The sequence below is a fragment of the Notamacropus eugenii genome, chromosome 1, assembly GCF_028372415.1.
Source record: "Notamacropus eugenii isolate mMacEug1 chromosome 1, mMacEug1.pri_v2, whole genome shotgun sequence".
In the NCBI taxonomy this organism is placed as follows: domain Eukaryota; kingdom Metazoa; phylum Chordata; class Mammalia; order Diprotodontia; family Macropodidae; genus Notamacropus; species Notamacropus eugenii.
Window position 1 is genome coordinate 254,576,379 of NC_092872.1, and position 72,089 is coordinate 254,648,467.

Sequence of the window (72,089 nt, forward strand, 5' to 3'; positions counted from 1 at the left end):
TTTTCTGCTTCCCTTCAGTCTTAAGGGACTTCCCCAGACCAAACACCAAAGGCTGCCAGAAGGAGGAAATATTTTCACTCTGGAAGGAAGAAATAGAAATGGGTTCTTATGGCTACAGAATGCATTTTTCATACCCAACTTAGATATGGTTATTAGTGAAACACATTCATTTGTTTTACATAAACATACTTTTGTGTTGGCTTTAAAAAAAAATGGGTAACTTAAAGAAGCATCTCCACAAAGTTGTGCTCTCTGCTTGGGCATTCTTACCCCAGAGGCATGTAGGTGTAGAGTCAGGGTTATTCTGATGGCATGCTGTCTCTAACTTCTAAATTTTAACACACAGAAGATACAATGTGTATTGACTATGACAAAGAAATTGTTTCCTGTCTTTGTGGATATGTACCCCTGAGGAGAGAACAGCAACGACCAATGAATGAGCTCATGGTCCAACAGGCTTGTCTGAGTTGGGAACACCTTTAGGGACAGTGGAGCTTGAGGAAGAAACAAGAAGTGGGATTTGGTAACTCCCAGATGCAGGGTACTGTGGTAGTTATTTGTAGACGTGACTAACAATACAGAGGTCTGCTGCTTTTTTGCAGTACGTTTCCTGGATAAAAGGAGAGCCTCCCAAAGCTTGTCTAACCAGGTGACTATCATTCACTTTTGGTGATTTAACATGAGTAAAAATGATATCGTCAAAAGAAATCAAGAAAGCATTGCTAATCATTCCTAAGGATTATGAAGCTTTGGACAAAAAAAAATTGAATCTAGGGACATGGATGGTGTTTTCATTATTGCCACTGAGGGAAGGCAATTTCTACAGAATCAAGATGCAAATTTGGGAAGTGAACATTGATAAGGAAGAAAGAGATTGTGGAGAGTTTTGAATTTTTGGACCACAGCCTAAACCTGATTTTTAAAAATCTATTTGCCTAGAATCCTGTCAATCTAATTAAAATTCTGGGGGATATTTACAAGCTACCAAGCGATAAGCATACTAATGACTAAGAAGCACACTACATAAGAATCAGCTGAAGGAACTGGGGTCTTCCAGGCTTTGAAGGTCTGTCACACAAAAGAGGCAATACATTTATTAGCAGATTCTCCCCCTGAAAATCTTCAAAAAGAGGCTGGATCATAACTTGTGAGGAATATCATACAGGTGAGTCCTGTTCTGGCATGGGCTACATGAAAAAGCCTCTGGGGTCCGTTCCAACACCTTTCCAATCCCAGAATACAGATTTGAATTCTGGCACTGTGTTCATTGCTTGCTCCCAATGGCTTCTTACACTTGGCAGGACAAAATCCAAACTCCAATCCCACTTTATCCCTGTCCTCCACCTCAGATCACAGATCAGGCTGAAAAGGACTTTGAAGATAATCCAGTCAAACTGTCTCATTTTACAGATAAGGAAACTGACTGTGATCCACAGTGATAGGAAAATGAGGAGAGGAAGCCAATTCCAGGAGGGTATGATGATTTTAGTTAACTATAAATGAGAAGTAAACGTTATATTTTATTTCCCAGTCTTCTGCTACATAACCAAGGGAGATAGCTGTTTTCTCTTGGCCACCAAAGTAAGAGGAGTCCCTGATGGGCAGAGGCAAGATCTTTCCTTTAAGAACTCTCTTCACTACATACAGGTACAGTGAGCAAAGTCATCTCTGCATCCACCAGTGATTTCATCTGTGGAAGGTTCCCACACCTACAGAGGCAAATCACAGCCAATCTATAACTCAGTAGTTAAGTCTTAGAAGGTGGACCAAGGCAGAGGATCATTAAATCCCTTGCCAAGGGTCATATAGCTAGGGGTCAGAGGCACTGTATAAACTCAAGTCTGATCTGATTCTAAGTACAGCAATTTATCTATGAGGATGTTAGGGGCAAAAAATGATTGTCAAGTAAATGAATTCAAAAGAAGAAAGAGGTAGGATTAGAACTGATTGGAAAAACTGTGCTCCAAGGTAAGAATGACAGAATAAAAGAATGAAGGAATGAGTTTGAAGTGCTTACCATGTGAAAAATAATGTGCTAAGCACTGGAGGTTGAAATAAAAAAATCTCGATCTCAAGTTCACATTCTAATACAAAGGGAATGTCAGCTGCAGGTCACCTGGAAAGGTCACCCTAGGGTACTGTGGAGATGCATGGCAATAAACTGTCTTAAATGCCAGCCCCAATTGATAACACCTAGTTTCTACTGATGACCATGTAACAGGATCAAGGACTTGGATGGAGAATCTTGGTCCTTGGGGGCCAAGCAGAACCAACTGGTTCCTTTTCCATGATGGCGATTTCTCCCCATGCCTGGAATGCTTCCAATTTATTCAAATTTTTCTTAGTCTGCCCTCCATGTGGCTAGTGCCTTCCCTCTGAGAATGTCTCCCATTTATACTGTGTATTTTGTACATACAGCTATATGCACATTGCCTCCCCATTAGATTGTGAGGTCCTTCAAGGCAGGGACTGTTTTTGCCTTTCTCTGTAAGCCAAGTTCTTAGCCCAGTACATGGCACAGCCTAATCAATGCTTGTTGACTGACCTCCATCTTAAACATGTTTTCCCACTAGATCTTCAAGAGGTCCCTTCCAGCTCTACTTCAATTATCTTAGGCCTACCCAACCCCCCAACACATATGCACAAAGAACGTGGATCAGGAGTTCAAAACAAACCAGGATCATCTGATTCAACTTCATCTCCTGGATAAGGAAACTGAGGCCCGGAGAGGTGAAGCACCTACCCAAGGTCCTACAAGGCATTTGCCCTCTAGAGGACACTCTCCCAGTTTCTCAATATCCCTCCTAAAATGTAGCATCAAGAATCAAACCCAATGTTCCAGACATGACTTTACCAACCTAAGGGGACAGCAGGCTCACCACCTCCCTAGTTCTGGACACTTTGCTTTCTTAAATCAAAGAACCCCACCAGCTTTTTTGGCTATTGACTATATTTCATATATTTCATATTTCAAAATGACTACCAGAAGACTTAATGTCAACAAATTCGAGCTCTTCTCAAGGGTGAACAGTTTGCTGCTGACTTGGAGGGAAAGTTGAGCCAACACACAGTTGGCAACAGTGGAGCAGAAAAGGAGTGGGCAACTCTGAGATTTGGTGTACAGCACTGCATTTACTCATCTGGGTCAGAACACTCGCAAACACCAAGACTGGTTTGATGGAAATGATGGGGAAATTCAGAAACTGCTAAATGAAAAATGAGAACTCCACAGGATTTACCAGCAGGATAGCTCATCCACCTCTAAGAAGACAGCATTTAATTCCATCAAAAGCAAAGTACAAGCAAAGCTTAGAGAGATGCAGGATTCCTGGCTCAGTAAGAAGGCAGATGAAATTCAGTTTTATGCTGACAGTAACAATCCAAAGCACTTCCATGATTCCCTGAAAGCTATTTATGAACCAAAAACCTATGGTGCATCACAACTACTCAGGGCTAATGGAGCCACACTGATTAGTGATAAGGACATGATCCTACAGAGATGGGCTAAACACTTCCATAGTGTTCTCAACAGGCTATCATCAGTCAATGTTAAGGCCATTGATTGTTTACCTCTTAATCCCTCTTTAGCTGAACTTCCAACTGAAGAAGAGGTTTTGAGGGCCATTAGGCTCCTTTCATGTGGTAAAGCACCTGGTGCTGATTTTATTCCAGCTGAGATTTACAAGGTAGGGGGACCATTGCTCATACAAAAGCTGACTGAAAATTTCCAGTGGTTCAAGGATGCCTCCATTGTCCATCTCTATAAAGGTAAAGGGAATACACTATTCTGCAACAATCACAGGGGGATCTCCCTCTTAGTCACTGCTGGCAAAATTCTTGTTAGAGTCCTCTTTAATAGGCTGATCCTTCACCTGGAAGATGGGCATATACCTGAGAGCCAGTGTAGCTTCAGAAATGGCTGAGGAACAGTCAATATGATGTTTGCTGCCCGACAACTCCAGGAGAAATGCCAGGAGCAGAACAGAGGTCTGTACACAATGTTTGTAGATCTGACCAAGGCCTTTGACACTGTTAGTCATGAGGGCTTATGGAAAATCATGTAAAAATTTGGTTTCCTGGAGAAGTTCATCAATATTGTACACCAATTCATGATGGTATGTTTGCCCAGGTTCTGGATAATGGACAAAGCTCTTGTGCCTTCCCAGTCACCAACGGAGTGAAGCAGGGCTGTGTGCTTGCTCCCATGCTTTTTAGCATGATGTTTTTAGCCATGTTGACAAATGCTTTCAATAAGGATGAACATGGCATCAAGGTCAACTGCTGTACTGATGGTAAGTTCTTCAATTGAAAAGATTACAAACCAAGACCAAAGTGGAGGGAGTGTTGGTGCATGTTTGCAGATAATTGTGCCCTCAATGCAGCTTCTGAAGCTGAGATGTAACAAAGTACAGATCAATTCTCTGCTGCCTGTGCTAATTTTGGCCTAATAACACCAAAAAAACACAGGTGCTCCATCAGCCACCACCACACCATCCATATGTGGAACCATCAGATACAACAAATGGAGAAGTTTTGAATGCTGTGGATAAGTTCATTTAGCTTGGTAGAGTACTTTCCAGGGATGTACACATTGACAATGAGGTTGATGCACACATTGCCAGAGCTAGCTCAGTGTTTGTTTGGAAGGCTCCGAAGAAAGGTTTTGGAGAGAAGAGGTTGACTACCAGATTGAACGTCTACAGAGTTGTTGTGCTGACTTCATTGTTATATGCTTGTGAAACACAGACAGTCTACCAGGGCCATGCCAGGAAACTGAATCGCTTCCATTTGAACTGTCTTAGGAAGATTCTGAGGATCACCTGGCAGGATAAGGTACCAGACAGACACTGAAGTCCTTGCTGGAGCCAAACTGCCAAATACTCAAACTAAGCTTCAAAGCACAACTCTGATGGGCTGGCCACGTTGTTCGAATGCAAAATGTACACTTGCCAAAAAGACTATTTTATGGAGAACTTGCATGGGGCAGGCGATCACATGGTGGCCAGAAGAAGTGATACAAGGACACTCTCAAGGTCTCTCTCAAGAATTCGGATTTAACTGTGCAACACGGGAGATACTGGCACAGGACTGCTCAGCATGGCATGCCCATATAAGAAACGGTGCTGCGCTCTTTGAGCAAAGCATAACTGAGACAGCACAAAGTAAATGCAGGATGCACAAATTTAGGATATCCACCCCAAATATTCACACATACTATCTGTGCCCAATCTGTGGTACAGCATTCCAAGCTCGTATTGGTCTGATCAGCCAGTCAGACACACTGAAATTTCACTTTACAATGGTGACGTCATTTTGGTCCTCTTCAAAGACGAAGGACAATAACCAACCAACATTTCATTGAAGGATTTGCAATGAGCTTATAGCTAAAATCTCCAGATCTTTCCCTGAAAAAAATTGCTCCTACCTCCCCAATACTGTACTTTTGGGAACATGATGTTTTTGAACGCAAGAACATTTTACAGTCAGAATACATATAAGGCTGTTAAGGGTTGCAGAGTTCTTTACAAAGATGATCTCATTTTGATACTCAATGACCCTAGGAGGTAGATGCTGTTATTACCTCCACTTTATTATTATATTTTATTTATATTTATTACCCATTATTATTACCATTAAAGATGAAGGAACTGAGACAAATATGCTAACTGCCTTGCCCAAGGTTGCATAAATTCCAAGTCCATACTCTATCCACTTCACCACTTGGCTGCCATCTGTCACTATTATATTATATGTATCATATTATAGTATATGTATCATATTAGAGAGGTATGCTAAGGAAGTAACAGCTAACAGAGTCTTCCAGAAGAGAAGACAAATGGATGTTCTGAATGACAACCAATCTCATGCCCTCCAAAAAAAGATCACATGGTGCCACAAGAACAGTACAATGAGACTGTCCAATATCCCTAGAGGAAGATTTGACTGTAATGAAAATAGAGAACAAAGTGCTCCAGTGGTCTAAGAAGGGATTATTTCCAAATGGTGAGATCAGGAAAGGCTCCAGAGCATATATAGCATCCATTTGGACACTTGAAGAGTGGGAAGGTTTTCTAGGGGGCAAAAATAAGGACCAGTCTCTCCACTCAGTTTTGAGAACATAAAGGATAATTTTTATGCATCATTTAATTCAGGGGCAGGGAACCTGCAGCCCTAGGGCCATATGTCTTCTAGGTCATTGGGTGTGGCCTTTTCCGAGTCCCCAGTTTTAAAGAACAAATCACTATATGGAGCCTTGAAGAATGGGGAGGTTTTCTAGTGGGCAAAAATAAGGACCAACGTCTCCACTCACTTTTGAGAATATAAAGGACAATTTTTACGCATCATTTAATTCAGGGGTGGGGAACTTGCAGCCCTGAGCTCACATCACCCTCTAGGTCCTCAAGTGTGACCTTTTGACTGAATCCAAACTTTGCAGAAGTCCCCTTAATAAAAGGATTTGTTCTTTAAAACTGGGGACTCAGCTAAAAGGCCACATAACCTGGAAGACATGTGGCCTCGGGGCCACATGTTCCCCACCTCTGAATTCTAACTCATGTTTTGAGTTTTATGGTTTGCAAACATTTTATGGTTTGCAAAGTTTACAGATATTACTCCCTATGTACTACGGGAATTTGCACTTAGAGGGTACTTAACAAATGCTTTTAATGCTTTCTCATTCATGTCTACAACAAAACTTAAGTTTTTGTCTTTTAAACCAACCTCTACATACCAAACCCTGCATATCATCAAGCACTCAGTAAATAGCTGACTGATTTTTCTCCAAATTCCAATCACATTAGCTTCAAATTTAACTTCATAAAAATTTTTATTACTCATTTAAGGAGAGGTTATTTTGAGAGAGAGTAACCCAAAACCACTCCTCCATTTTCAACCTAATTCTTGAAGACTAAGATAATGCAAAGTTAGCTGGACTTTAACAAATATAACTGCTAGGGAAGCAATTCTGAGACCAGTCCAAAGCAAAGTGATCTCTCAGGTTTCCTGTAGTTGCAAATCCAATGACCCTATGAAAAGAACATCTGGAAATTAGCTAACCTCATTAGGACTAGTCCAGACAGTTGTTGTCATCTCACCAATAAACTTGGCGTCAAAGCTGGTTTCTAGAGCACTACAGTATCCATGGCAACCTGAAGAGACCCAATTTAACTGTCCTTACCCCTGCAACAAATATTTCAGTATCTACAGTGTTTGCTTCAAAAATGAACAATATGTGACTGTCAGAATATGTGCCACTGCACAGGTGAAAGTAAAATTAACTGAGATAAAAGAGCCTTTGGCAACAGGGACACTGTCATTAAGTGGATCCTACAGAGTGAAGGTAATTGCCATGATAGGGCAACTTCTGCAAAGAAAACCAGGAAGGCAAATGTGGATTTTTGCTGGCACTTGAAGCAAAGCTTTTACATGGACACTGAACCAGTAGCTACCTACATCAGATAGTATATACAATAAACTTTTTATATTTGAAACATATTACACAGGCACAAAACTATTTTTAAATAAAAAAGATTTATTTTCAAGACTTGTAAAACAGCTCCTGAAAGATCAACTTTCTCAGAAAACCACAGATACACAATAATGCTTATTTTCTACTGTTAGAATGTGCATTAGAATCAAAATACAAAAAGAGTAACACAAATCACCATTCTTCAACAATGTGGGCAAGGAAAAAAAGGCTTGAGGAACAACATGTTTACTTCAAGCACTAAGAAGAAAGATGAGCACAAATGAATGAGTCATGAGCTATATATGAATTAAACCTTTGGCACTAGGAATCAGGGTGTTTTGTCACTTAGCATTCACAGGGATCATCAAAGTGCTTAGTGTCAAAGGAATGAAACCACCAGAATTCAAGCAGCTTTGTTAAATATACACTGAAACATCCTATATACAGCATATCACTCTCTGTGTCTGCTCTTGCACACACTGGCAGCAAGCACCTCTGAAAGGGGGAGAAAGGGATGAAGCACCCCCCTTTGCACTTTCTATTTCAAACAAAACAGACTATTTAAACATCAGTCCTGCTTTACATAAACACAGTTATAGAGTACAATATTTGTGCAAGAGAGGGACTAATAGAACATATAGATAGGTTAACAGAGACCCAAAGACAAAAAAAAAAAAAGCAACTGCCTCCTTAGACAGCTTTGCGATGATATTCAGGAGGGGCAACCTCATAGTCACTGGCGCTAAATAGCGCTGAAGAATTCTTCGCCAAATATCTAGAGAAAGAGAAGAGCTCATGGTTAAAAAGACACTTAGAATCTTGATCTACTCTGAGAAACAAGTAGAACCTGCTACTCCCAGCCTCATCCCCTATTGCCTATAATAAATATTCATATGTATTATACGTTATTTATTCCCTCTAAAGATTTCCTTAAACAAAGCCTTCTTCAAAGAACCCTTAATATACAGATTTGGGTTCAATTATCAAAGATTATAATCCTGAAAAGATATTCTTTTTTCATTTTCTCCTACATGTCTCTTCCTGTTCTACTCAGTATTTTTCCAACTATTCTCACCCTCATTTACTTTTAAAAATGGAAACACAATTCAGGTAGTTTAGCTATTTAAAGACTATCCAAAATGGGTCTACAAAACTGAATGAAAAAAGCAGTGATCAGAAGGTATACAAGTGGAATTGGAGGCTTAAGACACAAAGTATCAAAAGTCTGACTATATAGAGACTTCTAGAATGACAATATCTAAGGTGAATTCTTTCAGTCCTTTAAAAACAATTTATCAAATTATGTGCAAACACTTAAAAAATTAAGACCTGAAATAAGGATAGGGACTGGAGCACTAAAACACTAACTCACTAATACAGAGGATTTTCTCTCGGATGGTGGCATGGCTGACTCCCTCTAGCAATGCAAATCAACACCTTCTCTGCAACATCTAGTCTTAAGAAATAAAAAAAAGACTTTCAAAGTTCCTAAAATCAAAGCTTAGAGGTAGAAGTGACCCTGGAGGAAAATCTGGTCCAACCCCAACATTTTGCAAATGAGGACACTTAGGTTAAGAAAGAAGGGCTCCACCCAAGAAGATCCAGAAAGTTAGTGGCACCGTCACATTAGCAGCCAGGCATGCCCCTCACCAGAGCAGTCTTTGCATTACAGACCCACCTTTACTTCCTTTAAGTACACTACTATACTCACTTTAAGAAATCATGCAAATAGTTCAACAATAAAGCCAAACTCTTCTCATCAAGAGGTGTATAGGCCAGCATTGCTCCAATTCTCACTATTTAAAACAAAAGAACAGAACTTTAACATCAATGTCCTCTCCTAAGTCTCCATTAGAGGCACAATCTAAAACTACATAATAACACCCTATTATGTTTGAAAACAAAGCTCAAGCTGTTCAGGCTTAACTGCATCAAATTCTGTGAACTCAGACTTTTACAAGTTCTGACTGTTAACACTTTAGAGATCTATATCAGAATGCTATCTCCCGTTTTAGACACATTAAGTTTCAATCAAATAAATAAGCATTACTCCAGTGCCTATTATGGGCCAGGCAGTGGGAACATAAATAAATACAAGAGGCCAGAAGTGTCTGAGAGGCCAAGGAACAATGAATGATCTCATACCAAACAACCGCAGCAGGTGCGGCGCTCCATAGACCTGTGACATTGGTGCATCAGGGTGATCAGCGAGGATCTCCGCATACTGTGGTCTCTCGAATTTGTAGAGCAGCTGAGTGCCCAACATGACATTGAAGTATTCCTTGATCCCTGCCACCACTTCATTCACGGCATACTCCCTGCAAACAGAAGCCACCCTGAGCATGAGACCAGCATCATAACTGAGATCAAATGTGAGAAATGCAATTTCTGGTATGGGTTAGGCCTGGAGGCAACATAACCAGTCAAATACTGCCTCACTCAAATGATTACCCAAGTTTATCTTTCATTTCTCTATGCCATGTCTTACTAACTAGACTACAAAAGGATTTACCAGTGCATCCACTGGCCCAAGGAGGGGCTGCCCTCTGTTGTTTTATCAGACAAAACTCAAGAGGAACTTCTCAAAATAACTTAGAACCCCCTCTCCAGGACCTAGATTGGTGGGAACTGTCTTTACCTATTTGGGACTTCGTTGGCATTTCCATTTTACAACATTAAAACCAACAGTGATGAATTCATTTTTTAGATCACTCATTAGGATGAGGTGATATCCGATATTACAGCAACAAAAGGTTCAACCTAAGATTGTTAGATTAGTTTCCATGAATGACTTCAATTTCTTCTGAACTTAAAGACATATTCAAAGCTAATGAAATAAAAACAAAATTCAATGAGGTCTTAGATCAACTAGCACAGATAGTTTTTCAGTGTTAACAGTGTAAAAGGATTGTCAGTCATATCCTAGGGCTAGTGATCAAAAGAGATAACAAGTCTGCACTTTGCAAATCGAGATACCTGGTAACTATTCAAGTTGCTCTTATCATAGTTACTACTACTACTAAGGTCAAGGCCATAGGTTGAATTAGCCATAGCCTTTGTTCCATGGCCAGTTAGACCACTAACCTTGTCCCAGGACAAGCTGAAGCCAGGCATAAAGTGTGTGGTTATAGAACAAGAATATGACTATGCCATATGACACATACTACTGCTAATTAAGCAAATTAAGTAGATACAGACAAAATTCAATAGCAAGCAAATTAATCTCTACAAATACTGAACAAAAGAGAGGATAGCTACTTGAAGATGTTTTTCTAGAGATTTCATGAAAGTCTGGGTATCTAGCTAGTCCCAACTGGACAGCCTAAAGACAAGTTCCAATGCCCAGTTTCATTTATTTCCAATTGCTGTACATCATTTAATCTGTCTCTAGTTTGGACAGTGATTACAGAACATATAAGCAAGCAATTTTATATGGCTGGGTGGACTAGATACTTAAATGAAATTTTTTTTAGTATTGCCGTAAGGGACTCCTTTTTGCAGGGAAGTTCATTATTGGAAGAGGTATTAGGAAAGAATGAAAGTAGAGGAACTCGCTAAAAAAGAGTTCAACTCTATCAGTTTCAAATGTAGAACATACTAATTGACTAGTCTCTGATGATGTATATTTTTAAACTAAGTACAAACTCTAGGTGACCCATCTAAATTAGAAAAAGAAGCCATAAGCTGTATTTATTCCATAAAAAGTGTATCTGTCCCACATGTACAAAAATATTTATAGCAGCACTCTATGTAGTTGCCAAAAACTGGAAGTCAAGGGGATGTCCATCAATTGGGGAATGGCTGAATAAATTGTGGTATATGAATGTAATGGAGTACTATTGTGCCATAAGAAATGATGAACAAGAAGACTTCAGAGAGGCCTGGAGGGACTTATATGACCTGATGCTGAGTGAAAGAAGCAGAACCAGGAGAACTTTATGCACAGCAACGACCACAGTGTGTGAGAGTTTTTTCTGGTAGACTTAGAATTTTGTAATAACACAAGAACTTCTTACAAAAAAAAAAAAAAAATCCCAATGGTGGTTCTCAAGGCAAAATGCCTGCCACACTCAGAGAGAGAAATATGGAAGTCACTCACATAATGTAGCAGATCATGTCTGTGTATGTGTATGTGCTTGTGTATCATGTTCTGATTTGTTATACGCTTTCTTTCATTCATCTTAGTCTGACTACATAGCATGACTATAGTGAAAATATACTCAATAGGAAAGTGTATGTAGAATCTATACAGAATTGTATGCAGTCGTGGGGAGGGAGGGGGGTACTAGGGAGTAGGTGGGGGTGATAAAATCGCAATTGTATGGGAGTGATTGTTAAACATTAAAAAATAAAAAAAATTAAAAAAATTAAAAAAAAAGTGTATCTGGCACTTCTAAAAGCAGTTTCTTTTTGGTTAAAATCATTTTAATCCCTTAAGAAAACAGAACATGCTTACTTGTTATCTGTGTTTCCACGTGATTTCTTGTAACTAGCATAATCTTCTAGAATTGAGTCTACATTCTTCTTGGCAGGAAGATAAAAAAGCTACAAAAAACAAAATACAGTTCAATACCAGCAGTCTTACTCATTAAAAAATAACAGTGGGGTGGCTTAAGGCATTAAAACTCAAATGAAGGTCATTCCAAGACTGGAATAATAAATCTTTTTTAAATGTTCATAATCTCTTGACCAAACGAAACCTGTGAAGACTATAGTGGCAAAGATGACAATACAACTGAGGTCTATTCTTGCCCCCAGTTTTAACAGGTTGGATAGGGTAACTACATCCTAGTCTAATATATGTAAGATTTCTATTTTGGACCAAGGAATAACTACATTACATAAATCTAATGAGATTTTTTCTCATGACCTCTATATCAAACTCTGCTCAACAATTATAAGACAGTAATATTGTTCTCATACTCCTGAAAGCAATGGATTGAGGTAAAAAAGTTTTCTTCAAAGCAAAGATGTGCTTTATTTTTACATGAAAAACAGTAACTCCTAAAAGATTTAAGAGAACATTCCTAAAATACAATTATAAAAAAAGTGTAATCAGAAGATATACTGTCCTGCCATTAAATAAAACAAAACTGTACCAGCTTACAATAATCAAAAATAAATCATTTACTCGTTATTCAGTATTCAAAACTTTGCTTAATCTGAATTCTCTACAAGCATTCCTTTCAGGTCTGCCATTTTAAAGTGCTCTTCAACAATACATTTTTATCACAAATATAGTAGAATTCCATTTCATTAACAAGTTGCAATAGCTGGACCCGAAGTGTGGCAACATGAATAGGGGGCCAGGACTGAAGTTAGGGTCCAGTCCTGCCTCTGACACAACCCTGCCATGAAATCCTGGGAAAATCACTTAGCCTCTGGGCCCTCCAAGAACTCTTCAACATACAGAAGAGTTGGTGAACTGCACTGATTCACTCAGTTGGATTGGGAGTGTTCCACAACAGAAACTCCACACACCAATGAAATCACAGGCTTCCACAACTATCCTGTGGGCTACATGAGTCATTTCCCCCTCAACCATTAACTGAAGAGAGCATGGGTTTGACAGGTTATAAGCCTACTAAGTAGATGTTACTCCCATCTCAACATCAGTATCAAAGGATTGATTCAGCACATAAAACTATTGACAATTCAACTCAACATCTCCAAAGAACTCCAACAGACAGATGTGATATCATCCATGTGCCCTGAGCTGTTTACCTGTTGTCCTCCTCTCATCTGATGCCCTGCCCATATTCTTTTTAATTTGGCTGGCATCTTTTACTCTAATTCTTCCAAGTACTTTACTTGTATCTCTTACAGCCCATTCAATTCAGACCAACTATGTGCCTCCATTTCCCTTTGTGGAGATACTCACTTTTAATTCCTTGGAGACTGCTGGGTTCTATGACTCACTATCAAACAATATCCAGAGAATTTCACTGCTAAAAAGACGGATCTTTGTTTAACAAAAACTGCTTGGAAAACTGGATAACAGTGTGGCAGAAACTGGGCATAGACCAATGCCTGAATAAAGTCCAAATGGGTACACAACCTAGGTATAAAGATCGATACTATAAACAAATTGGTGGAACAAAGAATAGTATATTTATCAGATGTATGGAGAATGGAGAAATTTTTGACTAAACAGGAGATAGAAAACATTAATAAGTGCAAAATGGATAATGTTGATTACATTAAATTGAAAAATTTTTGCACAAACAAACCCAATGCAATCAAGATTAGGAGGGAAGCAGAAAACTGGGAAAGAATTTTTGTAACTAGTGTCTGTGATAAAGGCCTCATTTCTAAAATATATAGAGAACTGAGTCAAATGTACAAGCATACAAGTCATTTCCCAACTGATAAATGGTCAAAGGATATGAACATGCAGTTTTCAGAGGAAGAAATTAAAGCTATCTATAGTCATATGAAAAAATGCTCTACATCACTAATGAGATGCAAATCAAAACAACTCTGAAAAAACACATCACACCTATCAGATTGACTAATATGACAAAACAGGAAGATGATAAATGTTGGAGAAGATTTGGGAGAGTTGGAACACTAAGTTCACTGTTGGTAGAGCTGTGACCTGATCCAACCATTCTGAAGAGCAATCTGGAACTATGCCCAAAGCGCTACAAAAATGTGCATACCCTTTGACTCAGCAATATCACTTCCAGCACTCTATCCCCAAGAGATCATAAAAAGGGGAAAGGGTCCCATATGTACAAAAATATTTATAGCAGCCCTCTTTGTGGTGTCCAAAAACTGGAAATCAAGGGGATGCCCATCAACTGGGGAATGGCTGAACAAGTTGTGGTATATGAATGTAATAGAATACTATTGTGCTATAAGAAATGATGAACAGGAAGACTTCAGAGAGGCCTGGAAACACTTATATGAACTGATGCTTAGCGAAAGGAGCAGAACCAGGAGAACTTTGTACACAGCAACAACCACAATGTGCGAGGAATTTCATTGCAATGCAAGGACTTAAAAAAATTCCCAATGGACTCCTGAGGAAAAATGCCTTCCTCATCTCAAGAAAGAACTATGGAATTTGATTGCAGAATGAAGCAGACTATTTTTTTTGCATTATGTTTTGTTTTGTTTTATGATTTCTCCCATTCGTTTTAATTCTTCTAGGCAACATGACTAAGGTGAAAATGTATTTTAATAGGAACATATGTGTAGAACCTATATAAAATTGTATGCCATCTTAGGGAAGGAGGGGAAAAAAAATCCAAGATATATCCAAATGATTGCAGAACAACGAAAACAAATAAAATAGTTTTTAAAAAAAAAGATGGATCTTTGTTTCTGGGGGAAGTCTGAGGTCACTAAAAAAAGTTCTGGAAATTCCTGAAAACAATCTGGCCTGCTGGCTTCCTCCTGATTAATGCATTGATCCACATGTGACTAATTTCTACTGCCTGTCCATGATATTTATACTGATGGATAAGCTTTCCAGCTTCTCACATGAACTGCATGTCCTAATTTGCACTACACACATGTTCCATCCACTCAGCCTTTCCTATATGACTGGTGAGGCCTGGGTTTTTTTTTTTAGGGGTTCCAGATCTCTTCCAGGAGGCTCTGTAATGTTCAGGGGCTTGACAGAACCATCACATCATTCACAAAGGAAAGCCCTCTTCAATTTGGTAGTCTCCTGGATCTCCTTTCTGAGAGTGACAAGCACTTCTGGTGAGCATATGAGACTTCCTGTACTATTTCTCACCTCATCATTATGATCAGAGAGTCACAAAACCAAGTTCACTGTGCTGCTTTTCAAGAAATTTTGAACAATTTTTATGTATAGATGTTGCAAGTAATCCTTTAAGGTAGAGTTTGCTCTACCAAATCAGAAGGTTATTCCCTTATGACCAACAAATAAGCAGAAAAGGACTGTGTATTCTCTACCTCTTTCATTTATTTACATAACTGTAAAGATGCAAGCAGACTACTGTGGAAGAGTACTTGTGAAGGCCTGCCTGTTCCCCACTACTGCCCTCACTGAGGAAGCCCTCACTGGAGGTATATAGATAATTCTCAGAAATTCTGGGGTGATGGCCAATAAGCACAGATCAGCAGGTGTGGGGGTTTTCTTAGGTTTTTACCAGGCCTTTGTTATCTTTCTCTCCATTCATACACCATGTGCCTCTATGCTTGGAAGGTTTTTCTAAGCCTCTTCTCGGTACACTTGGCCTCATCCAGTCCTTCTGCTCATTTGTGTTCTCAGTACCATTTCTACCAACCCTCAAAACCCATCTAAGACTGAGCCTCTACTGTCACAAGACCATAGATTTACAGCTGGGCCACTGAAGATCCTGAGGCCCAAAGAGACTAAAGGATCTTGCCCAGTGTCTAAAGCAGGGTTTGAAGCCAGGTCTCCCAGACACCAAGTCCAATGCCTATGTATTCACCCCACCAAAATGTCCTGGATGGCTTAAAAAAAAAAGTAATCAAAATGTTTGCAGATCTTTCCCATTTTCATCTATATGTTTCCTCTCTTCCATTTTCACCCTTAAGTGTCTTTGGGATGGTTTTGCTTAGTTGGATTACCTAATAAGCTTTCTTTAAACTGGTTTTGTATTCTCGTGCTTCTGTTTTAGGAGGCAATACTGCTCATCACCTGTCATCCTCTAAATCCTACAAATGAACTTAACATTCTAAATGGATGCTACTGCTTAATAAAAGCATGCCTGACTATTATTAAGTTAGTCCTGTTTTTACAAAGGCAGTGTCTTCTGATTTATCAAAGAGAAACTTTCATATGAAATTCAGTATATCCTTCAATCCAAGGTAACTGGAGTCAAATAGTTCTATAGCCTAGGGGAAGAAGGGAGGAGGAGGAAGAGTAACAAAAAATGGAGAGGAAAAGGGGCTAATTTACATAAACCAAACTTACATATGCAACTATTATAATCTGCTCCTGTCCTTTAATACAAAGTTAACTAGAGTCAAAAAGGTATGTATTACCTAGGGAAGGGGAGAAAGGAAAGAAAAAAAGAAAGGCAAATCAATCAATTAGATTTCTCTACATAATGTCAAAGAATCAGTAGTTTGACTTAGCAGTCTTCCATGGAACTAACCGAATTTTTAAAAACTAATCAACTAGCTTATGGTTTTGGTTTTTTTTCCATAGAAGATTGGTAAAGGAAGCAACCACTAATGCCTGGCTTCCTGTTGATGAAATATAAATGTTGAGTAAAGCACTCTGCAAACTTTCAAGGTCTATAAAGTAAGCTGTTACTACTCACTCTACCATACCATGGGGTCATACTACATTTATGATGGAGAAATTGACAAATCCAAGGAAAGTAAGAAAGTCACTTTGTTCACATATACTCAAATGCTTTTTAGGAGTTCCCTCTACTTGGAGAATTTACAGATAATTTGCTCTTGGAAAGTCAGCTGAGTCAGTTAAGACACAGATGAGTTTAACGCTTTATCCCTTTTCAGATGTCTAATATAGGGAGTTTAGCATACTTGTCCTCACAAAAATGAGGGTAAACAGACAAGGAAGGCCACATTGGTTAGATGGAATAGACTTATGTCTGCTCCCTACAACTCCCTGATCCCTACTGTCACCTCTTTCAGGCACAGTAAGATCTTGTCTTTTGGACAGAAGATCACTTGAAGGGAACTGAGCTTTAGCTCTCCATCTTCTCTGCCAGACCACTATATATGTTGAGCAGATCAAATGGTGAAATGTCAGATCAAGACTGGAGTACTCCCAGCAGCAAGCCTAATAAATAAAGCTATCAAAAGGGGTCAATAGAGCTTCACAGGAAGAAGTGTCATTTGCTGTTGTCATTTCAGTTGTGTTGGACCCTTCATGACCCCATCTGGGGTTTTCTTGGCAAAGATCCTGGAGTGGTTTGTTGCCATTTCCATCAGCAGCTCATTTTACAGAGAAGGAAACTGAGACTAACAAGGTGAAGTGACTTGCCCAGGGTCACCCACCTACTTGAACTCAGGTCTTCCTAACTCTAGGCTCAGTGCTCTGATCCACTGAGCCCCTGGTTGCCCCAGGGGAAGATGTACAGTCACTATTTTAGTGGCAAGAGAGAGATGACACTCTTTTCTGTCAGGAAAAAACATAGAGGGAACAGACAAAATGACTGATGATCAGTGCCCATAAAAACATCCAGTACTAGTCAAAGTCTTTTGCCACACTTAAGGACACATCTTAAAAATTCTAGTCAACTTGAGGGATTTTTTTGACAAGTTCTCGTAAAGACAAGATTCTCCAAGGATCAGACTGTTCTAAGTACAGGACCTCAAAGGAACTAAATCATATGACTGAGTCACTGTGATCCAGAGAGGGGGGCTCAGCATTCTATCGTATCACCTAAGGGGCTGCCAGATATGGGCAGGCAGATATCTTATCAGGGACCTCAACAGGCCATCATGGGTTTTTTGGTTTGCTTTTGTTTGGGAGAAAAGGGCCAGGGCACAAAACCACCAAAGAAAAGAGCTTTCTTGCTCAGGTGAAGGTAGGTAGAAGATCCTGTCTGGGTCTCAACTATGTTGGCTAACTGGGAGGTATAGATATTACAAAGGAGTCTAACTCCAAGGGAACTTGTGGTAGCATATATGCTGGCTGTTGAAGGCAGAGCTAAATGGTAGTCACTGGCGATGCATGAAAGATCAGTGTTCAACAACATGGTCCCAGGGGTTGAATGAATCCCAGACTTGGGATATGTGAACATTATTTCCTCCCTAATAATGGAGATAAAGGAGGCTAAAGTACCTCATTATAGGAGTTGAAGAAGGGAGATAGTACCTGGTGATTTCTAGTAGGTTATAAAAAGCTCAATCAAGTTGTTCAGCTAATTATTGTAGCCATTTCTGACCTTTTCAACACAGTAGACCAGACAGCCTAAGCTCAGGACTATTGGCATAAAGTTACTGACCTCACCAATACTATTTTCTCTAGCCTCACAGCTGAGACTAATCAAGGGCAGTTTGTTTTTACCTTGAAAGAAATTCAATACAGCATTACCAACCTTGGTCAGTTATCTGAACACCCTTAATATTGCCAAGGTTTGGTGGGCAGAAACCTGAAAAAGGCTCCATTTCCCAAGGGAACAATCCCCCCTAATTCAATAATCTAACGCTGACTGGCCCAGATGAGACCTTGTTAAATACATTATGCCATCATAAAAGTGATGAGATGAGGAGGCCATGGCTATAGAGCACTGCAAATACAATAAGCCTTCACTCACAGCTGGGTAAGTTTTGTGGACTTGCTTTCTTTTATTTTTTGTTATAAGGGATGGCTCTAATTTGGGAAAAGGGATATATTTAGAAATTAAGGTGATGTGAAAACAAAAAGATACTAAAAAAACAAATTGTGAGTATCATTAATGTAGCCATCATTAAAGGTAATGAGAAGATGGCGGACTAGAAAGACACACTTACCCAGGGTCCTCCCCACAGCCCATAAAATACCTGTAGAGAGGGACTCTCAACAAATTCTGGAGCAACACAAATGGAGAACAACAGAGTGGAGGAGATTTCTAGCCCACGGTGACCTGAAAGGCCCATGGAAACGTCGGCTGCACTGGACATGGAGCTGAGCACGGAGCCAAGCGCAGAGCCCAGCCCAGCCTTGGCCAAGAGGGGCGCAGGAGGACACCCTGGGGGGGGGGGGGGGGGAGGAGGGGGCAGAATCTCCAGTCGCAGTAGTGCCACAGAGCCTGCACAGCAGCCTGTACGGAAGCTCTATTGTTGGAGCTTAAAAAAACCCCTGGGGGCATTGAAGAGCTGAGTTTTGCCTCCACCGTGGGTGGAGGCCCTGGCCCAGCTGGTCTTTGTCTCACACTGAATGGCAGCCCTGCCCATTCAGCTTATCTGAAAATCAGCCCCCAGTGCTGACTTGGGAACTGGAGGCCAAGTGGCTGTGGACAGGTACCTGCTAAGATTCTGGGCACAAAAATCCCTCTCTGCTTCCAGACCAGTACACGCCTGATTGTGCCACCTTGGAGGAACTGAGATCTCACAGATTCCCAGAGTATACCCTACTCTTGACAAAGGACCCAAAAGTCAAGTAACTGGTTGGGAAAATGCCCAAAAAAGGGAAAAAAAAATAAGATTATAGAAGGTTACTTTCTTGGTGAACAGATATCTCCTCCCATCCTTTCTGATGAGGAAGAGGAATGCTTACCATCAGGGAAAGATATAAAAGTCAAGGCTACTGTATCCCACACATCCAAAATAAATATTCAATGGGCTCTGGCCATGGAAGAGCTCAAAAATGATTTTGAAAATCAAGTTAGAGAGGTGGAGGAAAAACTGGGAAGAAAAATGAGAGAGATGCAAGAAAAGCATGAAAAGCAGGTCAACACCTTGCTAAAGGAGACCCAAAAAAATGCTGAAGAAAATAACCCCTTGAAAAATAGGCTAACTCAATTGGCAAAAGAGGTTCAAAAAGCCAATGAGAAGAATGCTTTAAAACGTAGAATTAGCCAAATGGAAAAGGAGGTCCAAAAGCTCACTGAAGAAAATAGTTCTTTCAAAATTAGAATGGAACAGATGGAGGCTAATGACTTTATGAGAAACCAAGAAATCACAAAACAAAACCAAAAGAATGAAAAAATGGAAGATAATGTGAAATATCTCATTGGAAAAACAACTGACCTGGAAAACAGATCCAGGAGAGACAATTTAAAAATTATAGAATTACCTGAAAGCCATGATCAAAAAAAGAGCCTAGACATCATCTTTCATGAAATTATCAAGGAAAACTGCCCTGATATTCTAGAACCAGAGGGCAAAGTAAATATTGAAAGAATCCACTAATCACCGCCTGAAAGAGATCCAAAAAGAGAAACTCCTAGGAACATTGTGGCCAAATTTCAGAGTTCCCAGGTCAAGGAGAAAATACTGCAAGCAGCTAGAAAGAAACAACTCAAGTACTGCAGAAATACAATCAGGATAACACAAGATCTAGCAGCTAAGGGATTAAGGGACTGAAGGGCATAGAATATGATATTCCAGAAGTCAAAGGAACTAGGACTAAAACCAAGAATCACCTACCCAGCAAAACTGAGTATAATACTTCAGGGAAAAAAAATGATCTTTCAATGAAATAGAGGACTTTCAAGCATTCTTGAGGAAAAGACCAGAGCTGAAAAGAAAATTTGACTTTCAAACACAAGAATGAAGAGAAGCATGAAAAGGCAAACAGCAAAGAGAAGTCATAAGGGACTTACTAAAGTTGAACTGTTTACATTCCTACATGGAAAGATAATATTTGTAACTGTAACTCTTGAAACTTTTCAGTATCTGGGTAGTTGGTGGGATTACACACACACAGCACAGAGTGAATTGAATAAGATGGGATCATATCTTAAAAAAATGAAATTAAGGGGTGAGAGAGAAATATATTGGAAGGAGAAAGGGAGAAATGGAATGGGGCAAATTATCTCTCATAAAAGAGGCAAGCAAGACTTTTCAGTGGAGGGAAAAAGAGGGGAGGTAAGAGAAAAACATGAAGCTTACTCTCATTAATTCGACTAAAGGAAGGAATAAAATGCACACTCATTTTGGTATGAAAACCTATCTTACAATATAGGAAAGTGGGGGAGAAGAGGATAAGCAGGGTGGGGGGATGATGGAAGTGAGGGCAGTGGGAGGAGGGAGCAACTTGAAGTCAACACTCTTGGGGAGGGACAGGATCCAAAGAGAGAACAGAAGCAATGTGGGGCAGGATAGGATGGAGGGAAACATAGTTAGTCTTACACAACACAACTATTACGGAAGTCATTTGCAAAACTACACAGATATGGCCTATTTTGAATTGCTTGCTTGCCAAAGGGAATGGGTGGGGAGGGAGGGCTGAAGAGAAGTTGGAAGTCAAAGTTTTAGGAACAACTGTCGAGTACTGTTCTTACTACTAGAAAATAAGAAACACAGGTAATGGGGTACAGAAAGTTATCTGGCCCTACAGGTCAAAAGAGAAGATGGGGACAGGGAAGGGAGGGATGTAAGAAGAGAGGGCAGATCAGTGATAGGGGCAATTAGAATGCTCGGCGTTTTGGGGTGGGGGAGAGGGGAGAAATGGGGAGAAAATTTGGAACCCAAAATTTTGTGAAAATGAATGTTAAAAGTTAAATAAATAAAAAAATAAAATAAAATAAAATACAGGTAATGAAGGATCGTGAATTCCTCTGGCACATACTAGCCATATAATCCCAGGCAAATCACTTAAAACCTTAGTGCTCTAAGTCAATGTCACACAACACCAACAGAATTAAGCATATGTACAGAAGGATGCCAGTCAACCACATACCAACTTAGAAAACTACATATTAACATTCTCTGTTCTACTGTTCTTTTATTTATTCGGTTAAATATCTCCCAATTACACTGTAATCTAGTTTGGCCTGCAAACAAGTGTGGTCCCACATCTGTCTGACATCTCTACTTATGGCAATTATCTAAGATTATAAATTGCAAAGAAGATGCCAGATGGTGGTAGAGTAAGTTTGCTCACCCTAAAATTGCCCAGACCAATGAGAAAATCACAGATTCAGTTCCTGTTCCCTGTCCCTAATGACTTTTTCACTACATCTGATATACAGATGGCTTAAATATCAATGGAGTGTAAGAGTCAAGTTTTCTTAAGTCTACTGTACTAAAAGAACAAGTAAATAAAAGGAAAAACCAAGGTCCATCTGCTGGCACAAAATAAACCATTCATTCATTTATTTATGCCCTTCATAAATACTGTATGTTAATTTTATTGTTACTTACAAATAAATGGCACCAGCTCACCTACAAGAAGTTAACTCCAAACAGCCAAGTGCTAACAAAATGGCTAAATGTAAATTCTATAGTTAAGTGGTCTTCATAGGCTATTCTCACTACCACCCTTTTACATGATTTAGAACTCAAAACTGGACAGGGAAGCCAAAAAGTACTACATAAATGTTCTTCCACTGAATGACAGACTTACTGCTAATACCTAAACATACCTTCCTTGTTATATTCATAACAGCAATATTTGCCACTAACCTATTTTGAGATAATATTGCTAAGGATGAATTTTCTTAACAAAAAAAATACCTGTTTTTGTCTGGTAATCAAGTCCCAATCATCAACAAGCCAAGGTTTCAGCTCTTCAGGAATCTTTACCTTAACTTCAACTCTGTTCATAAATGTTTCTTCCTGAATAAGGAAAAAATGAAAAATAGCATTTTCTTCATGATGAAAAAAAAAAAGACCTAAAACACAGGCTTTTTCTAGGCCCTAAAAATGATCGACTTACACAATATATTTAAATACATGAATGGTACTATCACTTCAAAAATTTCAGATGAAATCAAAGAGCCCAACTACTTTAAGAAAAAAATTTTATTCTGAATCAAGACTGGGGGAAAAAAAAATCTTTTCATGTAAAATTAACTTGTAACTTATATCCTTAAATCTTAGATTTTAAATATAAATCTGAGGTTTCATATTTATTGGTGACATTTCAATCACTAAGAAATATACAGACATCCTTAAAAACTAATTACAATATGAATTCTAGTTAAGATTGGAGTAACTGCCTAAAGAAAGAAATTTCTACCCTATATCACTACTTATAATTTACAATTTTAATTCAAACATGGAAACTACATTAGAATCATTTAGTTCATAATATGTGGTAGCCAACCCAAAACAATAAAATATAGCAATTAAATATATGTATAAATCTATATTTGATAGACAACATTAAATACTTTAAAATAATTTCAAAATGTTAATTACAAAAGAATTATGTAAAACTAACATTTCTAAAAACACACAAGATGAAATATTTCAGTTTTTTATGATATGTAATTACTGGCCAGGTTAAATATGAATCTGCTCAGCTAGAACAAAAGGTCTGTCATGTTATCTATACATGCATTAATTCAACTATCCAGTGTCTTGAGAGCAAAGGAAAAGTATGCAGGTACAAGCCACTTCACAAAAAAAGTAAAAAAGCAGTTAGCCAAATACACAGAAGTGTCATATCTCAGCTATAGTATGAAGCTTGGCAAATGAATTCCCATTTTAAAACAGATGCAAAAGTGGTTTTAGGTTTTAAGAAATTCAACTTCATATAGGACAACTAGCTACAATGGCCATTTATGAATTAAAAGCACCATGGTGCTAAATGTGTCAAACATGATTGTGCAAAGAGTAGGAGACACTTGATTTTCAAATACTAACTATATAATGAATCTATAATACTTTGATGAAGTCAAGAAAAAACTTTTTTTATTTTAGAATTCTGCATCCTAGATGCATACCATGAAGAGATATAGATTCATATTTATATGTAATTTATAATCAAATTTTTAAAAAAAACATACACTTTCAACCGTCGGATCCACTCGGGCCCTTTTTTTCCGAGGTGGTTGAGGTGTCTCACTGGTACTACTACCCTCTCCAATTCCAGGAGCTAAAAGAAAAAAATAAAGGATATAAAAAGATTTTAACAAACATTCTGCTAATAAGATACTTACCCTGTTAACAGATTTTTTTCGACTTTCCAATCATTTAACGTTATGTTCATTATCTAAACGTTACTCAAAATCAAGCTAAAGATTTATAGTATATCTCTTCTACCACTGAACTAACACAAGCAAAATGTAATGACCTTAGCATCTTGTATCTCTGTTTACCTATCTAGGACTCATTAAATCTCTTTGACCATTTATCCAAAAGATCAAGACTAGTTATTTATAATTAAGTGCCATTTTCTCTAATGACCATTTTCGGCAGCCTCAACAAGAACTTGTTGGTCACTGGGCTAGGTGAAAAGGAAAACTTGTTTTAAGTACTTCCCTCTCCTCATATTTGAGAAGAAAAGAGAATAAAGTACAAAGATGGATTAAAGAGACTACTACAAAAATGGTGGCTAGATGTAATGAGGTAGCATCCTCAACTTGTGGCAGCAGGACTAGAAAGCAAGGCATGAGGTGCATCCGTTGGGACAGAGATAGTACCATGGTTTCAAACATGTTTAATGGCTAATTGGTTACAGACTTTGGGCAGAAAGAAGTTATTCTGTTTGGGATACACAGTATTTGTCATCTGGTTGGACATCCAGATATAAATAACCTACAGTGAGCCTGAGATGCAAATCTGAAGCCCCAGAGAAAAGTTATAGCTAGAGATACTGATCTGGGAGTCATCTGCACAGAAATCAAAGCTATGGGAGCTATACTATCAAGGGAGAGTTAGCATATACACAAGAAAAGCAGGTGAAGGACAGACATTTGGGAATATCAACATGATGGACTAGCCTATTTCCCAATTAAAATCAACCAGTGAAAGTGACAGAAAAGTTATAGCTACGTTTTAGTTTCCAAACTTCTTCCAAAGAAATATTTTTTATAATAAATTCATTAGCAAAATGCCTAGCAAGGTACTAATCATACTGATAATGTACTGGGGCAGCTAAGTGGTATAATTGATGGAATTCAAGGCCTGGAATCAGTAATAGCCAAGTTCAAATCTGCCCCAGACACTTTCTATCTGTGTGATCCTGGGCAAGTCACTTAAACTCTGTCTGTCTCAGTTTTCTCTAATGTAAAATAAGAGCACCTACCTCAGGATTACTGTGAAGACCAAATGAGATCAAGTGCTTAGCACAATACATGACACTTAATAGAAGCAATATAAATGCTAGCTATTACTATTGTTATAACCAGTGTTTCTACTCACTTAAATCAACTCAACTTGACTACTTCCTCAAGGAGTACTTCCTCAATTTGGTTTTGTAATATTGCTGGGGAGGGAGAAAGGTGGAGGGTAAGACATCACCAATTATTTATTTAGGAGTGTTTTCTCCAAAAAAAAAGTTGCTGAACAAATATTAATAAATATATGCAACAGAATACTTTTAAGGTGAGATAAGGTCATATTGTGACACAAACAGAGGGTGATAAAAGCGGAACAGAAAAAAATCAACACCCTACACACTTTCAGTGTGCATTACTACGATAATGCTACAGGGCCCTAAAATATTGATCAAGCACCATAACCTAAAAAAGCAACAAGTTCAACATCCTAAACTTGAAAATACCCTAAGTGTGTTATTTCCTAAAAGTTATGTATTAAGGAAAGCAGTTCTACTTTGTTTCAAATATCTTGTGCATATTGGATGTGTTTACAATTTTTTTAACTGAAACAGAATGTTTGCAACTATATACCATGCATTTCTTTTATAGAAACAATTGTATTACATTGTGGAAGAGATTAAGAATTTTTAAATAAAGAGTTTCTCTACTAATAAGGAGAAATTTAAGTTTTTTTTAATGTAGTAAAAAAGAGATTAGCATGCGGAGTGAAAGGAGCAGACCCAGGAGAACTTTGTACACAGCAGCAACCACAGCAGCAGCGAGGATCTTTTCTGGTAGACTTAGAACTTCACTGCAATGCAAGGACTTAAAAAATTCCCAATGGTCTTTTAAGGCAAAATATCTTTCACATCCAGAGAAAGAACTATGGAATTCAATCACAGAATGTAGCAGATCATTTTCTTTTGTATTACATTTTGGTTTGTCATATGATTTCTTCCATTCATTTTAATTCTTCTATGCAACATGACTATGGTGAAAATGTATTTAACAGGAATGTATGTGTAGAACCTATTTTGGGGAAGGAGGGGGTAGGTGGGGGGGAAGGAGGGGGAGGGAGGGAAAAAAATCTAAGCTATATGGTAGTGATTGTAGCACACTGAAAATAAATATAAAAAAAGCGATTAGAAGATTCTTTTCTGAAGCAACATCAAAAAGAAAAAGGTCAACTTCTGAAAATATTTATGCATTATGAAGTGTTTTAGTTTTGTTAACACATTATACACTCTGATATATACTAAAAACATGTACTACTTTTTTTTTTGAAGGCAGAGATAAAATAAAATTTTTACAAATATGTTCTCTGGCTCAAAACAGTTAAGTAGGAAATATGCAAGGGAGAAGGGGGAATGTAAAGCTGACCAAATTTCATGGAAGGCATAAAGAATGGTCGAGTCACTGGCTTGTACTCTTTATAGTTCATTTGTATTCATCATAGTTGACACTGTGCAAAAAGGTCAAGGAAAAGGAAATTAAGATAAGCTTTCTTGCTTAAACAACGAACCAGGCAAATTAAAAAGTAACACATAAAATTAGGAGTTTCCAAGTCTTATGCTAGTGGAGTTCTACAAACATCCTGTTCAAAACTTGGCACACTATACCAAAATGACCTTTATTAAAATGTTAAAAAGATAATATCTTTCAAACAAAATTATTTCCTATATATGTAAAATGTGCCGTATTTACAATGTTACTCCATTACAATAACTTAATGACAAATTTCACTGAAATAATGAATTTAAATTTTAGATCTCTAATAAAATGAAAATAAAGTCTTAAGGAAGAAAATTAATGTCCTTACTTTTCTGTTTGTTCTTTTTGGTTTTCCTAGAGGGTGGGGAGGAAAAGAGAGTGGAAAAGAAACAAGAAATTAATTTGTGTAAAATGTTATTTCCTAATTTAAAAAAAAAGTCACCCCCTTCACTTTACTCAATCTTGACGGTCAGCTTGTGCAGCAATGACAGCATCAGCAAAAAACACAGGAGTATAAAGGTGCTCTCCTGTTCAGACCTAAAGAGCTATACGAACAGAGCGATGCATTCACATCGTCTCCCAAAGGGTGAGCAAGAAGAAATCCAAAACTACTGTGCAGGCTGCCATAAAAATACTTCATATTTACTCAGGAGTCACTGTTTAACATGAATATTTCAAGATGCAATCATTAAAACCAGTTACATTACTTAAGTATATCATCTAGAACAACAGGAAAGCAACCATCACAACAACCTTTTCCATGGAAAGATAGGTTGGTTTCATGCTGATGTAAGTGACACTTTAAACGCTCCTACATAAAACTTTACTCCTAATGCCAAATTAAAAGCTTTTAACATATAGGTAGCAAAAACGAGATTTTGTATTATGCTGAAAGCAGCAGCAGCACTGAGGGTTTCGTCTTGTTCATTCCTCACTGCACTCCTCTGAGTCAAAGTTCCTTTGGGTTCAATGGCTCTGTAGGAGACACATCCCTGAAAATCAACATCATGGTGCATAATTCTGCGTAGCCCCAGTTTAGACAGAATACACCATGAATTCACTTTTTCCCCTTTGACTAACATATACTCTTCCATTTATACTACAAAAAAAACAGAATGGGCACTCAGTAAGTACTAGGCTTGACTTAGAGTCTGACACCTACCAGTTGGGTAACATTTAACCTGAGTCTCAGTTTCTTCATCTGTAAAATGTAGATAAATGTGTAATATACCTCCCTCACAGAGCTGTTGTGAGGATTGAATGAAATTACATACATACACCACTTTGCGATCATTAAAACATTACATAAATGTTATTTATCATTAAATCGGAAAGACTATCTGTCTATAGAACCCCCATATGAATTACCTCAGTTATTAACAAAAACCTCCTCCAATGCTTCATCACAGCCAAGAAAGGACCCTGGCTTCTCAAAGGCTACAGCTATATCAGGGACATACTTCTATCCACCCAGAAAGACTGAGAGCATGTGGCTCTGTCACCATAGAACAAGCATAATAACTACATGCAGAAACAGTCCATGCCAGAAAAAGTCCATGTCTTTTGAAGGCCAATACCTCCTGAAGGCCAGTAAAAGGGTGGAATATGCCTATACTGTTTTATAGATGACAGGGGCACCAAAAGAGGGAGTGTCAAGAAGAATAAATCCTGGGTCCCTGAAATACTGAAATATTAAGAAAAAGACTCATATGTCAGAATATCCAAAGAGGTTAAATGGACTTAATTAGTATCTATTGGTTTTCATCAAAATAAAAGGAAGGTGGAAGAGGAGCTCTTAACCATTTTTTGTGTGATGGACCTTTCTTAACAGTCCACTTTAAGCCTATGGATCTCTTCTCAGTATGTTTTCAAAAGCATAAAATAAAAATACACAGGATGGCAAAGGAAACCACTTATAATGAAATAATTATCAAAATATTTTTTAAAATCAAGTTCCCAGACTGCAAGTTAAGAAACCCTGACATAGACTCAATTAACAAATGTTAACCGTGGTTAGAGAAAATATAACAGTAATCTGATTAGCATTACAATTCTAATTTACTTGTCCCAAGTGCCTCTTTGTACAGTTTCAAAGACAACTGTTATTATTAGCTTTAAAAAATTAAAAATATTTTATCTTTTAGGAACTAAGCTCCTGCAGTTGAAAGGGACTTCAAAAGTCATCCATATCAAGCCCAGAGTAATTTCACCAAAGTGATTTGTGAAATGACCTACTTGTAATGAATGTTCAGGTCTTATGACCAGCCAGACAATGGACTTTTTTTTTCATTATTGCATGAAAGAGGTCTTTGAAAACCAAATTTCAAATATAAAATTCTCTCATTCGTAAGCATATACATATTTTTTTTTCACTCACATAATCAGCAGACGCACAGTGAAAAGAACACTAAATCTGGAATCCTAAGACTTGGGCTTGATTCCCAGCTTTGTCATGTGTTAGCAGGGCAAGTCATTTAACCTAAGACTCCATTCCCTCTTCTGTAATATTCTCTCTGCCCTCATGTGAGTGGGGCTGTTGAGAAGAAAACAACTTAACATACCTTGTGATTATCAAGTGTTCTAGATTGGCAGGCTATTACCATAACAAACTAAAAATGTGGTAAATTTGTTCTATCAAAGCTTAAGTTTTTTCATGTATGAAATAAGGGTGATGGAGCAGACTTTAAGGTCCCTTCCAACTCTTAACTGAGTCAGTTACCTGGCACAGATCAAAAATTAACTTCTTCAAGTCTTTTTTCCCCAAGATCTATGAAAAGAAGGTACAGTCTCACAGAGAATCACTATTCCAGTGGAGACCAATCATCTTATTCCCACTCATAAAAACCACAATGGTACAGCTGAAAGATCACCTAGATTCTAGAGATCAAGAGCCTCCAAATTATCCATAACCTTGCTTCAGTCAGTCATTTACAAGCTTAGTCATACCAATCACGTGTAGGCAGTAAGTGTCTGGCATCCCTGACAGCATCATATACCTTCTTTATTCTGACAGCAATGAGTACATGCTAATTTCTAAGGATAGGCAAGAGATTCCAGAGATCAACCACTTTCATAATTACTCGATGCCTCTTTTGGTCACTGTTTCTATTTTAAATTCTCTATTCCATTAAAGAAATTAAAGAGTGAGGACACAACAAATGTTAATCCAGGTGGTGTCATACAACATGTTTACTCAGACTCACTAAGAGGGAAATGATTACTAGACAGTAAGCATTTAGGACACAATGTGGATCTTTTAGACAGGGTACTAGATTCAGGAGTCTGAAGACGCATGGGCATCAATCCCACCTCTGATATTGACAGTATGATCTTTGAGCCTCAATTTCCTCATCTGTAAATGATGTCTGTGGTTGCTATCTCATAAGGCTTTTGCTGTTGTGAAGAACTAATGACACAGCAAATATGAAGCATTTTGTAAACCTTAAAACACTGTCAGCAATTCTTCTTACTAACAAGCAGCCAATACTATTTTATGAGACAATGTAAAGAAGTGTAAAGCAGTATGGCCCAGAGGAACCCTGGGTTCTGAACCTGAGAACTGTTCAAAATCACCAAACTGCTATGACCTGGGTGGCCCTGGGTGAGCCTCTTTGTCTCTCTAGCCCTCAACTTCTTCATCTGTAAAACACAGACAATTAGACCAGACTCCCAATGCCCAGGATATCCTTGGCTCTAAATCAACTGGGCTCTGATTCAGGATCAGCTGATAAGATACCATGTTTTACAGTCCACAAAGAGAGAATCTAAACTCCTAATCATTGGTTGCAAATGTGAGCCTAACAATCCCATCAAATCACACCTGCTACCAGGACATCCCATCCTAGTCAAACTTCATGAATTCAAAGGACCTGAAAAGAAAACAAATGTACTCTGAATTACTGATTATGGATCACTAACTATATTCATGAATACTCCAGTTAATCCATGGGGAAAAGGAGAGAAAAAGTTTTAAATTATTCATATTTGAATAAAAATGTGAGTCTTCTACATAATGTACATGATAAACATGTTATCCTATTTCCTAACAGGAAGGAAAAGTTTATTACTTAACTCCCCTTTGCTCTGTTTTTTCCCTTTCTAGTTACAACCCTCTAAAAATTTCAGGCATTAAAAGGCGACCAGTATGAGAATTAACGTGTTTCATTATGCTACCCAGAGAATCCATTCCACATCTTAGGCTTTTAGGAGATTTTTTTTGTTGTTCTGTTAAGCTACAAAAACGAAGGCCTCAAGTCTTTCCCTAAAAAAATCTACAGAAATGCTCTAATTTCAGCAGAACTGAAATGTATTGTTATAAAAGTATGAAAGATTTCCAAATACAGAAAGTTCATCCCAATCTTCAAACAAATCTCAAAGCCCTCCAAAGTTCTTGCAAATTAACCATACAGTTTTTACACAGCATTTTCAAGTTGAAAAAGTATCCATGGCTACTTTTTTCAAATTGCCAAATGCTTAAGTAGGGATCCCAAAATTTAATTAAAGGTATCCTAAACATGTACACACCCAAGCCTTCAGCCAGAATGCCTGATTCCTGGTATTTCCTCAGCACTCTTTCAGGTTCAAGTTTCAATGGTCCCTAGGGGATACTCTTTTCCCCATTCCTTTAATTCCCCACTCTCTCCCCATTCTTCTACCAGAGGGTACTATTGGTGTCTCAGAAGATTACAAAGAAAGTACCAGGGATCATATATTCAAGCTACCATGAGTTCTTAAGTCAGACAATAACTCAAGAGATATAACCAATGAAACTATACCCTTTTGTCTCTATACCTACCTGTTTCATCCCTACATTACATCCCTAACTTTAAAAACCTTTAAACATCACACATTTCAAGACTCCCACCTACAGCACCATGGAAAAATCTTGTGATCTTGGGTAAGTAACAACCTCTCTGGGCCTCAGTCTCCTCAAATGTAAGATGAGAAGCTTGGACTAGAAGATCTCTAGTGTCCCTGCAAATTCTAAAATATTATGATTGTTTAAAAAAGAAAAAAGTTAATGATGACAGGTGAATGAACACAATGAAGAAAGAGTTAGTTGGAAAATGGGCTTTCACAAATATAAGGAACAGGAATAACTAGTAAAGTATGGAAGCTGTTGAGATAGTTCAGTAGGATACTTGAGGCCAGATTAAGTGGGAAGGATAAGAAAGGAAAATTCAATAAACAAAATTGGATAGGCCATTATTGAAAAGTGAACCAGAAAGAAAGGAAGTTAAGGCACCAAGAAAACACAGAAAAAATTACATAGTTCTGACAGCAGCCCAGGTATTGAAGACATAAATTATAACGAAAAACTGTAGATATTAGACTCATAAGTAATACCACCTAAAGACATTTTAAAATGTTTTACAAAGTATTCACAAAATAAATGTAATAAATAAGACAATTATTAAGTGTCCCATGTCCCTTATAAGTTATATAACTATTCATCTGGATAGTAAAAAACTCTATTACAAACACCTTACTGTGCTGAACAGACTGAAAATGTTTAAGTTTCTTATTTTTAAGAACATCCTATAACTTAAAATGCTATATTAGAGGGCAAAACTAGCCACATAAAGCAACTTGTAAACCATGAAAGTGCTATATACACATAAGTTACTGTGTAATAAACAAAAAAGAACCCAAACCCAGGGTTCTTAAGCTCATTTTAATACTGTGAACGTGATGGCAACAGAAAATGTAAAATTCACAAGGAATGAAAGGTCTTCCCTGCAAATGCAGCAACTGGAGTCACTTTTTTGCTTCTCTAGTTCTAGACCCAGATCATTAATTTATTAACAGTAACTTCACAAGACGTCTGGCACGTAAGTAATAGAATCCAGTCAGTAATTTATTCAAATAACGGTATATGCCAATACTTTAAGGACGATGAACTTAATTCATCAAAGGAAGAACATCTGTACTGATTCAAAACTGAACTTGACACAGGTAGAGTTAAACTATGAATCAGATTACTGATCTCAGTTTGCTACTTAAAATAAAGACCATCTGTGAGCAAAAAAGAGAAATGCTACTCATATACCTTTTGACTACAGATAGCATTGGTCACTACGATTCAGTTTCTAAGTAAAACTGACTTATAAGTGAGATTTTAATGAGGCCTTTAGACCACTGCTACCATAACTTATTCTTAACAACTTTAATCGTTGATCTTTTGGGGAGCTACATAATGAAAATATGTATGAACAGTTGACAATTTAGCTTACTAATAATTACATTTACAGTGAAAAAGAGTTGCAAAAGTTTCCAAAATAAACTGAGCAAAAACTACTCAGTAAAACTCAAGCAATTATTTCCTAAACTTAAAAAAAAAAGTCTGAGTGCTAACACACCCAACTGAACAAAGTTATCAATGATAAAATTCAAAACAAAGCCTGAAAGACTTCTTTTATGCATGATTAAGAATACTCTTATTAAACCTACAAAAACAAGGGAACATGGATATCAGGATGAAAATCTGGTATGACAATCCATCCTTAACTCACCGCATTGATATTGCAGAGGTCTCCAAACAGCGAGTGATCCATCTGTTCTGAAAAAGTCTAGGCACAATGGGTTATGGTAAGGACAGAGTGTCAGACCTGATGTATATAGTCTTCAAAGAAATGAACCTTACTTTCCAAAACAAACCAAAACTTATCTTAAATGGAAGCTATTTCCATATGACCTCTATGAAAGAACTTAGATGTATATGGGTGTGTCTTCAAATTAACTTTTATGCAGTGAAACTTCATTATAATGCACTTCCATCCTTATATTTCACAGCACTTAACTTGTTTCTAATAGTCTCAGCAAAGGGTTCCTAAAACAACATATGCCTTAAATTATTCAGCCCATGTGTAAGCTTCAACAACTCAAACTCTTCCCCCGAAGTATTATAAGGAAGCTTCACTTTGTAGATTTTCTTAATAATGATCCTTATATTTTAGTGGCTGAGAATCCACCAAATATGTTATATTCTAATATAAAAATACATATCATATAGGAGGCACTTACTATTCAATTGAATATTATATAGTAATCCCAGGGATAAAATGCAGGATCTCTAAATTTCTAAGTCTTTATTTAGTAAAGAGGTTTTTCTTTAAAATTTCCTTTACATTTCTATCCCAGGTTTAGTACACAGTCCTTAAAGAACTTCATGTAAATCAAAATATTACTTTAATGTTACATTTCTATAGAATCAGAAGCTTGCTGCATTTTAAAATCTCATTTACTACCACTCTTATTACATGCTACTACAGAGACTAATTTCCCAAAAAACCAAATCACTAATTTGTTAATACATGCAACAAAGGAAACCTATTAAATACTAACTAAACAATAGTTAAGAGTACCTAGTGACTTAAGACCACCAGTTAGTACTCCTATTTTAAAAAAAAAACAAAAAATACCACCACTTCTTACAAATAAAAGATAAATCTTTTTAAAATGTCAAAATATATAACTAGTTGTATATTATTTATATCTTCAAAATGAACTAACTTAAATGAAAAGCTCTAACATGCATCAACTGCATTTTCAATTTTAATTCTGCAATTCTAAGAACAACAAGATGTGATGAACTATATACAACCAATTCTTTCAATTTTAAAAATTTGCACTAATTTCTCTGGGAAAAGACATAGATTAGACGATGAAGTCTGGCCCTTTGATAAGTATGGCAGGAAAATAACTATATATAGAATACTGGCCTTATTAAATAAAACTACCTTTTACCAAAAATGGTAAACACAAGAATTGTGCATGCCTGAAAAACTGAGAATTGGAAGTTACATGAAAAACTTACAATGAATTTTGAAATGGTTTACAAGTATGAGTTGTGTTGATGGTTATTCTAGATTTCTTTCACACAGAAGTCAAAAGAAATGGTTTGCAAACACTAAACTCTAATGTAGTAAAGAATGAAATTAATTCTATCATCTATTCCAAAAGGTAATGAGAGGTCCTCTCTGTTCTAGGCTTAGTAACACTCATTCATAACTAAGTACATTTACTAAAGAAAAGTTTCATTCCTTCACCTTCTTACATGCACCTATATAAAGCCACATGTGCATGTAGATAGGAAACATGTTAACTTCTGTCTTTATCCTACTTAACTCTTTTTAATGACAATGCAGCCACAGTTCTGATCCCTAGACTAGCCTTTTTCTTTCCCAAGGAAATCTTTTGCTTCTTTTCTGAACCTTAACCTCCAATCAGCCACCTCACAAATTCATGCTAAGGGACTTTAGGTTAAGAGTGTGGATGGCTCAGACACAGTCACTACTAAATAAGTACCCGAAAGCTCATCCCTACAAATGTTAGGGCAGTAATGCCATTTTTATATGTAAAAGGTAACTTATCATATGCATGGATGTGTATATACCCTACTAAAAGGGGAAGAGGAGAGAAAAAAATATCCAGGAAAAAAACTGATGAAAAAATAGCTTAGCATAAGTCATATTCAACAATTTTAATATATTAATGATGTACACTGGAATTTATTCTCACTGTTCCAAAACAAGGGGTTTTATTTGTATAAAATCCTAACTTAAATGATAAAAAGTTTATACGCAGAGGCTGAATGTGTATGTATCTATAAAAGATGATATATAAAATGCCAATCTCTCACACTAAATAAAAGATAAAACTTCTTACGCTTCAACATTTTTCTGCTGTAGACCAGATGTCTTCTTTCCTGGAGCTGCCCCTCTCATCTTCCCTTCTGCATACTGCTCCCTTCAAAAATAAATTCAATTTTAAAAAATCTTAAAATTAAAGAATGTAGCTTAAGCTTTATTTAGATTTACAAATGGAGTATTTAAATGGTTGTATCCATCATTTCTAGTAGGTTCTGAAGACTTTAAATTAGAACAAATGTGTGAAGTTTAAAGGTTTTTAAAGTTAGGGAATGTAATGTAGGGATGAAACAGGCAGAAACAGAAACATTAATTAAAAACATATCTAAAAATTAAAATTAAAAGAAACTGGTTTGGTTTAACTACTTCCAAGACATCTATACTACAAAATTCAAATGGGAGAAAGAAATATTCAGCTGTCCTCTGTAATCTAAAAGGCAGCTTTTCCAAAACTAATAATGCTCAGGTATAGTGTCAACACAAGGAGATAGGCTTTAGTGTTGGGAAACATAATTTTATGTCCATAAAAAGCCCCTAAGAAGGAAAAGGAAGAAGCCTAAAAGTCATATTAAAAATAAATTTAAATGGAGACTACAGAAGGTTCTCTCTAGCTTACTTGGGAAATAATTCTATTTTATTCTCAAAAGGCACAAAGCCTTAAGGACCACTCAAATAGTTTCCCTTCTAAAGCAATTTTAATAGCCTAAAATGTCTTAAAATATATTTCAACTCTAAGAGAAAAAAACCTCAGGGGAAAAAATGAAACATTAAAACCACAAACCTAAATAAGACTCCCTTTAGAAAAAATTAAAAAGCATAAAATGCAAAGGGAAAGGGAGGGAGTCAAAGGCTTGGGAGAATTATCCCACAGTCCTTTAGAATCTTCCAAGGACCTCCTGCTCCTGAAGCATAAAGATCACAGTGGTACAATCACTAAGAAGCAAACAGCACTGAATCATACATGACTCACCCCAGCACCACCCGTACCCCACACCTTCATGTGAAACTTTCAGGACCTAAAATTTATAATATATAATCTCTCCAAGCCAGCCAAGAAAATGAGCTATAAAAATTCCACCTACACTGAAGTTAATGCATCTGTCTCCTCTGCTTCTAGACTGGCTGATGACATATTCAAGCAGTAACAAGCACTGAATGCCTGCAGGGGTATCTCCATTTCCTTAGCAGGGACTAAAAGTCTTTCCTGTACAGTCTCAAGTACAATCCAATAGGTAACATGGACCCTAAAACCACGCTACAGCAGAGTGAAAATGCCCTTCCAGCCAAGTGTCCAAAGATTAATTTAAAGGGATTACTAGCTTCATATCTATTTTGCAAAATAAACTTACTGATTGGCTTTCTGAAGTTCTCTCTGTTTCTGAAGATTTGTGTCCACGTATTTGAGTACTCTGCTTTCTGGAACCCATTCATCCCAGCTATGGGTAGAAAAAAGTTAAGAGATCAGTCAACAATTAGAATCACTACTCAGAGTCTGTTCCCAATTATTATTTAAGAGACCCAGGCAGATAAGACTTAAGATTGTTTTGAATTAAATTTGATGAACTGACACTACATGTTGGGGAGCAGTTAAAAATATGCTCCCCAAATGGAGTTCTTTTTCCAGCAGAGTCCAAAAGGCTCGTCAGTCTCTCCCAAGCAACTTCACAATTCTAACGCTTAAAAGTTAAAAGCAAGCACAACTCTAAAAGCAGAGTTTTAAAACAATTATTCTGGAATTAGTATAAGGTGGTATTGAATATGTATAAATACATATATTTTTAAACACTATACCTTTACAAGATTCACAGAAGCAATATTCAATACTATGCAAAATATTACATTAATCCCAAGGTTAAAAATGCCATAATGAAGCAGAAAAATGTATAAACTGATTCTGTTACAGATTAAAATTGATTAGCTTTCTCTAGTTATTAACAAATAGTTCAACATGTGAGCCTACAGATGTATTTTTCTAAAGTCATCAAGACATTATTCAGTCTGTTATTTTCATATGAATGAGTCATAAAATGTTTTCTGAACACTCTTCCCCCTCGAGAATGCTCAGGGAGTCAACTTAAATTATCTTTAGCATATACTCTACAGCTAAAACTTACAAAGCTATACCATTCCAATCATTATTCCACCACATGAAACTATCCCTCATCATATGTTACTGCAGGCATAACAATTCCTTCACCTGCCTTGTTGCCATTAAGGTATTTTTGTAATGCCATTGGTCAAGTACACCAACCACCCCCAATTCTAAAAGCTCCCTCCAATCAAGAGTTTCTGGTGTGATATTGCAAAGAAAAAAGAAAAAGCCATCCCCAAATTTAAAAAAAATTAAGAAAACCCTAGTGAAGGGATGCAGCCTTTTGAGGTATCAAAGTTAGTAAGTAAGCCTTTTCTTCCTACTGATGGAGCTCCTTTAGTAACACAATTAGCTATGTCCTCAAAGCAAAGAGGAAAAATTTTGGTTGACTAATTCCCCACTTCTTTGACCTCCTATTTAAAATGAACAAAAAAAAAGAAAGAAAGAAAGAAAGGAAAAAACATACTTTCTATCTTAAAAAAAGAAAAAAAGAGGGAGGGCGACCCCATAATCCTCAATATGATTTCCTAGAGAAAACTTTAAAACATGCATTTACCTAGAGGTCAGGAAGGGGTGGTGTACTGAGGGAGCTCCTTCAGGAACAGGAAAAAGGGCTACAATATCCTCACGTGTCTTCAAAGATTTTTCAGAGCGCCTGGGCCTCACAGCACTTCTGATGTAGACAGCATAGTACAAAGTAATCTCAGTAACTATGTGCAGAATTTAGCTTAAGCTTTATTTAGATTTATTTACAAATGGAGTATTTAAATGGCTGTATCAATCATTTCTAATAGGTTCTGAAGACTTTAGATTAGAACAAGTATCTTAGCATAAAGGGTTGGCAGAACTATTGAACTTCTTTTAAAAATTACACATTAATTTGTTTGAAAGGAAATTCCAATTTTTGGTTTGGGGTTTTGTTGTTTCTTCTTAAAGAAAACATTCTATCCCCATTTTGATGAATTAGTTCAAAACAAATTATGAATCAAGACATGACTTTCCCACTAAGTATTTTCCATGAGCCTTCCAGCTACTAATAACTTCCCCATTAGCCCTCCTCAAAATTGCATTAAAATACATGAGACAATACTACCAGGATTAATAATCTGATTCTCGTTTAGATCATTTAAAAGTAGCTTGTCTCCTTATAGCCTGCCAATATGGGATCATGCAGTTTTAACATCAAGAAATTAGAAAAAAATATTAAGCCATTCTGTTGCCCCTCCCCCAAAGGATTTTTAAAGTCTTTTACAAAGTATTCATCCTAGCTAATGTTACTATATAATCATCCATTTATAATAAGTAGTTAATTTATACAGGAAGTACAACTGGCTAACACTTTCTAACCTAAAATTTTATCAAGTTAATTTGGTAACTTAAATACATGTCACATTGTCCCTCTGATAATTTTATTTTTTTAATAAACAACTTTTCTATTTTCAAATTTCAACCAAAAAAATAAGGTCACTGCTATGCTTCCCTTGATTTATTTTGGGTTAAATAATTTTACTGAACTACTAGGAAATATACATTCAAAAGTCAAATATCCTTTGTTCTGATATCACCACTAAGGCAGCTTAGCTGATCACAAATGACTAAAATATGAAAAATAAGGGTTACACATATTGCCTATAATAAAAATGCCAAGTTGCCAATGTAATGATTAAAATCTCATTTTCTTAAGTGACAAATGATTAATAAAAAATAAAATCCAAAAGATATCCAGTTTTCCTACAGACTGAAATACAACATTCAGGACATTACCTGAATGTAGCCTGCTGGGCTACAACTTTTCAAATCAGTTTTAATTTAGAAATCTCCAGCATAGGTACTAGAAACAAATCTAGGACCAATTTTGTGAAGTTACTTCCTCCTATGTCTCTCCTAAGTCACTGACGAAACATGGAAAATGAATTTTTTCAGATGCATTTTGTTGATGTACATGAAAAGATTTTAGGTATAGGTAAAAATTACCTTTAATATTTAATTTTTTTGAAGGAAAGTTGATACAAGACTAAATTTGTTAAAATAAAAAAGCTATTAAAATTGACTTTAGCTTGCAATTAGCTCAGAATGCTAGAAAATTAACTCCAAACTTGAACATTCCTTATATGGACTTACTGGGTTTGGGAGCAACCATAATTTAGACTGAAAGCAGCCATTCTTGGCTTTCCTAACTTTAAATAAAACTACAAGCCCAATAAAAATAAACTTGGAATTAAACATGTTTACATGAAATTATGCATTAAAAAGGAGATCTGTTAGCCACATTTGCTGCCCTAATTTTTCTGGGTAGTTGGACTCCCTATCTCACTATGTAATCTTCCCTTAGGATTCTACCCAGACACGACACCACTGCCCAGTCTCTGAGTCCCTCAATGTGGCTTTGAGTTGGGCAACTTATAGGCTGAATTTTATGTATTTATCATGTGCAAAATTTTCACAAACAAAAAAGAATTCCAAACTTTCCTAGGAAATGAATCCACATCAAAAGTGAGTTTGGTACTGACAACCTTCACAAATACCTATGACTGCCATAGCCTCCAAGTTTAGCCAGGGAGCTAAAAGTCTCTAAACATTTTCATATGTTCACACCTCTAAGGAGGCAGAAGGTCTAACCACTTAAACAATTAATCTTACAAGGTAGGGGAAGTAAATCAAAATCATGAATTTATTACTCATTCTTCCCTGGTGTCTTTTACACATTTTAAACGCAAAGTAATGCTGTTTTTCTGGAAGGATTCTCAACCTCATTGCAAGTTCCTGTTCATCTGAAGCATTCTTTAACTATCTGAATGCTGGTGGGCTGTCACTAGAAAACTAGAAGTTTTGGAAAAGAGCAACATCTACATGTCAACGGTTAATTTTCAGGTAAGGAGAAGACAAGCTATTGGAAAACCACATACAACATGAGACAATATATCAAGATTTACAGGATAAACAATTAACAAATGGATTCTGCCAGATAATGGCATAAATGCAGTATCTGTTTTCCTGATACAAAAATCTTATTTCTAACAGGCAAAAAAATGGGATCTCCTAGTTATTTCCCAAAATATTAAATATGAAGACTCAGTGTTGCTGGCTGAACTTTGTTTCAATGGATTAAATTATCACAAATTACTATGTGGCAAAAATTACATTACATATTTATCAGCTTCAAGATCATACTAATGGAGAGATTCCACACCAGAATTCACCATACTCATGAAATTAAAGGGTAAATGCAAAAACAACAACAAAACCACATTATTTGAACACCAATTAAAGAACACTAATCAAAGAACACTAATCAAAGAAATAGGTAGGCATTTAATTAGATCCTTAAGACATCACAAGTAGTACCTACAAGCTAACATAAAAACATATACAATAATACTATTGTCTGTTAAAAGGATGAAAATATTACTTTGGGACTAGCTTCACAGAGACAAGAATGAAAAGTTAGCCTAAGTAAATATAAACTAACATGCTTTCAAAAGCCTTAACTTAGCAAGTTCAAAGAAAAGAACAGCAATATGATCCTGAAAGGGGCTAGACCTTAACCCCTAAAAAGAAGCAGGTGAGGTAACTGTTGATAGGAAAATAATTTGGGGAAGCAGACAAAAGGGTAGAAACCAACAAAGAGACTACAAAACACAATCCTAGACTTTAGGTGGCAATGTAATCGGCTCCCAGGTCACACCTAAGAAACCCTTTTTTAGATTACAGGTAAATAATCACACATCCATAAAACTAAAATTCCCTTTTCTCTTTCTATGACATCAACAGAAGTTACTAAGTCTAATATATAACATGGACCTCTGGGGCTCCAAAAAGTTTCCTAAAAGGACAGAAGATTTAAAAGTGAGACTGCTTGCCAAATTACCACTATGCTAAAGAAATAATTCCACCACCTCTCCTAAAACAAATCTATTTGGCCCAGATGAGAGCAGATGATAAAGAAACATAAAATCACAAGGCAGAAAAGCAAAATATTTTGTGCCTGGGAAACATTGCTGGTCTGTGCCCCATTTTCCTAGCTACCACGTGCATCCTACAAGGCCAAACTTCTACATCAAGAATCCCACAGACCAGGCAGATTCACAGAGAAACAAACAACTGTTTGTATGAGTGCACACCACAACCCAGACAGAGAGACCAACAGAGACTACAACGCATGATGCTGGACCCAAGAAACATCAGGAAATGGAATGTTGAAAGCCTGACAAGAGATATCAACCCTACAAAAAACTCAAAAACAAATGCCTTACTGAAGGATACCTCTTTGCAGCAGAAGGACAAAACCCTGCTGGTTAAATTAAAGTTAATCAATCTTATAGCACATAAGGAAAGAAATTACAGGGGATTCCATCATCTTGCAGAACTAAAAATAACATCTGGATCTTTCTGGAACCTGGTGAGAAAAGCCCAAAATTACTGAGAAGACCTTTTACTCAGAGATCCATGGGCACCATCCAAACCCCAGCACAGCAGATCAATTCTCAAGAAGAGAAATAGCCCTGTGTGACTAAGATTCCACACCTGATCCTTAAATGCCTTGTATAAAAGGTGCCAAATTTGAAATCATGTTCTGAAAATGTCTGATAGTAGCATTATGTATTTGGACTTATCTAATCCTTTATGTTTTAGTTCCTCCCCATGAGAAACAATCACCTCTTTCATAATACTACACTGACTTTCAAAAAAAAGACTTGCATTAAAGTTTCAAAGTACAGGAAATGAATAACACATAGACATAGAGTCTCTGGAGACAGCACATGTCCATACTAGTCAGCAAAAACTATGTCTACACAAACACAGACGCAAACCTGAGTTTTTTAAAAGCTGGTTTTATCATTTTAGCTGTTTCATCAATACAGGGTTGCTAAGGTGGCACAGGACTTTCAGTTGTCTGAAAAAGGCAATTTATAGCATAATCCTGGCATAAAATAGAAATGCCACTGGGAGTTCTCGTTCACTTTGGAGTAGCTGTGTACTAACAATGCAGCCAAAAAGCTAAAACTGGAGTTCATGTTTCCAAGTCAACTGAGAAGTACTTTGCACAAGGATAACAAAGTTATCTTATTATGAGCCCAACTTTCATATTTATCCTATTCACATATAATGTACCTCTTACAAGACTAAAATCTGACACAGAACAGAATAGGCTGGGATCACTGTTACTAAATCATATTACCAGATCACTCTACACACAGACAGACAAACACACTTATTCCCAAATCAAGCAATTCTTTCTTAAGTAAACTGCTGACAATCAAGAATCTAGGTTCTTCGCTGAGTGAACATTTAATTCATGCTCCAAAGAATTAAGTAAGTTCTAAATAAATGAAATGGTTAAAAGGATCTTATTTGCTTGCTATTAATTTCTTTCATCACATTACAATTTACCTTTGCATTATAAAATACTGTAGCTTAAAATCACTTGTAAAAACATCAAGGTTCTAGAAACCCAAGCTTGTACCAGTTCATGACCCAAACTCTTTTGTGACTTTATTTTGGTTTAAATGAGAAAAAAAGAGGCTTGTGTGCAGAGCTCCAATACTCACTTTTTATTCCAACCACTGTAATGTATAAAGTATTTCACTTGCTTGTCCTTTATGGCAACCTTTACACACTGAAACAAAGAAGAAAACAAATGATTCAGATATATCATTTTTTCAATGTCTCTTAATTATTTAAAAGCCTTAATAGGTCTTGAAGAGAAAGACTGCTAATTAAGAGTTAATTCTACAGGTTAATTTAGTCAGCCTAAAAATTTTAAAGGATAGCCAACAACAAAATATACTCAAATTTAAGTGGAGTAGTGAGAAATCAACCTTATTTTCTTATTAATACATTTTTATTATTTTAATAATGTAATCAAGAAAAGGTCAAACTTATTTTAGAATTAACCAAAAAAAAAAGTCATATGCTGACTTCCTAAAACACTACACTCAACTTTTAAATGATATAAACATATAATCTGAAAGAAAACATTCTGTCAAGATAGAAGAAAAGTCAACAAAATTGGAATTACTAGGAAAAAGACATATTCAAAAAAGGCTAGTTCTTAAAAAACTAGTTCTACAATGAAAAAGAATATCAAGAGTTAATAGCAAGATATAAGCTACAAAAATCATAAGGTAATCAAACAAGCAAATGTGAAAGCCAGTAAGAGAAAAAAATGCTAAGGAAATCAAGAATGCCAAAAATATTTTAAATTAAAATTACCATCTCACTGTATTCTCAAGGAACAAATTCAAATTGGAACCTAGGAATGGTTCATTTACACAAAGAGCCAATAAAAATTAAGTGGTAAGAGGGAAACACGGAGGACAATAGGTAGCAGAGACATCAACACACAAAATTTATGCTTTCCTATTAGAATCAAGAAAGTAAACATTTTCAAAACATTTAACACTGAATGAGTAAAGTCCCTCTTTTTAGTAAAGATTACAAACCCTCAAATTTACAAAATTACTAGCCAGATATACATTTCAAGTTTTTTTTTCTGATTTTACTCATCTACTTGGGGGAGGGAAGGGACTTTCACTATCTGAGGCCCTACTGAGAAAAAGTTTCATCGCAATTTAAAATTGTTAAGGATATCTGCCAACAATACATGCTACTAACTCAAACTGATATATACAGCGTCCCCAAATTTTAAGTTGTAAGCTACTGAAGCTTCAAAAGCTTAAAACTTCACTAAGATTTTGGAGGCCTTGGACCATTCCCTGTTTTAAAGTTGTTTTTAAAAAGGCTACTGGCTACTGGTTATTTCCAACTGACTTATTTAGAATAGCCAGCAATCAAATTATGAGTTTTGCAAAAACTGGCAGCAACTATTATTTACAATTTCACTTACTGTGATAGATTTTTTAAAATACATCTTTAATCCTGGTAGTCCTATTGGACAAACAAGTTCTCATCTTGGGATGCTTCTATATGACAATGTTTTAAAGTCACATTGAGATGACGTTCTTTAAATAAAGATAGGTCCAGCTGTTCAAACAATCACTTAAAAGATATTCTAATTAAAGTATTGTAGTTAAAAATTTTAGCTTTCTGCTGCCATAATAAAAAATTTGACAATTTTGTATTAGACTGACAAAATAACATTAACAGGACTCACATGTACTTATTCTTATCAATCTCATTAGGATACATATTTATGACATATTTACAATACCTGAAGCTTCTACAAGTCAGTGAGCTTACATGTTTTCATGTGAAACGTCTCATTACTTAAATTATGCTATTTATGTGACAACTTATGAACATATAAAGTTATTTCTATACACATAGTAACAAACAAATTAACATGGTACATACTGTCTCCAAACACTGTATCAACCCACACATCTTTAAAGGGCAAAATCATAATACAAGTGTTAAAAACCAAGGCTACCTTAAACACCTGTACTCATCAAGTGAAACAGAAGAATAAAACCCAACATTTCTTTCTACTCTGCTTTTTCTAGCTGGGGTGGTTTATGCTGGTAAACAATAAAGCTTAAACACGGGAACCAAGGACACCATCACCTTAGAAAATAAGCTCATTTGCAAAACACCAGGAAAGATCCCCAAGGATTTTTAACAGATTCACCCTGCTAAACTACAAAAAGCAATGGAAAAGAAACTGAGGGTGCAGAAAGCTCAACATGAAACCCAACTGAACCTGATAATCCCAGACACAGAGTGAGGAAGCACTGGAGCAACAGAATGAAGTGAGGCAGGCCGCGCAAGTGTTGTTACATGACTTCTCATTATAAATGAAGACAAATTGCACATCTAGATTCCAGGACTTGAAGATGCTATAGGAAGGAGAAGTTGGAGCCTAAAAAGATGAAGTTTTAAAGACCAGATCAAATACAGAAGAAATATCTGATGGAGACAAAATAATTTCAAATTTGAGAAAAATTATTTTCAAAGTAGCTAGAGAAAAATAGCAAAGGAAAGAGGGGAGGATCCCAAAGAATGGCTAACATTATTATACCCAAAACAAGCAGGAAGACATAAGCAATCCCAGCCTTTGCTCATCTATATAATCTTTATAAAAATGGCGTTTCACATTATCAGGATATCCATGATGAAAACATAAGAAATGTCTGCAGATGAGTATGGCAGATTACAGAGCTACAGGCTGGGAAAAACAGAAGGCTGTCTCCCTATCCACATGTGACTAATTTGACAGTGCAAAAAGGTCTCCCACCAATAAGATCTTCACCACAAATGCAAAGATCACACATGAATTGTTTGAAAGGATGTATTATTCACAAAGCCTTTTGTTAAAAAAAAATCCAGAGTATAAACATAAAACAGGAAACAACGTTCATTAGTGGTATCAACAATTATCGTGGAATGCGGCTTTATGGGTGGTAAGCTCTCGGTCTGTTGATGACCCCATGCTAGATGGCCCACTAAAGGGGACCTTATGAAATTCCAAGCCATTCAAAAGAGATTGGTCCAAGCAATCTACACAAGAAAAACCAAATGGATGCAAAATACCTATTGCCCATATAATGATATAGTAGTTGGCAGTCAAAGTAAGCTGAACAATAGATATATACATTCATTTCGAACAGGCACTGCAGATGAACAGGAGAAAATGAGATAGACTGATTTCATTCAGGAAAATACATAGCACTTCCAATGAGTTCCAAATGTGCTATGTACAAAAGACCAACCTAGCCACACCAACACTCTCCTGACAATGTTAGGTGTAAATCACAGAACAGTTCAATCCCAGAAGAATCATAATTGCCTAAAGGCAATGAAGAAAGAACCTGGTGGGTATAACTGGGTTGTAATACTACCAATGATGATCTGCAAATGAGAAGTAGTTCAAAATATACTATCAAGGACATTTGTGACTCGAAAGGAAGACAATTCAGTCATACTTCAAGATACAATATATGGACAGTCCAAGGGCAGCACTGTTTTCCATGAGATATTAAAATACCAAGGGGAAGATTTCAAATCAGGTCCATTTTCCTCTTCTGGTAGGTCCTCTAGAGAGGCTATATGGAAATACATGGACAAAATTCACACAGGATGAGTAGTGATGAATGGCTTGCAATGTATAATGATGAAGGAAATAAACATACAGATGAGATTTACTCAAGTTTACTAACAAAATTAGTTTGTTTCCACTGAGAATAAAGTGTCAGTTGCAAGATAGAGGGAAAATAAATCTGAAATTGAAATTTGGGCAAAGATAGTTCACAAAATGGGTAATTCTACACCTATGAACTCAAAAGTCAAATATAATTAATTTTTCAATGTCAGCCTTAACATTTAACCTGGTATAATAAAATGCTTACCTAATATCTGTTTGTATAATAACATGACCTTATGCAGATAGAATCTAAACCCATACTTATAACCTGAAAAATAAAGCACAAAGGATGGCAGTTTTCTCTCCATAGACAGTTCATGTGCTTTTTCTACTTATTAAAAACCAACTCCTTGCTGCCTCCTCCTTACAACTCCCACAGCTCTTTCTAAAGCTGCTTGTTCAAGCAGCCTGGCAGGGACAATGGTTAATGATCACTAAAAGAAAAGAAATTAAGCAGATATGTGGAAACAGAAAAAAAAAAGAATAAAAAAGCAAGTATTCTACCAAAGCAAGAGGTAAAGAGAGATTGCATAAGAAAAACTGTATCTAAGAAAAACTAATCAGAAGTAGCTCTCAGGAATATGGTAAAAGAAAAAGGGATTTCCTACCTTTGCTTCATAAAGGAGTGGTCCATGAAAACACAACACACGTTCACCTGTAAAATATTTCAAAGTATTCAATTAATCCATAATTGTATCGGTTCAAGATAAGGGACAATGAAATAAAATAACTACCCATGCCTTATACTATACCACCAGCAAAATCATAACTCTATGTGAAGCTAAGGGGAACATCAACATTTCAGGTCAAATTTCAAATATATGCACAAATGAGCAGGATTCTGTTATATGAACCTGAGACAAACACAGATGTCAACGATATAAACAAAAAAAGGAAGGTATAGTTTATACACGTAAAATTGTTAGTTTGTTACTTGAGCAGAAACCATGTCTTTCCCATGACCATCATCTGAATGTAAAACAATACAATCTATATATTGAAGCTTCAACTTCTTTCTTCTAAATGCCCTTCAACTTAGAATTTTTTTGCATGTCATGTATTTGAAGGGTACCCCATTCCATATGAATCCACATGACAGAATTTTAAAAGCTAAACAGTCATAAAAATGACTAGATGAAACCTGAGAGCCTAAAATCAACCGTAAATTAGAGGTGAATCCTGCATTTCCAACCCTGAGCTGTACAGTCCTGATTCAGTCCTTCTTCCTAAATTCCCCGGTAGAAGAGAGAGAAGAATCCCTGAAGGCTAACAGAGAATAGCTCTGTTACTCCTCAGTTATTTAGTCTAGTTGGATTCATCAATCAGGTCAACACAGTCACCAAAAAAATCAAAAAGGATACCAATAAGACCAGTCTACTATACTCCAAAGTTATTACAGACTAAAAAGAGTCCTAGTTATTCAAATAAGGGAGTTATTCCTGAATCAAAAAGTGGTTTAAAATACAATAGTTTTCATCAGTTTTTTTTCTGGTTGTTTCTGCTTTTAAAAGGGAATTTCAAAAGTCAATCACCCTTTTACACAAAGGAGCATACACAAATTGGACCAGTGTCACCTGTGTAAAAATAGTGGTACTTTAAAAATGAAGTACTAAGATACCACAAAAAAAAAAAGTTTACTTATCAGCCTTAACACATACATATGTCACTAACCTGACCTTTTAGAACAGAGATTCTTAAAAACTGGGATCTAAGGATCCCAATCCCCAATGTGTATGAACAGATTTCAGGTGGTTCATGAAACTCAGATGGAGAAAAAAAATTACTTTTTTTCCCCTCACTAAATCTTGCTTTCCTTTATAATCCTATGTATTTCATTTTATGCATTCAAAAAACATTATTCTGAGAAGGGGTCCACAATCTTCACCAGACTGCTAAAAAGATCTATGACTCAAAAAGGGTGAAGAATGCATGTTTTAAAGCAAAATGTTCATTTAAATACACACTAGTATAGGAATGGTTTTATTACAGTACTGCTGTTGTTCAGTCATTTCTGCACTAAGCCTTTGTGACTTCTTTTGAGATTTTCTTGGCAAAGCTGGAGGGGTTTGCCTTTTCCTTCTCTAGTACATTTTACAGATGAGGAAACTGAGGCAAAGACAGTGAAGTAATTTGTCCAAGGTCACACAGCTGTAAAGTGTCTGAGGTTGAATTTGAACTTGGGTCTTCCTAACTCCAAGACTTGGCACTCTATCTACTCCACCACCTAGTAGCCCTTACAGCATTAACTACATATAGGGTACTGGGTTCAACTCTGCAATTTTCTTCACTGCAATGAAACACAAAGTATTGGAGACTATTTAGCAAAAACTATTTGTGAAGTCCAAGAATGTTGAATTTCCACACAGTCATGTATGGAAAGTAGATTCTTGATTCTAGAAAGTAGAAGTTAGATTCATAAATTCAGAGTGAGAAGAGAACATGTGGGTTAACTCAGTCCTCTAATTTTACAAAAGAGGAAACTAAGATCACACAAGTTATGAAACCCCATTCCTTATGTTTAGAATGTTACCCTCACTTACATTTTATCTGTTGCACTGAGAACCACTAAATGACACAAAGAATTCTCTTTCAAGCATATAATTTGATGGCTTTATATTGTATTTAGAAAATATGCTTCCATTTTAAATACCATGTGTTTGCCTTTTGTTTCATGTACTTCCAAAGTCAGTATGATGTGCATGGTACCAAAAGCAGGATCCTAACATGTTTTAAAAAGGAAGGTACTTTCAAGACAAAATAATATGATCTTTTATATTACTAGTTCCAGGGAAAATACAAACTTTTTATTTTACTTTAAAGAATTATGAAAATTTATAAGTCTCATGTTTTAGAAAATTGATTTTTGTTAGTAATATATTGTCCATCTTCATATTAAAAGATGCTACTTTCCCCTCACAATATTCTTGTAAATTATCTCATTGTAAACTAATCGATCATACTTTCTCAAAAAAAATTTGCTCTGAGATTCATTTATGAGAGGAGTTTATGATTACAAATGACAAATCGAAACCATTCTGTCTGGCTTTCAAAACCTTCTGCAGTCTGGTCCTGATGCCTGTTCAAATACTGAAGTAATGATAGTACATAAATCCTACAATTCAATTTGAAATACTTAATTGAAATTAATGTGCATTCAATTCAAATATCTATATCCTACAATTCAATGCAAAAATGCTGAGTTGACTGAAAAGACTCTCATGAAATGATACTGAATGAAGTAAGTAGAACCAGGAGAACACTGTACACAGTAACAGCAACATTGTTTGATGACCAACTTCAGAAGGCTTAGCTCTTCACAACAATGCAATGATCTAAAACAATTCCAAAGGACTCAAGATGGAAAATGCTATCTACATCCAGAGAAAGAACTATAGAGTGTGAAAGCAGACTGAAGCATACTATTTTCTCTTTTGTATTTTTCTTCCTCATGGATTTTCCCTTTTGTTCTGATTCTTCTTTCACAACATGACAAATGTGGAAATGTTTAATATGATTGTACATGTATAGCTTACATCAGATTGCATTCCATCTTGTGGAGGTTGGGGGAATGTAGAATTCAAAATTTCATAAAATTGAATGCTAAAAAATAAAAATATATAAATTTTTTAAAAAAAATGTTGAGTTGAATCCAGAATCCTTAATATGTAAATCCATGATTACACTAAAACTTACTCAACTCATTTCCCACACTTCCCACCACCTACACTCCCAACAGGCTAGTACTGTCATCACTCAAAGCAGAAGCAGTCCAAAACCAATGAAGAGTTTGAATACTGAATTCTTCATTTATTAGCTGTGTGGCCATAGGCTAGTCACTTCCCCTCTCCAAGTGTGTGATTTTCCTGATGTGTAAGAAAATACCAATGATAAGTGAGTCCTTTATAACAAGTTACCAGGGGGTGCACACCTGAGAGTGACTTTACCTATGAACACAGAGGTAGCGCCCCTGGACAAGAACCCAGGCCTTCCTGCCAGCAAAGTCATCCTCTCCGCCTGTAGTCTAAAAGCACAGGCATATTACTAATCACTGGGAACTAGGGATACAGGTACAATGAATGAAACAATGAATCCTCCAAGAAGCTTCACTTCTAATGAATGTTAAGGCAACACTGAAAGGATCTATCTCACAAAGACAGCACAGGGTAGCAGATACATAGGTGGCCTAGAAGGCAGGAAGACCTAGACTTTGGTGAAGTCCTGCCTCTAATACGTATTAGCTGGTTAACTCCAAGAAAGTCACTTAACCTCTCGGTGTTCTAAGTAACACCCTATAAATGAAGTTGCAGAGACAACACAGAACTAAAACTGGTAGTGGGAGTTTTGTTCCTTATCCCTTTGATCCCAGTACCAACTAAATCCTAAGTCCACTCCCATCCCTCATAGGGTGGCTATAAGGGAAAAAGATAGCAATTTTTAAAATTACATATTTAAAGAATATGTAAATGCAGCTGTTACTTAACCATTCTCTCACCCTCCACCGACCCTTCCTTCCCGGACCACTCCTGGGCCCACCTCCAGCATCACAGCACCTGCACTTCGGGTATACATGCAGCCCACAGCTAAGTGTTAGTCTCCTTTTCCCAACCACGGCCTGCCCACAGCTCAAAGGCACTGGTGCGGAATGCCAGCACATTCTCAAATGTTGGCTGGGAAAGGAAAAGTTCCTTAAGATAACATATAAAAACGAATTCTGCCACGGAAGCAAGGTTGCCTAGGATCCTATGCTACGTTGAAGCAAACCTCCGTCCTGGACGGTAACGTCAGGGATGACGTAACTGTCTAACGTATAGCAAAAGGGTAAACCGAGGAGCTGCACCGCACGGTTTCCACGGTAGAGAACAAGCGCACTTTCCAAGGCGATGCCATCTCTCTGACGCCAGGGCCCCAGCCGCAGCACAAGAGCGCCCCCGCCATCAGGCCCTGTCTCTGGCGGCCATGTTCCCGAGCGCCGGGAGGAAGGCGGCCCGAAACGCCCGGTAGGTCCCTCGGCCTCGGCCATGGTTCCCCGCCTGGGCCGAGCTCCGGGGCCGAGTTCCGGGCCTTCCTCCCCCTCCTGGGCAGATCCTCGGGACCCAGGCGGGGGGAGGGGCGGCTACCTGCTCACCTACCCGAGAGGCCCGACCCGGGGAACTACTCTCGGTGTCCTCATCTGTCAAATCCAAACCCTACCTCTCACCCTTCTGCGACCCTGCCCCGAACAGCTCGGGGAGTCAGCAGTCACGCGGTGTTCCCCTCTCTGGGCCTCAGTTTCCCCCTCTGTAAAAATGAAGGGCGCGACCCCGATCAGGGGCCCGGCAGCCTCCGGACCCCGGCCAGGAGCGCGCTTATAAACAACTGAAGGAAAAGCTACATTTCCGTGGGAGGGGCGGCCAACAAGCTCGGGTAACGACCACAAGGGGCGACGGCGCTCCGGGGACAAAGAGAAAGGCAGGACCGGCCCTCCGCCAGCAAACAAAGGCGCCGCCACATCGCGGCCCTCGGGGACTCGATCTAGCACCCCTCCCCCCCACCCCCCGGCTTCAGGTGCTCCGCGGTGACTTAGCGGAGCCTCCTCAGGCCCTCCCCCCGCCCCTCTATCGCGGCCTACCCGCCCCCACCGGGGCCCTCGGCCCGCACTCACCCTCCTGGAATTTGGGCTTCGGGTCCTGCTTCGGCGCCATTTATGAACGACTCTCCGCCTCCGCCTCCTGCTTCTCCGCCTCCTCCCCCCGCCGTCGTCGTCGTCGTCCTCGCCGCCGCCGCAGCCACCACCGCCCCGCACCACGCCCAGCCTAGCGTCACGCCCGGCTCCGCCCCCGGCCCGATTAGCCAGAAGCCCGCAGGCCGCGAAGCACCAAGAGCCGCGCGCGCACCCTTGGCCAAGGACTGCAGTGGGGGGACGGGCACGCGCACGTTTCGGCGCACGCGCAGGCCCGCCCCCGGGCCGCCCGAGGCATGCTGGGAGGGGAGTTGGCTGGCTTTTTTTCCCAGTACGTCACTCAATCCAGGAATGGCGAAGACCTTTTGTAAGTGCCCGGTACGTGCCGTGGGTGGGGCAGGAAACCGTCCCTGCCCTCGAGGAGCCACGGACTGATAGGAGAGATAACCTGCAGTTCTCCTTCTTTTGAGTTCCAGCTTCTCTCCTTGCCCCACCCGCATTTACTCAAGTGAAGTCGAGCAAAGCCCGCGTCTTAGCCAAAGAAGACAACTTGCCACAGAAAGGGTAGACTGGGGTCCTCTCTGAGTCAAAGCACGTTTGTTAATCCCCTACTCGGCCCTAGGCACCGTGCAGAGTGCTGAGGAGCTGTCAGCCGAACGGGGGAGAGCATACAAATACTTATCCACGTACGAGCAGGACGCATCCAGGATCAATTACAGATAATCTCGAAGTCCATGAGCGTGTATCAATCGCTTACCCTGTGCCAGGCACTGGGCAGTGCTGGGAATGCAAAAAAGGGGCAAAAATAGGCCCTGCCCCAAGTTACTCCCAGTCTGATGATGGAGGTAACTTCTCAATAGCAACTAGGGTTTTAGTTCATGAATCCCCCTGACTAGAAAGGAGCCGGAGCAGGATTTGAACCCACCTTACCCTTTAGAGCAAGCTGCGCCCAGGACTGTATAGGAAGCTGGGCATGTGGGGGTGATGAGATTCCATCGAACAAGCCTTTATTTGATGCTAGGAGATAGAGGGAGATGAGGCCAGAAGGACAGCCCAGGGGAATTCCTCCTAAGAAGTGGAAAGGAGGTGAAATCTCATTAGAAGCAGGAAGCTTGGCCAACTTGGTAATAGAAGACTTCATGAGCTGTGGAAGGAACTCTAGATTTGGAGTCTAAGACCCGAGGTTGCAGTCCCAGGGCTGCTTCCTAATAGTTGTGTGGTCCCCACTCAGGCATCTTGGTCTACTCTCAGGTTGTGCTCCTCCAAACTTTTCAAAGAAGACCATGACATTGGAGAAATGATGATATGACTTGCAGTTGACTTTGTTTTGAGTGAGGGAGGGCTGTGCAAGGGCACCAAGGTCACCTGCAGCTGTTGGAGTGGATGAAGAACCAAGGAAGGAAGGGAAATCCTTCCCAAGGAGAAGTATTTCCCATTGCTCAAGCACTTCGCTTACAATAATTTTGGAAGATGCTGCCATTTTATAACACCCAAGCTGATTTCAAGAGTAAAAGGACTGCAGCAAAGAAAAGGGCAGGAAAAGATGAGGGGACAGAAATTAGTTGGATTTGTCTGGGACTTAGAGCAACTGAGTCAAGTGAGATAAGATTAGACGCAAAACCAGCGTAAAGACACCTTGCAGTAGAATTAGAAGTGCATATTCCATAGGAAAATGAGGATCCAAACAAAGTTTTTAAATAATGGAGTGCCACAAGAAAATAAGCATTTATTAAGCACCTTCTGTGTGCCAGGGACTGTGTTAAGTACTTTTTACTCATTACATTTTACTCATTTGATCCTCACAACAATCCTAGGAGGTCAGTGCAGTCATTATCCCCATTTTACAGTAGAGAAAACTAAGGCAATCCAATGTTAAGTGACTTGCCCAGAGTCAGACACCTGATAAGGATCTGAAACTGGATTTGAACTCAGCTTTTCTTGATCCCATGCCTAGTGCTCTATCTTAGTGTTCTACCAGCTGCCAGAAATAATCAGATCGATTCTGTCTTTTTTTAATTGATCCTATTTACAATTAATTGATTTTGTCAGGTAACTTAGTAAGTCATGATTCTTTGTGTCTGAACGTAGTTCAGAAATTCATTTCTTCAATGAGGTAAGTTTAGAAATCCAATTCTCTTGTTAATCCCTGTTCTATTTTTTGTGTCTGGTTTGTAATAAATCTGGTCCATCATCTCTAACCTTGCAGGTGGACTCAAATAATGAACATTTCTTAGGCAGTGGAGGAAAGGAGGGGGTTTTTTTCTAGCCCCTTATTCCTATTTTCTAACCAACCATCACTTGTTCCCCACCTGAAAAGTCCTGTTCTTTGTTCTGTATTTCCCTAAAAACTATAAAAAAATGGTGACCATTCCCCACCTCGGTGTCTTAGCTTTGCTGGGGAAGCTGAGATCCTAATTATTGGTAAATTCACACTTTACTAATAAATTGATCTGGCTTGGAAATCTGTACTTCAGATTATTTTTATTATGTTTATTTTAAACATAACAACTGGCAACCACAAAGGAGCTGGGGATGGGAGACTAGTCCTTGGAGTAACTTCTTAGCCCCCTTCCCTCAGCCTTCCAAGAACCCTCAAGTGACATTTTCACCAGGGGGATTTCTCTGCAGAGAATTTGTCTAAAGACCTGACTGCCCATCTAGCCTCAGCCTCTCCAAGCCAAGGTAATCTCTCAACACTCTTGGGGAAGCTGTAGCTTGGTTTGTTTGCCTTGATGTCTGTGTTTTAAGTATTATTGTTTGGTAATAATTGACAGTTGGAAACTCAGGAAATTCCCCCCTACAGTACAACCCCATGGAGAAATTTTATTTTCTTTAGGGGAGATGCCAAGAAGTGATCAAAAGAGGTATATCAATGGTGCCCATTTAGGGAAGTCATAAAGTAAAGTCCCAGGCCACTCACTGCCCTGGGCAGGAAAGAGAGGTTAAGTCCCAGGCCTCTTGCTATAACTAGCAAGTAGGAAAATTGAAACCATTCTAAAGGAGTTGGGGCAGGACAATGTCACAAGTGACATTATTGGTAAGTGGAACAGCCGGTGGTCACAAAATTGACAAATGATTGATAAACCAGTAATGGACTCTTCCCAGTAAAAAGCGGCTAGCTACAATTAGAAGTCAGAAAGATTGTTAAATGATAAGGAATGTCTCTCCAGCCAACACCCAGGCACACCCTTACCCAAATTAGTCTATGATATATCAGAATCCGGAAGGGTCCCGTATTTGGCCTGAGAAGAGACTTTTCACCTATGCACACTATTTTTTTTTAAAGGAAACTTTGTCACTGGTGCTTATTATCATTGTGTGCACAGAGTTAAGAAGAAAAAACCCTGCTGGCAAATGCTTCTCTTTGTCTGGTAAAATAACTCTTTCTTGGGAAAACAAATGTGAACTTTTCTGAACACTTCTCTAAGTCTTCAAAAAGGCATTCGCTTTTTCTCTACATTTCTAAACTCTGGCCAAGTTTTGGCAGCACAGAGAGAAAAACATAAAAAGAAAAGGGAATAATTGCCTTCAGACCATATAATGTTATGACATCATAAACTAAGTAGAAACTGATTTTGTGAATAAAATGTAAGTTTTCCACTGTGAATTTTCAAATTGTGGATTGAATATTTTTATAAATGCTAAAATATTCTAGTGAATTTGGGGTTAACATTCTTTAGAATTTGTTTTGAAGAAATTAAGAACATAATTGTGAATGTTACATAAACTTTTTATCTCTCTTGCCCTGGAGAATGACAGATTTATTGTTTTACAGATAAGAGAAAAAGGTCATTTTGCTGCTTAGAAAGAAGCTAGTTTGAAAATAGTATCAGTGAATTTTCAAAGCAAAGGGGAAAAAAACAAGTTTGCCTTTTAAAATGGTATATTCAGTTTTCTGCCCTAGATGGCATGAGAAGGGTACAGGCAAATTTAGGAGCATCACCATAACTGTGCATGAGAGAAAGAACAAAGGAAGAGAAAATTTGAACCAGCATCTCCACCTGATCCCCAGAGGGTTCTACCACTGCAGTTTAAAGAAGAGGAACTCCGTTTGGGCTAATTTCAAAGGAAGTTTACAGTTTGAATTTTAAAAACTGTCTTGTGTTTTGCCCATGAAAAGAGAAACTTATTTAAAGGAGCAACTTGAAAATAAGTGAAATTTAATTTGAAAAAAATGCTTTATGTGGCTCCTATGAATAATATAACAGAATTTAATTTAAAAAGGTATTTGATAAGAAGGATATGAGAAATACTATGTGGTTATTCTTTAGTAACATTTTTGCAACATGAAATTATTTGAAGATAGTTTACGAAATTTAAAGGACCATGAGAAGAGTACATTTTAGTTTTTATGTGAAGAATATAGTCTTCATGGACCCTTAAAAGAGAGGATGATGATACAAGACTGCCTCTTTAAATCTTTGGCAGTAGACTAACTGGGAGTAGAGAGCCCTGTAATGTGAAGCACAGGGAAAGCATAGCCATTAGGAGAATTGAGATTTTGTGATTGTAAATCCAGACGTGGTGTGTTAAAGGTTTGCCCTGAAACTAAATTATAATGCAATTTGGTATTAAGGCAAAATGTCTGAAGAGCATGGATCAAGGAAAATAGGAGTTAAAAAATTCAACCTCTGTAAATTTGTTGGCTGTGTGATTTTAAGCAAGTAACTTTGTCACTGTTTGCCTCAGTTTACTAATTTGTAAAGAGGATATAGTGCCCACTTCCCAGGATTTTTATGAGAGTCACATGATGGTGATGTGATTGACACTGTTTAGGTATATGGTATGGTAAGCACTATATAAATGTTGACTAGTGTTATTTCTTTAATTGAATGCAATTACTCCTACTGGATAGCTCTATAATGAGTTTTAGACTTGATTAGTATATGTGATAAATGAATGTGATAAATGAATAATTTTCTCTTTAAGATAATTTAGAAATGCATTCGACTAAATTGATGTCATCTGATGTAATAAGTTTTGTTTCATGTTTTAAATTCATGATGTTATGAATATTATTATCATATTTCTAAATTTTCTAGTATGGTAATTCTGAGAAACCATTATATAAGGAGTACTGTTAGAAGGATGATGAAGTTGTGTCATTGGAAAATTTTAACTCCTTGAGATTTGAATACTGTGAAATTATTAATTAAGTTATTAGTCATAATGTTAAAATCTTCAAGGATTTAATGGAGTATTTTTATTTCCTTTTTTTAATGTGAATTTATTTTTAGTTTTCAACATTCACTTCCATAAGTTTTAAATTTTCTCCCAATTCCTCCCCCCTCCCTCCCCAAGATGGCATGCAATCTGATATAGGCTCTACACATACATTCCTATTAAACACATTTTCACATTAGCCATGTTGCATAGAAGAATTATAATGAATGGAAGAAACCATGAAAAAAAAAACAAAGCGAAACAAAAAAATAGTTCACTCTGCATTCAGACTTCGTAGTTATTTCCCTGGATGTGAATGACATTTTCCATCATGAGTCCTTTGAAATTGTTTTAGGACCTTGCTTTGCTGAGAAGAGCTAAATCTATCAAAGTCAGTCATTGAAAACTGTGGTTGTTACTGTGTACAATATTCTCCTGGTTCTGCTCACTTCACTCAACATCAGTTCATAAAAGCCTTTCTAGGTTTTTCTGAAGTCTACCTGTTCATCATTTCTTATAGCACAATAATATTCCATTACATTCATATACCATTCCCCAATGGATGGTTATCCCCTCATTTTCCAGTTCCTGGCCACTACAAATAGAGCTGCTATAAATATTTTTGTAAATGTAGGTCCCTTTCCCATCTTTATGATCTCTTTGGGATACAACCCTAAAAGTTTTATTGCTGGGTCATAGGGTATGTGCATTTTTATAGCCCTTTGGGCATAGTTCCAAACCTCTCTCCAGAATGGTTGGATCAGCTCAGAGGTCCACCAACAACGAATTAGTGTTCCAGCTCTCCCACATCTTCTCCAGCATTTATCATTTTCCTGTTTTATCATGTTAGTCAATCTGAGAGGTGTGATGTCATCCCTCAGAGTTGTTTTGATTTGCATCTCTCTAATCAATAGTGTTTTAGAGCATTTTTTTATATGACTGTAGATAGCTTTAATTTCTTCCTCTTAAAACTGCCTGTTACATCCTTTGACCATTGGGGTATGTTTTTAAAGGGAAGATATAGAATTATTTACTGTGCAGGAAAAAGAAAAAAGGAGAAAAGAATGCTGTTTTTTTTTTTGAAGACCTGGTAAGTTTTTTATTGTTAACTAACTTATTGCAACAACATGAGAATAATAGTAATATATCCAACCCTAGGCTACGATTAGCGAAATTTTCCTATTTGAGGGGAAACGTTGTGGGACCATAACCTGAGACTGTTTTGAGTTTTGAATTCAGGCATAATTGTCAAAACAATAGTAAAATTCCATTTGAAGGAAATGCCACTAACTGATCAATGGGAGTCCAGTCTGAGAACTACTGCAGGTGGATGCTTGTGCCTGGGAAAGGTTGAGGTGATGACCTTGGAGTGGACTAAGGTAGAAGCCTCTTGACTCAGTTTCCACATTGTGTTATTTCCTTTCCCAGCAGGAATGTTTCCCACCTGATTAATGCTGAGTCTGGCTATGATACTGGGTAGATAAGGTGAAACTTCACTGTGTGATTGGCTGTTCCAAATAGTTAATACGACTCTTAACTGAAATCAAAAAGAACTAAGATCCTATTCTACCTATTTTGCATCATTCTGTGCCCTTAGGCTTAGTCTTTAAGGACCAGTTTTGATGCTGTTGTAACCACATCCCTGCTTCTTCCTTTCATAGCAAATCTCTCTAACTGATTTTTTTTAAATAAAGAATCTTTTTGTGGCAATACTCCAGAACCTCTGCACTGCTCGATACAAGAATCAGAAGATCATGGGACAAAGATGTTAATCTGTTAATTGGTAAGGCTAAAATCATAAGTGTCTTCTGTTTGGTTATAAGAAGAAGAATTTACATGCAATCACTTACCACAGAGGAGAGTAACTTAGGAACTACCTTGTGTTTCCTCAAAGGGAAATCCAGTTTTACTTAGGTTTATTATTTAATTTGGGATCAACACCGGTGTGTAGAGCATGTCCTGAAGTGCTGGCCATTTATATGTAGACAGCTCATTTGAGATAATGTACTGCTCTCTGTATACACTCTGAGATTAAGTTCTTAGGATATTTACGCATCCCATCCCAAGTCTTTCCTCCTCTGTTACAATTGAAGCTAAATAAGCATCTTGTATGCAAGTCCATTTATGTGGCTAATGAACTTAGGGATGAAAGGCAGGTACTTACAAGAATGCTTTTAGCTCTGCTTTTACGTTAAGGGTTAGATCTCTAAAGTATCTCAGCCTCCTAAGCACAGAATTAGCTAGAATGGAAAATGCTGAGAAAGCAACAAAACCAAACAATTATATATGTCAGATGGAAATTATTCTAACAGGATATATGGGCCTTGAGCATGTTCCAATAGTAAGTTCTAAAAATTGAGTTTAAGACTTCAGATAGATAGATAGATAGATAGATAGATAGATAGATAGATAGATAGATAGATAGATATAGATAGATAGATAGATAGATAGATAGATAGATAGATAGATAGATAGATAGATAGTATCATTCACCCTCTGCCCAAGCCAGGCATTTTTTTTTTTTGCTTAATTTTAAAAGTGTCATAGTTCTGCTTTTTGTGGTGCTTTAAAAATGTTTCATTTATGATTTCTTTGCAGGGGAATCTAAGGTCCTATTTATTGGCAAATCTATGCTTTGCTAATAAATTGATTGTTCTTGGAATTTTGTGCTTCAGTCTACCTTATTTTGACCATAACATGCCTAAACATTCAGAATTTAGGAATCTTAGGAATACTAATCTTATATGGAGGATGGATTGAAGAGAGAGAATATCTCACTCCATTGGCCTCTGGGAACTTTTTAATCTGAGACTTGTCATCTCAACAAAGGAGGAATCAAAGATAAGAAAGACCCAGTAGAGGGGCTTCTGGGGTAAGATGAAGTAGACAATGGAAGGGTCTATGGGGTATTCAGGAGGACTATCACCTCTGGTGTGAGGGCTTGCTGAGTCCTTTTCAGGGCTGTTCATCCATCTTTGGTGTCCACCTGATTCACACAACTCTCATGTCTGGCTCCAAGAAGTTCCATGTTCAGTGACTGCACCCTGGTAAAACCATCTTGGCAAACAGGCTAAACCAAGTTGAGAGAACTGACAAGTCTCAAACCTGTCTGTGAGTCAGAGGAACGTCTACCCCCAGCATGTGAAGACTTCCCCTGGAGGAATGGATAGATGAGAACAGGTTGTTCTAGTGGTCATGATGGGGGACTAAAGCAGGTACTATGGAGCATTTCGAGCCTGTTCAGATATCAGAGAGGCCAAGGCCATCCACTGCATCCCAGGCCATCACCAATCATCCTGACTTGTTTTGTCACTGGACTTTGAAGACTCAGGAAGAGAGTCAAGCTGGCCACTATTCATACCTCTGCCTCACTGAAATCCAATTCACTCAAGTCAGACCTTCACCCATGATGTCACTGGTCCTCTTAAAAAATGAAGGACAAGCAGCACCAACAAGCAGGCAGTCATTAAGAGAGGAGTTCATTCATTTGACACACTTATTAAGAAGATACCAAATACAAGAAGTGAATAAAACATGCCTCACAATCTGGAAATCAAGTGCATTGGCTCCCCATTTTTTCCTCTACAAAAGACATCTACCTAATTTTCTTGCCCATATTGGAATCCTGCTAGGAGCCTCTCAAAGAGGGATTCTGCTTGAACACTGCTAGGAATGAGAAGTTTACTATTTATCAAGGCCCTTAGCTCTGTTCAGAAACCATTTTCATTGTTAGAAAAGTCTTTCACATTCAACCTCTTTCTAACTTTATCCAATCCGTCAGTCAGTGATCAAGCATTTGTTGAATGCTTACTATATACTAGATGCTCTGCTAAACACTCAGGATACAAAGGAAGACAAAAACTCATTCCCTGTCTTCAGGGAGCTTACATTCTAATGGAAGAGACAACATGTAAATTTCTAAGTACATACAAGAGATACATAGTCTAGGTCAGGGCAGGCCACATGTGGCCCTCTAGGTCCTCAAGTGCAGAACAAATCCTTTTATTAAGTGGTTTATTATTAAAAGATTATTATAATCCTATTATAAAAGACCACCTCTGGTCTATGTTCTGCCCTCTGTGGCCATACAGAATAAACTGCATCCCTCTGTCTCACTCATAACAGCCTTTCAAATCATTCCTCCACTAAATCTCATCTTCCCTGCATCAAATATCCCTAGTTCCTATTTTTCATGTATCATGGTTTCCAGGTCACTCAACCTAGTTCTGTTAGTCTTGAATAAAAGTGACCATTTGAAATGGTTAAATCAGTGAATTTGTTTTGCTTGAATTATGTACTTATTATAAGGGGTTTGTTTTTCTTTCTTCTATGAAAAGAGAGGAAAATAGGAAAGGAGAAGAAATTGATTTTTGTTAATTAAAGAGGAAATTAGTTTAATTAAAAATTAACAACAAGATGACCATCTAGCTGGAGACCCTGAAAAGACAAAGTACACTTCTAAGTGGGGTTCAGGGGTTAGGAACATGCAGCCTCGAGGCCACATGTGGCCCTCTAGATCCTCAAGTGTGGCCCTTTGACTGAATCCAAACTTCACAGAACAGACCATTTTATTAAGAAGATTTGTTCTGTGAAGTTTGGATTGAGTCAAAAGACTGCACTTGCAGACATGTGACCTCAAGGTCAAAGATTCCCCACTCCTGGTAGGGGGTAGAACACTTTTTTTTTTTCCTGAGCTGAATTAATTTTAACTAAACGGAGTCAGGTGGATCTAAGGGCTCTAATTTAGGGGGGAAGCATCTCTAAAGAGAAAAATATGTAAGTATCATGGAATACAGAATTTAGAGACTATCAAGTCCATTTCATAGGTATGGAAACTGAGACCCAAACATTATTTGCTCAATGTCACAAAACTTTAAAAAAAATTGTAACATAAAAACCATAAATCCTTAGGACTTGAAATGGACATTATTTCCCCCACCCTGGAGGCCCTGGGTTGAGATAATGTCTGTTGAGTTTCTAGGCAGGATTGGGCCTAGTAGCCACTTTCTGTTAGTGGCTACACTTTCTGTTGTATCCCTTTGCCTAGCAGCTGCCTGGGCCCCCATCTCTGTTGTACCCCTTTGCCTAGCAGCTTCCTGGGCCCCCATCTCTGTTGTACCCCTTTGCCTAGCAGCTGCTTGCGCCCCCCTCTCTGTTGTGCCCCCTTGCCTAGTAGTACCTAGAAATCCCTGTCAAAACTGTTCGGTGAAAAATGTGTGCTATTGGAACCACAAGGCTGTACCAGGAAGTGCTAAGATGCTTAAAAGGCACACACCTTTGTTCAGGGCTGCCTCCTTGGTGGACAGTTGCCGGCTAATAAAGATGCTCCCAAATTCTCAATTGACTCTTGCCTGTGCTTGTCTCGGTCTGTCCATTTCAGACTAAAGTCCTAGTTTAACACATCTATGGCAATGATCCTGGACCTGTAAGGCTGTCAGGGAAACGTGAACCCTTGCTGGTTTTTCAAAGATAAAGTTTGGAGAACAGGTGGTGGATTTTATCAGCCATGGCAACTCAGAGAAAACACCTATTACGAACAGTAGCAATCTGTGTGGGTGGAGACAAGAATTCTGATGAAAATCATGAATCCTTGAAGTTCAGAACCAAATTGCCATCTGCTTAACTAAGAAGTTCTATTTCTATGAGCCTGCTTAATTGGCCAGTCCTTCCGTCTGCTCTGCCAGCATCTGTCTATGTCTGTTCTGTGTTGCCACACAATTGTAAAATGTTGCTCTCATGGGCCAGAATCTCAGAGCTGGAAGGGACTTCAGAGGCCACCCACAAGGAAGTATGGGTAATAAAAACCCATCCTCATTATTCTACTTCTCCAATCATTCTCCCCCAACACTCAGCTCAACTATTCTCATTATTTCCCCTCTCTGCTTGTAATTTAAATCTCTATCTCTTATTTTTGTCCTCTCACGCAGGCTTTAACCCTACAAGCCCAACTGCCTCCCTATTTGGCATTTCCTTTTGGAGATCACCATCCCAAATCCAACATGACTTAGGAGAAATGGAACTAGCTTCAAATCCTGCGTCTGTCACCTAGGCCTCTCGTATGACCTTGGCAAGTCATTCAAGCTACTTGGCACATGGTGGGTGCTTAGGAAATATTTATTGACTTAACTTCTCCTGCATTTGGTTTTCTATTTTTAAAATAAATGAGTTAAATTAGACAGCCTCTCAGGGACCTTTTGGCTTTAAATCAATGATCCCATGAACTAATCATTTACAGGCCCATATCCACATTTCCTCCCCAATTTCCCTATCTCTGCCAGGACATCATCATTTTCCCAGGCACCTAAAACTTAAAGCCTCAATGAGCTGTCTTCTCCTTTCTGCCTCCACCTAATCAGCCACTAACAGTACAAGACTGCATAAATAATAATTTTTTTAGAGCTCCTCAGTGGAGCTGTATAAATTGATAAGACTGCTGATCCATTTCAGGGTAATTATAGTTCTCTTTATCTAGCATTTCATGGTTTACAAAGCTCCCTGAACAAGGAAGGTAGTCAAAATATTATTACTCCATTTTATAGGTGAGGAACTTGTAACTCAGAAAGAGGATGAAAGGTATACATAGGTCCAAGTTCAGTACTGGGTGGAGCTGGGACTCAGGCCCAAGGCTCTTTATTCAAGGTCCATTTCCTTTGAATTTATAATCTAGATATATCCTCCCCCTTAAATTTACAACCTAGTGAAGAAACTAAAGCAGACATAGGATGATACATTCTAAATAATGGCTATTTATGGAATATGGGCAAGTTTGGATTCTGCCACAGGCTCCATCTCCTGAGGGTCAGATGTTACTGGCTTTCTTGTTCTTAGTTAAGGACAGAGAGTTCAGCTATTGCATACCAAGGTGTTCCTTTGTCAGTTTGTAGCAGGAAAATGATCTTCCCAAAAAGGCAGCGTGGCCTTTTTAGAGAAGGCCATCTTTGACATCAGGAATGACCTGATTTCAAGTGTTATCTCTGATACAACTAAGTGACCCTGGGTGAGTACCAACTTGTCAATGGCCTAGGCAATTCTCTGAGGCTATAAATTACAAATAACAGGGTCAGTGGAAGAAGTTTTCCTACACCAATGAAATCATTCATTTAGAGAAAAACAAAATCAAAGGGGTAAAGGGAATATTATGACTACTTTATATTATGTTTCTGCATTTGTATACGGGTTTGTTTTATTTAATTCCATTTTTCATAGAGCCTGGAACAAATGGGCCTTTTAGATGACTCATTCATTCTTTATTTGTTTATTAATCATTCATGAAATGCCAGCTACACACAGTGTGATTAGGTGCTGGAGTGAGCCCCTGCCCTGAAAAAGCTTACCATCTAGTAGTTATTTCAAAAATGGTGTATTATAAGTGAAGCTAAGATTTGCATTTTTAGGCAGAAACTCCAGAATCAGGTCCTTTCTGCATTTTGATTTGGGAGTTGTGAGGGGAAGGCCACTACAGACTAAAACCCTTACACCTAGGGAAATCATAGGCATTTGTGTATTGATTTAGGGTTTGCAAAATGCTTTGCATTGTCAATCCTAGCAACAACCCTATGAGGTAGCTGCTGTTTGAGATGTTGGGGAAGGATGGCAAGGAAGGTTGGACCTGTGATTTCACTCATATAGGGATCTCCTCTACCAAAGCAGATTAGCAACTGTTCTTCAGTTTAAAGTCTTTGAAAGTATCTGGGGCACCGAAAATTTAAAGAACTCTCCCAGGGTCACACAGCCAATATGGGTCTATAGCTCGATTCCAGTGAACCCAGTTCTTTCTCATTCCATGTCCAGCACTCTATCCCCTCCTAAACCCACACTCCCCACAAACCCAGGAGGAAGACAAAGAATCAAAAACAAACTGACAAGTTGGCCAGAGCTGGGGTTTTTTCCCCCATTAAAGGTATTTGTTGTTTGTTACTTTCTGGACACATGTCTTGTCAATTTCCACCTTCCTTTTTGTGAAACCTAATTTAGCTTTCCTTGGAAAAATGTTTCCTCCACAGGGAGAATTGCTACTCTTCTGTGATAGCGGGATGTTTGAGGTTTTCATTATTTCTAAGGGCTCAGGTCAAGCTGCTGAAATTTGACAGTTTTTGTTAAGAAACTGCAGCACCATCTATCGCGGCCCAGGAACCTGAAATGGTTTCCATTGTAAATTAAATGTTGGCTTCGAGAGAAACTCATCAGGAGAAATATCTGAGGACTGCCAGAAAGCACTTGTACGTACAGGTCAGGGCTCTAGCATTTGGGGCTCGCAAGAGGAGGGCCAAGTCCTACCTTGGAAAATGGTTTGAAGTGGATTGTTGGGGGAAGACAGAGGTCGAGGGAAAAGGGTTTGGTTCTCCATATGCATTTGGAACCCTACGAGGAGGGAGAAAATAAACGTCTCTTTGGCTCTATAAGGACAGAGTAACCCGAGGAGAAAAAGGAAAAAAAGGGAGGGGGGGAGGTGGTGGTAATCTGAAGACGAAGGTCACTCTAGCAACTTCAAACCGGTCTTACCTTCGGCAGCATCCCTTTTAGCTAAAAGTCTGTTGTGCAGCCCTGAAGGTGCTTGCCAAACCCTCCCCTAAGGACGAGCAGAAAAGCAAAGATGGGGTGAGAAGTAGAGGTAGGAGGTCGGGAGGTTGAATTAAAAGAGCTTCTCAGTAGGGGAAGTGGCAGATCAGTGAGTTCTCCAAAGTTATCCGCAAGAATTTATATTAATCAACCAGTCAATATTTATTAAGCCCCTACTGTGTGCCAGACTCTGTGCTAAGCGCTGTGGATAAAGAAAGAGGTAAAAGAACAGTCCCTGCGCTCAAGGAAATACAATCTAATGGGCGTGACAAGTGTGTTAAAAAGCAAGCCATATACAGGATAAAGAGGACGTCTTGAACAAGGAGAGGTGCTAGAATGAAGAGGGGTTTGGAAAGGCCTCCTGTAGAACATGGGATCTTAGTTAGGACTTAAAGGAAGCCCGGGAGATCAGGAGTCCGAAGGAGAGGAGGGAAAGCGTTCCTGGCTGGGGGGACGGCCACCTGGAGCCCACGGATGAAGAGTCTTGTTCATCGGACAGCCAAGAGGCCCGTGTCACTGGACCGAAGAGTGCGTGGCAGGGAGCTGGGTGTGAAAAGCCTGGGGAATGCCTGATGATTAATTAAAACCGTGGTCGGGGCAGAGAGGTGGGTGACCCTCTGCTCACGTTCCACATACTCGGGCAGATATCCCAGTTTTCTGCTCTCCATTCGTTCACTCTGCCCTTCAAGGCCTCTTCTGGGAAACAGAGCGGCGTAGCTACCCCGCTGAGGTGCGGCCAGAGCCCGGGTGCAGGGACGCTGCGCGCCAGGAGATTTCTTTCCCTGATTCTGTCCTGGATACATCTCAACCTTCTGGTTCTGCAGTATCCCGGCCGATACGGTGATAAGCAGAGAAACTGATAATGGAGTTGTTTTTTTCTTCTTTTGAGAATTCAGGGCTAAAATGTGGCCTGAGAAAAATTACAGACCGCCCAACGTGGGGCTCGAACCCACGACCCTGGGATTAAGAGTCCCATGCTCTACCGACTGAGCTAGCCGGGCAGGTCGGATTTTGGGCTTTTCCCTGTCCCTTCATAGACTAGAAGCAGCACTTCCCTTTAAGGAGTGTGGTGAATTGTTGTTCGAACAGGATGTGTCACTGGCACTTTTTGCTTCGGGAAAGTTTTCTCGCTGCTTCCCTGGAGTTTGGGCTGAACTTTTGATTCTACGATTATCCGGTGGGAGCTTTCTAAGACCCGCCCCCGTCCCCAACCAACTCTAGAGTCGCTAATCCCAGGATTTCACAAGAATGTCACCGCCCCCTGGTGGTGAGGATCCCTGCCCTCATTTCAGTCCTGCTAGTACCCTGCTGAGTGAATCTACCAGTTTCTTCTTTGCCTTTGCTTGCAGATCTCCAGGAAAAACTCTTGCATAGAGAACTCAGACCCGAGACTGTGGCTACAGAGGTGGGTAATGAAAATGCGGGAGAATAAGGCAATCTGTGATTTAGTGACCCCCCCCTGCCTCTGAGAGCGAGGGAGTTGGGGAGGATGCTTTCCTCAGGGACCCTTCTCAGACAGCTTAATAAAGAAGAAACCGTGGCCGACATTCAGTCCAGCGGGCTCATTTTACAGATGAGGAAGCTGAGGCACAGAGATTAAGTTTCGGTGATTGAGCCATGATCGTTATGTATATTTTGTATGTAATTATCAGCTTTCATGTTTTCTCCCTTATAGAAGGGCATTTTGTTTTAACATTCCTAGTGCCTAGAATAGTGCATGGTACATTCATTCCACTTAATAAATTGCATATTGATTGATTGCTAGCCTAAATAGGATCACCGAGCTAGAGGAGACATCAGAGGGCAATCTAGCCCAAACCCCTAATTTTCCAGATGAAGAAACTAAGGACACACCGGCCATGTCACAAAGAAATATAAATCCTGGTCCTGTGACTCAAGATCCCCTCTCCCTTTCCATTTCCTAGACCCTTACTTCCCCCATCCCTACCACATATTCTGCCATCCAGTGACCAGCCTCCTGTCTATAACTCACACAGGACTCTCCATCTCCCCACTCAGTGCCTTTGCGTTAGCTGTGCCCTCACGCCTAGAATGCACCCTCCTCGTCTCTGCCTCTTGGCTTCCTTCTGCAAAAAGCCTTCCTTGGTTCCCCTTAATACCGGTGCCTTTCCTTTGAGGTTACTTTGCATTTCTTCAGACTATATCTAATATACATTTCAACAGTTAAGCGCCTACAAAGTGCCTGCGTCCTTCGAACTAAAATCTCACTTTCTCCAAATTCTTCCCGATCTCCTGATCTCCTTAATCTTAGTACCTTCCCCCAGAGATTACGTCCAATGACTCCTGTATCTATCTTGTTTGTCCCTAGCCGTTTCAATGTGAATCCCCTCAGCAGACAGTGAGTTCTTTGAGGGCTGGAGCTATCCTTTGCCTTTCTTTGTTTGCTCAGTGCTTAACACAGTGACTCGCATATAACAGTTGGCTTGTTGGCTTGATGAAGATGTAATCGTTCTGTTAAGGTACAGTAAGACTTTCAGAAGGATTAAACCCAAGCAGGAGTTAACATAAGGCTCCTAAATCAGGTTTGGGAGAAAGAAATAGTATTCCTGTTTTATGGACTTCTGAAAGAAAGCGGGACTCTATTGGTCCCTTATTTTATAGGTGGAGAAACTGAGGTCAAATGGGCTAATGACTTGCCTAAGGTCACCAAAGTAGTAAGTTGCCAGAGCTGAGGCTTGACTCCTGGTCCTCACACTTCAGACCCTAGTAATCTCTTTTGAAATGAAAAGCATGCCGTCAGTAAACAGCACCAGCAGAAATAGAAACTCGAGTCTCTCCAGTACTTAATTTTAGTTAAATTAGCCTGCTTTATTTTAGTTAAATTAGCATATCCTTTAACTGGGCTTCCCAATCAATCAGTGGTCTTAGAGTTCCTGAGGAGTTAAGGAATTACTCCAAGGAAAAGGTTTCATAAGTGTATTTGGAAGTCCCGTTGTGAGAACTCTCTTCATTCATACAGACTGCAACCTCTCTATAAACCTACTAGATAAACCCTAGAAATTTGTGTGAAGTTACCTGACTTGTTGTGGGTAGCTTACCTAGTTAATTTTTCTAAGCCCAGAACTCTCCAGATGCCTGTTACATTTTTTTCCCCAAGTGGACCAAGATGCTGTTGCAATTAATATGATACAAATTAATTTTAAATGTGTGAATTCAGATTAGGAAGGCAGTCCTGATATAATGAGCAGTAACTGGGCTTGAAGACACAAAGGAGTGAAGTTTGGCTGCTGACCTTGGGTGACCCTGAGCAAGTCAATTACACTGTCTCAATTCCTTATGACTATAAAGTTATGGACATAAGGGTTCAAAATCATAGATTTTTGTCAGTGTGAATTTTCCCACTTAATAGATATTGTTTGCAAACTACTTTCATGTTTGGGGGGAGGGGCTTGATTTTTTTGACATTTAAAAGGGCTCTTTATACTAAAAAAAGGAAAATAATAATAATAATAATATTTGAAGCAGCTAGGTGGCGCAGTAGATAGAGCACTGGGTCCAGAGTCAGGAAAACCTTTGGTCAGTTTAGACTTCAGACACTTATTACCTGTGTGACCCTGGATGAGTCACCTGACTTGTTTACCTTAGTTTTCTCAACTGTAAAATGGGGATAATTAATAAAACCTACCTTCTGGGATTGTTTCGAGGATCAGAAGAGATATATACTGTAAAGCCCTCCTTACAGTTCCTGGCACAGAGTAAGTTCTATATAAATGTTAGCTGTTATTATTATTATTATTATATGGAGGGAAGAAAGGTCAAGAATCTTAAGAGAAATGATGGAAAGAAGTGGGAACAAAGGAGGCCTAAGAGCACCAGATCTCAAACTGCAAAGCAGTAATTCTTAAAATATTTTAATAGTAGTTTAAAAAATGGAGAAATTGATCAATGAGATAGATACAACATACAGAAGAACCCAAAGTACCCCTTAGTATTTGATAAACACAAAGATCCCAGCTACTGGGGTGAGAACTCACTATTTGACAAAAACTGCTAAGAAAATTGGATAGCAGTATGGAAGAAATTAGATTTATGTTCACCACCTTGTGCTTTATACTAAGATAAACTCCAAATGGCTACATGGCCTAGATAGAAGGTCACCATCTGTGCCCTGAATCCAACTTGACACATCACAAAGTAAAGAAACATGAAAAAATATTCTTATCAGATCAGTGGATTGGAGAAAAGTTCATAACCAAACAAGTGAGTGAGAGGTTTACAGAAGATAAAATAGATGATTTTGATTACATAAAATTAAAGTTTTTGCACAAACAAATGCAATAAAACTAAATGTAAAAGGAAAACAACTTTGTTGCAAAAAATCTTTGTGGCAAGTTTCACTGATAAAAACCTCATTTCCAAGATAAATAAAGAACTGATTCAAATGAATAAGAGTAAGAAGTCATTCTTCAAGTAATAAATGGTCTAAACATGTGAGCAGCCAATTCTCCAAGGAAAAAACCCAGGCTTTCTAAAGACATATGAAAAAATGCTCTGAAATTATTAGAGAAATCTAATTAAAGAAATAAATTAGAGAAATTAAATTAGAGAAATAAATTAGAGAATTAAATTAATTAGAGAAATAAAAATTAAAGCAATTCTGAGATTTTACCTCATATCAATCAAATTGGCAAAAATGCCTCCCCACAAAGGAAAATGATACATGTTGGAGGGACTGAGAGAAAAGAGGCCTCTGAATGCACTATTGGTACAATTATTCTGGCAAGCATTTTGCAATGATACACAAAAAAGTTACTAAGTAGCACAAGTCCTTTGACCCAGCTATACATGCATGGCTAGGCCTATACCCCCAAAGATATGAGAGAAATGGGAAAAGTTTTATCTATACAAAAATATTTATAGCAGCTTCTGTCGGGGGGAAGATGAGGGAATGGGGAACAGAAGAGAAAAAAACAACTGAAGGGATGCCCATCAATTAAGAAATAGCCAAATCAGTTGTGGTCTGTGAATGTGATGGAGTACTACAGTGCTATAAGAAATGAGGATTGATTTCAAAATTCAAAATGATTTCAAAAAGACATGAAAAATGTTATATGAATCGATGCAGAATGAAGTGAGAACAATTCCTACAAAAGATCAATATAATTAAAATGAACCATTTTAAGGATTTCTATGAACTAAGGAAAGATGAAATCAGTAGAACTCAAAGAGTTCTGTAACTTTAAAAGTTACTTTAAAAAACTTTAAAAGTTACTTCTGTAACTTTGACAACATCGTAAAGGCAACAGCTTTGAAAACTGTATGAATTACGATCAATACAATGACCATCCATGATCCCAGAGGACTAAGGATGAAACATGCCCATCTACAACCTGACAGAGAGGTGATGAATTTAGGGTGTAGAATGTAACATTTGTAGATAGATATTTTTGAGCATTTAACCAGGGGGTTTACTCTGCCCTACCAGAAAACAAGAGTATGAGATAAGAATACAATGGCACCAAGCTTTCCTGGACACGGTCTGCCTTTTTTCCATCTGGAAATGCATCTGGTCAGTGAATCATCAGGGTTTGGTGACTCATATGATCTTAGGCACACACCAAGTCTGAGAGGTCGACATTTATATTTTGGTATATTGCCGATAAAGGAATTTGTTTGCTTGACCATGCATATTTGTTACAAGGAAGTTGTTTGTCTTCTCTTCTTTTTTTTTCCCTAATGAGGCAGAGTGGAATGTGGGAGGGAGATAAACTACATTTCTATTCATTAAAAAAGCGGTTATAAAAATTGAGTTTGGAATGATGCTACAGATGTGGAATGATGCATATCCTTTCAAATGAGGTCAGTGTGTTGTTAGTTTTGTTCAATTGTTTTGTTTTGTTAAAAGAGGCCTCTCGAGGAGTGAGGATAATAGGTAACAGTTTGTAATGTAGTAATGTAGTGTAAAAATAAAACACATTAATAAACCTTTTTTTTGAAGTCTGGCCTCTGTCCCTATCCCTTGGCCTACTCAGTTTCTCTAGACCTCAGTTTCCTAATCTGTAAAACTGCAAAGGGGAAGAGGGGCAGGGAGTGAATTAGATCACCTCTAAAGCCATTCCCAACTCTAGATCTGTGATACTATGAGTCCATAGTGGTAACCATGGCAGCCAAAAGACAAAGGGAGCTAAAGGGATTTGCTAACGGTATGTGAGGCCACAGTTAGAAAGTCATCGTGCTAAAAATGAGGGCATTTAGAGTTTCACTATGTCCTATCCTGTTAAGACCATATCAGGAGTCCAGCATTTACTTCAGATCAGTACATTATGGGGAGGT

The 72,089-nt window shown here is 38.2% G+C and overlaps 1 protein-coding gene and 1 non-coding gene across 8 annotated transcripts; both read right to left on the reverse strand.

Moving 5' to 3' along the window:
* Window positions 1-7,511: 7,511 nt before the first annotated feature.
* MORF4L1 (mortality factor 4 like 1) lies at window positions 7,512-52,178 on the reverse strand. 7 transcript variants are annotated; one of them, XM_072628579.1, is made up of 14 exons: window positions 52,056-52,178; window positions 47,023-47,069; window positions 42,864-42,931; window positions 37,871-37,987; window positions 36,572-36,658; window positions 35,242-35,322; window positions 33,087-33,143; window positions 26,903-26,928; window positions 23,830-23,918; window positions 22,553-22,654; window positions 11,925-12,013; window positions 9,614-9,786; window positions 9,180-9,264; window positions 7,512-8,243 (listed from the first exon to the last, which is right to left on the reverse strand). In XM_072628579.1, the coding sequence occupies exons 1-14, from the start codon at window positions 52,093-52,095 to the stop codon at window positions 8,159-8,161; spliced, it is 1,146 nt and encodes a 381-aa protein (XP_072484680.1). In that variant the 5' UTR covers window positions 52,096-52,178; the 3' UTR covers window positions 7,512-8,158. The 7 variants fall into 7 exon arrangements, with proteins under 7 accessions (XP_072484680.1, XP_072484684.1, XP_072484682.1 ...); XM_072628583.1 differs by lacking the exon at window positions 52,056-52,178 and adding an exon at window positions 51,605-51,736; XM_072628581.1 differs by lacking the exon at window positions 37,871-37,987.
* A 14,545-nt stretch (window positions 52,179-66,723) lies between these two features.
* TRNAK-CUU (transfer RNA lysine (anticodon CUU)) lies at window positions 66,724-66,796 on the reverse strand. The gene has a single exon. It is a non-coding gene; the product is annotated as a tRNA-Lys (tRNA).
* Window positions 66,797-72,089: the final 5,293 nt, after the last annotated feature.

Excerpts from the sequence above, each read along its gene's own strand:
- MORF4L1 (XM_072628579.1), bottom strand. The coding sequence starts at position 52,095 with ATGGCGCCGAAGCAGGACCCGAAGCCCAAATTCCAGGAGG. Across the intron at positions 33,144-35,241 it reads CAGCAGAAAAATGTTGAAGC|ACTTTTTCAGAACAGATGGA; the intron begins GTAAGAAGTTTT and ends CATTGTGCCTAG. Across the intron at positions 12,014-22,552 it reads TGATTACCAGACAAAAACAG|CTTTTTTATCTTCCTGCCAA; the intron begins GTATTTTTTTTG and ends TGTTTTTTGTAG.